At 37.2% G+C, this 70,752-nt stretch overlaps 7 protein-coding genes and 1 pseudogene across 7 annotated transcripts; 6 read left to right on the top strand and 2 right to left on the bottom strand.

Moving 5' to 3' along the window:
- The first annotated feature begins 19,102 nt into the window (after positions 1-19,102).
- LOC143618131 (uncharacterized) lies at positions 19,103-23,117 on the top strand. Its single transcript, XM_077090451.1, has 3 exons — positions 19,103-19,294; positions 19,890-20,030; positions 22,904-23,117. Exons 1-3 carry the CDS (start codon positions 19,103-19,105, stop codon positions 23,087-23,089), a joined length of 519 nt encoding a protein of 172 aa, XP_076946566.1. The 3' UTR covers positions 23,090-23,117.
- Positions 23,118-23,687: 570 nt separating this feature from the next.
- On the top strand, positions 23,688-40,608 carry LOC143618121 (calmodulin-binding receptor-like cytoplasmic kinase 1). The gene is made up of 7 exons (XM_077090445.1): positions 23,688-24,109; positions 25,374-25,606; positions 26,163-26,301; positions 38,506-38,535; positions 38,632-38,721; positions 38,858-39,156; positions 39,810-40,608. The coding sequence occupies exons 1-7, from the start codon at positions 23,881-23,883 to the stop codon at positions 40,122-40,124; spliced, it is 1,335 nt and encodes a 444-aa protein (XP_076946560.1). The 5' UTR covers positions 23,688-23,880; the 3' UTR covers positions 40,125-40,608.
- Positions 40,609-42,580: 1,972 nt separating this feature from the next.
- Positions 42,581-44,934, top strand: LOC143618736 (tubulin beta-2 chain-like). Its single transcript, XM_077090834.1, has 3 exons — positions 42,581-43,058; positions 43,690-43,959; positions 44,050-44,934. Exons 1-3 carry the CDS (start codon positions 42,665-42,667, stop codon positions 44,721-44,723), a joined length of 1,338 nt encoding a protein of 445 aa, XP_076946949.1. The 5' UTR covers positions 42,581-42,664; the 3' UTR covers positions 44,724-44,934.
- A 2,019-nt stretch (positions 44,935-46,953) lies between these two features.
- LOC143618115 (uncharacterized) lies at positions 46,954-48,493 on the top strand. The gene is made up of 3 exons (XM_077090437.1): positions 46,954-47,246; positions 47,944-47,986; positions 48,236-48,493. The coding sequence occupies exons 1-3, from the start codon at positions 46,998-47,000 to the stop codon at positions 48,367-48,369; spliced, it is 426 nt and encodes a 141-aa protein (XP_076946552.1). The 5' UTR covers positions 46,954-46,997; the 3' UTR covers positions 48,370-48,493.
- A 1,868-nt stretch (positions 48,494-50,361) lies between these two features.
- Positions 50,362-50,658, top strand: LOC143618665 (ras-related protein RABA1f pseudogene; annotated as a pseudogene).
- Positions 50,659-50,744: 86 nt separating this feature from the next.
- LOC143618664 (uncharacterized) lies at positions 50,745-53,150 on the bottom strand. The gene is made up of 5 exons (XM_077090779.1): positions 53,018-53,150; positions 52,203-52,260; positions 51,703-51,788; positions 51,379-51,444; positions 50,745-50,999 (listed from the first exon to the last, which is right to left on the bottom strand). Exons 1-5 carry the CDS (start codon positions 53,082-53,084, stop codon positions 50,965-50,967), a joined length of 312 nt encoding a protein of 103 aa, XP_076946894.1. The 5' UTR covers positions 53,085-53,150; the 3' UTR covers positions 50,745-50,964.
- Positions 53,151-54,482: 1,332 nt separating this feature from the next.
- On the top strand, positions 54,483-56,574 carry LOC143618104 (mitochondrial import inner membrane translocase subunit TIM10-like). The gene is made up of 6 exons (XM_077090431.1): positions 54,483-54,552; positions 54,727-54,801; positions 55,180-55,232; positions 55,842-55,880; positions 55,962-56,031; positions 56,353-56,574. Exons 2-6 carry the CDS (start codon positions 54,757-54,759, stop codon positions 56,401-56,403), a joined length of 258 nt encoding a protein of 85 aa, XP_076946546.1. The 5' UTR covers positions 54,483-54,552; positions 54,727-54,756; the 3' UTR covers positions 56,404-56,574.
- Positions 56,575-63,651: 7,077 nt separating this feature from the next.
- Positions 63,652-68,227, bottom strand: LOC143618093 (serine/threonine-protein kinase BSK5-like). The gene is made up of 10 exons (XM_077090424.1): positions 68,098-68,227; positions 67,801-68,018; positions 67,026-67,161; positions 66,822-66,955; positions 66,549-66,654; positions 66,378-66,463; positions 65,343-65,531; positions 64,347-64,511; positions 64,158-64,271; positions 63,652-63,968 (listed from the first exon to the last, which is right to left on the bottom strand). Exons 1-10 carry the CDS (start codon positions 68,183-68,185, stop codon positions 63,726-63,728), a joined length of 1,479 nt encoding a protein of 492 aa, XP_076946539.1. The 5' UTR covers positions 68,186-68,227; the 3' UTR covers positions 63,652-63,725.
- Positions 68,228-70,752: the final 2,525 nt, after the last annotated feature.

The following is a 70,752-nucleotide window of genomic DNA, read 5'->3' as shown; positions in this document are numbered from 1 at the left end:
GGTTTTTTGGCCCCTTGCCTTGCGAGGGCACACCTTTGGCGCCTTTGACTACTACTGTGTGTGTTATAATGTAGGTCGAATAGTGGTTGCTAATATATTTTGGTTTAAATGTATTTAACAATATGATATATTTTGTTTCTAGTTTATCGGTTTTTGCTGTTAGGAATTCTCAGCTTATAAATAATTTGAAAAAAAATTCTCAGCTTATAGTGTGAAAGGGGGAAGCAAACAATTTACAAATTCTTATTCAGGTCAAACATTATGGAAAAGTTTGTGTCAACTTTTTTGTTTTTCTCGTTGGCACATGACAATTCCAAATGCGTATTATGATTCCACATATTGGGACCCTCATTGGTATATTCTCAATGAAATTTAGGTTATAAAAACCACTTAATCACCGTCTACATTTTTAGTGCAACCAGTCTTGGGTCTAAGAGGTTCTGTGGTTAGATAGTTTGTTTGGACCTCTTTTTGCAGCAGCTTGTAGTTTACATTTGCAGAATCTGTATAGTTTGCGTGATTATAGGATTTCTGCTATCAAGGTATATAAAAAGCTTCTGCCTTTGCATACATGCCTGATATAATCTTGTGATTACTGTAATATTATGCTTTCTGATACAATCTTTATGCCTGATATATGTCTTGTTGGGCCTAAGGCTCTGACATTAAAAAATGTTAACTGTGAATGACATGTTTCATGATATCTTTTATGCAAGTTTTTATCTTGACATCAACATTTCAACAGTGTTTTCTGGCTCCAAAGAAGTTTTTTAGCCTTTGACAGATTTTGATCATATTAATTTTGTATATGTTTTTAAAATAAAATGCCCAACAAATCTCTGTTCTGTCTTTATATTTTATTACATTCTGAATTCTTATATTATTCATTTATTCTCATGTTTTCTCACTTTCTAAATAGGCAAATTTGCTAAGAAGTGGAGAAGCACTTCTCAACTTTTCATACACAATCACGAGGGAAATATAATCATTTTACCGTTCCAATATCATCCAAACTTCTGAACCATGAAGAAACCAAAACAGGTCAAGAAAACAAATTGGTTTAATGACATGCTAGATGACAATACAAAATATGCAATCCCAATTGGCCCCCGGTTTCAGGCCGAAGTGCCAGAGTGGACAGGTCCACCTCAGCGAAAATACCCGCACAAAACTCTCGACACTTCAAAATGGTTAGGCACGGTAATTTGGTCAAACAAAGAGTCGACAACCCGAGAAACCGAAAGAGATATTATTGGGCGAGGGAGACCTCACTGTTGCGATTGCCACACACCCGGGTCCATCCTATGTGTCAAGCGCCACATCACCGAAAAAACAGCCCGTCTTCAAAAAGACCTTGGGCCCGCTTTCCAAATATGGAGGTTTAACGAGATGGGAGAAGTTGTTGCAAAGTTATGGAGACAATCCGAGCAGCAAAAGTTTGATCGGATTGTAAAAACAAACCCTATTTCGGGAGGTGATAATTTTGTAAAACTTGCATTGGAATGTTTTCGGTCAAAGTCGTATAATAGTATAGTCAACTATTACTTCAACGTGTACGTGCCTAGACGTATAAGCATCAAAACAAGGTCGGGGTGTGCTGATGTGGACACGGATGATGACGAAGAAGAAAAGAAAGCGAGTACATGTTACAAAGGGTCACGAAAGAAAGCTCGGGTTGATGGTGTGGGGCCCACTTCTAGAAAGTCGAAGGTCGGTTACTTGACTGGACGAAGATGATGTGGCGTCGAGATTGTGAGTTCGGCTCTTGTGACGAGTAATGTTTTTCTTCCTTCTCTTGTTTCTTTTATATTTTTCTATGACTAAAATTATATTTGGTAAGTCATATAAAATTTTCCTAAGGTCTAGAAACTTAGCTTCATAATTTTGGTTGTTGCATGCCTAATGATCATGGTAATAGATTTGTTTTTAAGTTCATAGGTAAAATTGGTAATGCATGGTGTATGATAGGCTAACTATGCCTCATAATGTGAGATTAGGGTGTGTGCCTTGGTTACCACGAAAATATTATGATTTTATAAGCTTTTGAACTATGCTAAGTGAGTGAATGACACTCTTGGATAGACTAGTCCCTAGTTTTAAAAAGTGCGCATAGGCCCAAGACGTACTCAAGAAGCCTTTTGGTGATCTGATGTGACGCGATAGGTTGTTCATAGAGGTTATTTATGTCTTATATTGTATATAGAGGTTATATATCCGAATTTTTGGCACATGATGATAGAAACCTATCATAATTATATGGGTGCATGATATTCTTCCGCAACCCCTGAGGTACGCTTCTTCATCCCGCCTCTGATACGAAGACGTGGTGGTGTTTACTCGCTTTCGAGCCATCCTCTCTCGCCCTTCACAAACTTTCCTCCATTTCTGTGAGTGGTTTCCGCTTTGGCTTCTGATTGCCGCCTCTCAAAGACCACGGGTTTGTGTACCCGTCGTTTACCTCTTCCATAATTTCTATTCTTAAGAATAGTATATACATACATTAAGCCTCGCATACATGACGTGTGCGTCTTCACCTCTCACCCAGCCCTGGACGATATCGGTGCACCTAATGCTTTTTAAAACTAATGATGAGTCAAATGACGAAAAGTCTTTGCCCAAAATAAGTGCTAAAAGAGGCGATTATTAAAAGCTGTGATCGTATAAGATTTGTTAGTGTTTGTGCAACTATGCCTGTTTTTAATGATCATCGTTAGGTGTGAAGCTACTCTTAGTAGATTTCTTAGGAAATGTATGTGTCATTGATTAAGGGATTACGTTATGAGACGTAAGAATGAATATATCAAACCTTAACCTTAAGCTAAGTAAATAGTGTGAAAGGTGAGACACAAAGTAGCTATTTGGTGAATGATGCTTAATTTATTTAGGTAGGACTTGTTGGTGTTCAGGGTTGTTTATGATTGAACTTCAACATCATCTTGATATGAAGAATCGTCTCTTAAGTGTTTTGTTGTCTTTGAGGTGTATATGCATCAACCTCTCTATTTTGTGCCTAGGAGGATTGTATTGCCACAAGTGTTTGATTCTCTCGTTTCCCTTGTGCGCTAGAAACTTTTGCAATATTGAATTTCGAAAGCGATAGGTATATTTTATTTAGAAGCAAAACAAGAGAATCATGCTAAGTCTAGTTTATGATTGGACTTCAACATCATCTTGATATGAAGAATCGTCTATAAGTGTTGTGTTGTCTTTAGGGTGTATATGCATCAACCTCTCTACTTTGTGTCTAGGAGGATTATCCTATCTTTGATTCTCTCGTTTCCCTTGTGTGCTAGAAACTTTTGCAGTATTGGATTTCAAAAGCGATAGGCATATAATATTTCAAAGGAGACCATGTCTAGTTTATCAGTTCAACTTGTTAACTCGAAACCCACCTACCCATCACGATTTCCATAATCTAGTGTAAAGTGGTCCATAACGTATTTCTAGAGTGTATAATGTTATTTATGGGTAGAGTAGAATCTACATACTCAAATTATACCTCTTTCCTATAGGGTGAGCTATTTAGCTTCATCTTCTTAAATTTTGATTCTTATTTGTTCATAGGGTGCACATTGATCATTTTAGGTTTGAGTTTGGGCTCAAATCGAATAAAAAATGGGAATTTTTATTTGGTTTATCAGTATTGTCTTGGAGCAAAGCATAATCGAAACTAAATCATACTTTTTGGTTAAAAACTTAAATCGAAACGCCGGTTATTAGTTTGAGTAGTTTATTTTGATTTGTTTTCCAGTTTTTGGTTTTAAGGTGAGGCTGTATCAACCCTAGTTTATCCAATGATGAAATGGAGTAACATATGATGTAGGCTTATTCATGGAAATTTTAACATTTATATGAAAATGAAGATAATAACAAAATAAAACCTAATGATACAAATTAAAATAAAATTCTCTATTTTAGTAAAAAATTTAAAGAAAAAAATGGATTTTATTAATCTCATTATTTTGATGTTGGCCGATAATTATCTACTACCATCGGTCTCACCTTTCACAATATTTGTTTCCATTGATCCCCGCCAAAAAAAACTTTTTATTGTGGAACTTTAAACTGATGTTTTAGAACTTTTGATAGAATAATGATACGAGTCGGTTGATATTAAACTTGTCTCTGAACGGTTCTTCAAACGACTTATTTTTTTGTTATTTTGCAATTTAAATATCGTAATTGAAGCACCGTTCGTTCTTTGGAGCACTATTTCGAGATTAATGTTACATCAATCGACTCGTATCTTTCTTTTGAGCAAAATCCTTAAAATATCAGTTTGAAATTTAGATAAAAACTTGAAGGAGTTAATTTTTTTAGTGGGGTCAATGAAAACAAATAGTGTGAAAGGTGGGGCCAGGAGCAACAATTTTCCAAGGTAGAATTATTATTAGGGGTGTCAATCGTGTCGGGTTGATATGTTTCGGATATGCGAGTTGAGATTCCTCAACCCAACTTAACCCATATATATATATTCATGTCGTGACGACCCATTTAAATTTGTGTCGTGTTCGGATCGTGTTTCAAGTCGACCAATTTTACGTTTATTTACGAATATGAGTAATAACTAATGACTAGGGGTGACAATCTTGATCCAAACAATTTCAAATGAGTCAATTTGGGTTGTTTTAAAAATTAAATGAGTTAGTTTGGGTCAGCGATTCTTACTAAATGGGTCAGATGAGTCATTTGAAGTTCCAACTTGTTATTTTCGGGTCACAATGAGTCGACAAAATCAAAGAAATGGGTCGATTTGGGTTAGTGTCCTAAGAAAACGTGGCGGGTTTTAGATCGGAACGGGTTCGGTACAGGTCTCAAGGCAACATGACTTTTCACACGGGACGGGGTTGGGTTTTGGTTTCTTTTTGGTCGATTCCGGCTCGTTTTGGTTTTTTGTTTCGTTTTTGTCCATATTTCACTTTCATTTTTGTTCGGTTTCAATTTTTTTAGTTTTCAATTGATTTTGGTTCGATTTGACTTTTTGTTTCATTTTCGTCGAATTTTTCGGTTTCAATTCGATTTTTCGATGTTTTTTACGAGGACAACGGAGGAAACTTTTTTTTTTTACTTATTTTGTTTATGATTTATATTTTGTGTTATGATTTTTTTTATTATTTTTGAATATTTTTTTGAGGGATTTTTTATCTTAACATAAAACCTCTCAGAAAAAATTTCGAAATATAAATAAAAATTCTAAAAATACTAAAATGTTTCCGCCGTTGTCCTCGTTTCTTAAAAATACCCGAAACCCTTTCTGGCCTTAACCTGTTCCGACTCAAACCAAAACAACTTTTTTTATTCACCCGTTCGACCCGTGACTTGTTTCAACCCATGACCTGTTCGATTCAACCCAACCCATTTGCCAACTCTACTAATGACATGGTAACAATTAATTACTCGTATCTATATAAAACATTTGTAATTTTTTTTATAGATTTAATTGTTCTCGTGTATTTATCACTCATTCCCAAATAACAAACTTGGATTTACATATTTAGTACAAGATAAGAATAAATAATCAGAGAAGAAACACTTAGAACTTGTAAAATAAAAATGTAGGAAGTGAAGAGTAGATAAAAAATAGTTTCAAAAAAATTGTTTTACTTTTAAGGTTTATTGGATTTTAATAATCACAATTAAATGTTACCGGCCGATAATAATCCCAAGTGAGTATATCGCCATTGATGGTCCCAAGTTTTAATAATAATAACTTTGCCCTCAGTGGTCCCGCGTTATAAAAAGCTTAATGGCGTTAAGTTTTTTCCAAACCTCAAACTAATTTTTAGGCCTTTTGATCGGAAGGATGATACTAGTCGATTGATGTGTTAGCTCGTAACGATGCTCCAACCCATAGTTATTAAAAGCGGCACGCCTTGGCGCCTAGGCGAATTTTTAGGGCGAGTCGGTGATATAACGATTATCTTAACTGAATCTGCAATTTTAGGAGAAAATCAGCAATTCAGAATTTTTTTTATTTATTTTTTATTTTTTACCTTTATTTTATTTGGTTTGCTTTGATTTAGCACTAACCCATTTAAACAACTTACCTAAAATTCAGCAAATTAACAAAATTATCTCTAATATCTCTCATTATAATGAACGACATTGCTTATGCAAATCACAAAGCAAGATCTTTTGGCTTTTGTTTTAATATTTTATGAAATTTAATTTTCAAGTATGAACAATTTGGTTATTTTGAGATTTCAGGTATATGAACAATTTGGTTGTTTTGAGGATTATGGTTTTGAAATGTTTTGGTATTTGAAAAAAGTGATATTTTCAATTACAATTTTCTTTTGGGTCACCAATGACGAAAAACTCAGTTGAGATTATTATCGACTAATAGCATTTAGTTGGGATTCTTAAAATCCAATAATATATGTGAAAAAAATTCTAAAACAAAGTATTTAACAATTCTTCTCTAAAATCAAAATATTACCTTCTCTAATATTCTAAAATGGATCAACCCACTTTTTAACTGCTCTTGTTCGTGTTGACCTGTTTTTTAAACGAGTCAACTTGTTTAAGAAAACAGCTCATGTCAGTCGACCCAAAATCTATATTTTTTCGTGTCAGGTTTGTAGTCTTGTCAGGAATTGTCATCCTTAATCATCGGCCAACCTTAAAAGGGTAGGATTAATAAAATCCAAAATTTCAAATTAAAATAGTTTAAATTTATCTTTTTAGTAAATTTTAAGATAAAAGAGAAAATAAATAAACCAAAAATGAGGAGAAAGAAACCAAAAAAAAACTTTATTGGCTTGTTCCCTTAAGCTTTGATGATTTGTACATTATGAGTCAAAACTTTGTTTCAATGAAACTTTAATAGAAGTTTTATAAAACATTATATTTTCTTAGATAAAAACAAAAATATATTTGTGTGTGTGAGAGAGATTGAGCCACATGTCATAACATGGTTTGTTAAAGAACAAAAGCAAATATAGGGTGTAAATGTCACTTTTAGAGGGGGTGACATTGTAATTTCAATTTTAAGTTTTAAATTAAAAGTTCATGATTAAAATACTTTATATTGCTTTTTACTTGTAAGCTTTATAAAGTATTGTTAACTAGTTGTTTGATCACTAGTTTGTTATATTATTTTTCAAAAATTTTTCTAAAGGTTTCATGTGCATGAAGAAAAAACAAATGTTATTAAAAGAAATATACAAAGTAGATATTGATGAAAAATGTGAATATAAGCTTACTTCCAATGTTTTTATGCAGTCTTTATCCCATCATTCCCCATAACTAAGGAGTTCATATCTTTTGAAAGAGTGCTATGATAGTCACTCAATTTACTTTTCATGGCCACCAAAGGTTGATTCAGAAGCAATACATGCGGTTAAAAATGCAAGTTATTTCTCAAGTCATCTTGTTTAAAACGAGGAACTTGCTACAATTTTGATTCCCTATATCAACTCATCAAGTTATGTGTTCTCTAAACCTATATTCGATTCTAAGTTTCGTTTTATTTTGTATTCTCAACGTTCTAGATTTGACGTAATGGAAAAACCATTTATATGACTAGCTCAGCTGAATTACTGGTGAATGTCGTGCTTGTCGAGCAACCTAATAGGTGCCCTAGCCACCATAAATGTGTTTTATTACTTAAAAGGAGACCTTCACTTACTAGTCACGTCTTCAATCATTAAGTTTATTTTGTCGGATGCAACCCCTCAAAATTCTAATAAATCGGCACCCCTCAGTTGTCGATTTGAAATGAACGCAGTTGACATAAGCATTCCAATATCTTCAATACTTCTCAAATCACTCATGTACTTAAGAAGAAAAGTATGGTATGATGATAACACACCATCTCCTTTTCACTTTAAAAACCTCAGAAAATTCAAATTTGATGTTGGATAACCAAAAACAAATTTGTAGAATCTAAAAAGAACTTCAAATGTGAGAAACTTGTTTGTATTGGACAACGAGATGAGATCGGTATTGCATTGAAAACGAGTGAAAGTATAAATTTGCTCATCCCTATTGAATAGTCTATTCAAGCATGCAGTTTGTTGAATTGCACCTAGTTTTACATATGTGCGTAAAGATCAATGAGCGTGGATACCAAGAGTTATTTCTAATTCTCCGAACTTTTTTAAAAGACCAATGAAGACTTAACGATGTTAAGTTTTACATATGCAGTTTTTTGACTTGCGCCTAGTTTTACAAAAAACTTTTTCCCATCGATCTGCAACAAACATTAGGATTATGTTAGTCGCGGATCGTTGGGAAGAAATATTTTAAACGTTGGGACTGTTATTTGCCTTTCAAATTACTAGCCCATCCTATACTATAAATTTTTAGATGTGAACACAATATCTAACATGAAAAACCAAAACCTTTCAAAAGGTAATTTTTTCTTTCCCTAGAATTTTTTTTTTGAAAATGGTGGTTCAATGTATTGCCTTGAATACCCTATTTAATAAGCCAACTTATTAAATAACGGGATGAGATTGGTACTATAACGAAAACAAGTGAGAGTATAACATTTCTCATCCCTGTTGAATAATCTATTCAAGCATGTAGTTCGTTGCATCACACGAGCATGGATACCAAGAGTTATTTTTGTTGCATCGATATGGCAAAGCGTCATGAATCTAAAAATATATATTAGACTACAATCAAGGAAATCTAATACTAAAAAAATCATCATAACTAGTATTCATTCAAGATAGTAAACATAGACTAGATTATTAGTCAAACTGTGGCGGATGTAGTGTAGTACGAGGGGTAGCCTCAGTTACCCCTCAACATCTCATTGATAGTGTAAAACAAATATTTTAGGTTAATTTTCGTGTTTTGTTACCCCTGAAAAAATAACGTTACTCTATGCATTTTAAGCCCAACCAATTAAAAAATTCAACCCAACTACAACCCAAACAAAGGTGTAAAACCCAAACCAATAAAACCCATTAACCCTTAAAATAATATATGTTACACTTAAAATAATATATATACACTTGTTGAACGATATTTCAGGCCTTGCAAATGCTCTATCAAAACATCTTCAAAAAAATAAAGATTTGTTAGAAGCGTCTAAGCTGATAAGCGGGGCAAACCGAGCATAATTTAAGACAAAACGGGGTTGACAAGATGTTGGCTAGAGTGACATCTTTTTGTGAAAAAAAAACAAGATTAAGATGTTAGATATAACGGAAAGTTATGGTAATCAATGAACCCGTAAGAATATCATTACTAATCGACATCATTTTGAGGTTGAAAGTTTTTAAAACCGTTTTGGATATGCAAATTAAAAAACTTGGAAATAATTTTAGTGAGGTCTCAACTAGTTTGATAGAATATATATATATATATCCGGTTTAAATCCTTGTGATTTGTTTTTCTAAGTTTGACATATAGAAGATAGTGGCATTCTCTAATATGTATCCAAATGACTTTAGTAGTGAAGAGAGTGTATTTCGGGTGATTTTATACCTTTAATCATACTTTAAATGAAGATGATAAATTTGCAAAATTGGGTGGAATGTGTGATGGCGGAAACCGGAAAACACACCATTTTCCTTTGGTTTATCGTATATTGAAGCTAGCGTTGGTTTTACCGGCTGCAACCGCAACCGTTGAAAGATGTTTTTCTAAAATGAAGCTTATCGAGACGGATTTGCACAATCGAATGGGTGATGAGTATTTGAACAATGCTTTAATTTGTGCGATTGAAAGAGAAACTCTTGATAAAGTAACAAAAGATGATGTAATGGCTCGATTTCAAGCTTTCAAAAATCGAATGGGAGAAATATGCAGCCCTTGTATTTAAATTTATTTATCATCGTGTTTCTATTTTTGTTTACTTTACATTTTGTGAAATGCGGTTAAAAAAAGTTTTTAAACGTTACCCTTGACATTTGGTTCTAGATCCGCCACTGAGTCAAAACAACCAAATCTCATAATCAAATGAATGTTAGTATGAATATATACTCTAACCACCTAAAATCATGTGGAAACAAATAAATCCATGAGATAAAAACCAACATATGAAATTAATATATGAATCTTTCAATTAACAAACATCAACTAGAGATTTGTGGCCTCAAATCTTAATAAACATGCGCTATTTCAAGAAACATATTACCACTCTTCAATATCAAAATCAAGTGGGTGATTCCATAGTTGATATTTCCATAACCATTTCACTAGTTATTCCATACATGATGATATAAACCAAACATGCATACACATTCAAAGTTCATAAATAAACACTCAATACATGGTTTTTTAACATAATATGGTCAATCATTCATCAAACCAACAAGGCTACTAAAATCTAATAAACATGTAAATCATCAATATCAACTCATACATTCACCGTAATCTCGAAAACGAACCAAAATTACCAAAATCATGCATAGATTATATATCACATTAGTAAACGCTTCGACATAATCTAAGTAACAAGATTATTTAGCCCATAAGGCTTGATACAACTACAACATGCTTGAAATAGTCACACAAAACATGTTCATGGATGGAATGATGATTCTTATGATGTTAGAAGACTCCAAAGAACCTCCAAAATTTCTGCAATTTGTTGAGATAGAATCCCCAAGACTCGACACTAGAAAATGAGGGTAAAAGACTTGTTTAAAAGCTTTCAAGGCAAAGTGCATTATCACGCAACACAGTGGCAAGTCAGCTCTGAAGTTTCCATTTTTAATTAAAATCTAAGTCAATTTACCGAGACACGTGACACGACCGTGCAAAGGTTACGAATGGTCATGCATCTCTGATAAGGCCACAAGTTTAGATTACGAACACAATTAGTTCAATGGTTAATGGTAAACGAATCGCTGAAGATTAGAACTTAATACTAAATGTTGATGATTTTCAAATCAATTAATTGATGAAATTAGAAGTACTCGATTGTAGGAAGATTGTTTACTCGATTGCTATCTGTGCTAAATTCGAATTTCCTAAAATATGGGGGAAAATACGTCGGTGATATGCTGGTGAATCGTTGACTTTAAAAACATTTAAATCATTCGTTATAAGCATCCATATTTTTTTTGTCTTTTAAAACATAACTTAAATTAAAGAATAAAACATCATAGCAAAATTGTCAAATGTCAGCTTCGTCCAACTCTGCCATGTGTCCTCCTCAAGCTAACTGCATCATTCTACTCACCTGCGTGCATACTAAAAGTCAGCTACGCTGAGTGAGTTCTAGTTAATACAATCAACATACAATACGTTATTATATTACATACTTGTCCTTTACTTTCTTTTATACATACGTACGTATATACTTTCATTCTTATTTTCATACTTTCTTTCTTTCTTTCATTCTTCATATATTATCTTTCTTTACATACTTACTTATACGTTTTAAAGAGCCTTTCGCCCTATAACCTCACAGATATTATTAGGGTTTGCACCCTTAAAGAGCCTTTCGCCCTATAACCTCACAGAAATTATTAGGGTCTGCCACCTTTAAAGAGTCTTTCGCCCTATAACCTCACAGAAATTATTAGGGTATGCCACTCTTTTCACATATATTATTAGGGTCTGCCACCCTTCTTCACAGATATTATTATGGTCTGCCACCCTTTACCGTCAATTCTTCATATCATACTTTCCTTTTCATTCATATTTATTTTACATACTTCCTTTCATTCTCATATTCTATAATGTACATACTTCATACATACAACTTATATATAAACAATCACATCATCTAACTATCTCCTGACAGCACATGCAATATCCGAAGATCGTTCATGTACCGTCAAGCATTCTTTTATAACATACACATATATCATAATAGGCATACACTTACCACTTAAGGTAAGTGTATTAACTAATCACATCGAGTATGCACACAGCCCCGAAAACATAACAAGGAATGGGGCTAGAAACTCACCTGGATCCTGTTGCGTTTGCCCGTTAATCGTTATTCCCTTCTTTAACTGAGCTCGGCTAACTGTTAAATATATATTTGTTAATTAACCGTATAATTACTTAAGTTGGTATTTTAGTTAACCAACGTATATTCTAAGTTGGGCTTGCTGGTTTAGTTCATGATGATGGGCTAGTCTTGTTTTAACTTATGGGCTTGACATTTGCGGACTTAGTTAAGTCAGTCCCATTATCTATTAAAGCATCTGGGCCTAACTGGGTTCAGGCCTAAACCAAACAGAAAACCGAGTGGCCGAGAACTCAAGGCAGAGAACCCATGTTGACCGAAAACCCCCTTTTTGACCGAGAACTCTTTTCTTGACCGAGAACTCAATGGCCGAGAACCCTCAGCCTTGGCCGAGAACCTCAGCTTGGACTGAGAACCCTCAGCTTGGACCGAGAACCCTCAGGTCGGGTGTGTTCAGCTCATCTTTCTATCTTTATCACTTTTACCTAGCTCCGTTAATTGTTTATGGTTCATATCATGAACTTTTAACCACTTTTCTCCACCATTCATAACTGTTTTACACCCATCATCATTACGGCCTCAAGATCTAGCCCGTTCTAGTCATAAAGTTTAAACCTTTATAGTGTTAAAACGTTCTAGCTAGATCTAGGGTTTCCTTTATGAACCGTACATAATCGTAAGTTCGTTAAGTCCATTTTAATCCTCAAGTTTGCAACTTTATGGTATAACTATACTCGAGTTACTATCCTACTAAGTTTCATGCAAAACCGACTTCGTTTACCCGTCCTTTTCACAAACCGAACACTACTCGTTTTACCCGAAACGAACCAACTAACCCGTTAATTATCAAGTTCATTACTTTATCAATAATCATGAACCGATCTATCATCCTACAAATTTTCATGCAAATCCGTTCATGAAAAGTAAGCCTTTCGTACCTTTAAGATTTTTGTATGAAATCACTCGAGATGCTCAAAACCTTATCAAACGAACTCCGATTTGAGTGATTCAAGCGGCCACGGAACCGTCTCGTCCCGATCTACAAACCCATCAGCTCACCTTCGCCGGAAATGGCGGCTACAGTCGCCGGAATTGTGGAACAGTGGCCGGAAATCTTCATTTTGAGCTACTATGGTTTTGCTGATAAAAACCGTACTTCCCGACCTCTGATCTAAGATCTAATCGGTGGGAATCTTCATTTATATACCTTGAACACTCGGTTAAAATTTGAGACCGATCCGACCGCTAGATCTCCGGGAATCTTTGTGTCTTTGTGGGTGGTTTTCTCAAAAATGGGAATTGGGTTAAGTTTGTGTTTTGATGGTGCAGGCTATGGTGTAGAGATGTATGAAAATGGAAAGGATTAGGGTTTTAAGGGGTATTTATACTCCCTTAAGTCCAATGACCTTAGGCCCATTTTTCCTTTTTGGTCCATAATTAATTTCATCTAATTAGCCTACTTATCCTTCCATCTTTATTATTTTATTTCTCTACTAACTTAAGTAAACTTTTCCATCTTAAATAAATAATGTATTAATTATTTATTCTTAGAAATTTCGGGATGTTACAAGAATTGAATGGGAGAATGAATGGAATGAACAATGGAATAAAATGAATCATTACCATTCATTTGTCTTGTTTGGTTAACCTATGAGAATGAAATGAATTATTAGTTAATTTTGTTTGGTATAAAAAAAATTGTAGGAAGGAAATAGAAATAATAAAAAACACTCTTATCTCAAAATAATATATTTTACCAAAAAAAAAATCAATGGCGACAATGGTGGTGGTAGTGGAGGTCAAGCGGCAAGTGGCGGTTTTGGTGGTGAGAAGAGTGGTGGTGGACAAGCGGTGGTAGCATTGGTAGTGATGGCGACGACGGTGGTGGGGCTCAGGTGGTGGTCAGGCAGCGAAAGTGGTAGTGGCAGTGATGGTCTGGCGGCGGCGGTGGAAATGGTTACAGTGACAATAATAGCGGTGGTAGCACTGGAGGTAATGTAGTGGCGGCAGTGATGGTGGAGACGCGGACGGTGGCGGTCAGGGGGTGGTGGTGGCGATGGTAGTGGTGGTTATTGTTGTTAGGCGGTGGTGTTGTTGAGAAAGTAGGATAAAGGAGGAATGTAATGAAAATAAAGAAGGGGACGGGAAAAGGAATGGTTTTAATATAATGGGATTCCATGTGTAATGGATGATCTCATTTCATTGAGCAACCAAACACCACTTTTTTCATTCCCACGCAATGAATCATTTCATTCCCTCTGTGATTACTGCATACCAAACACTACCTAATTGTTATAAAATCAGTTTTCAGCCTCCATTCGGCCTATCTTCCATTCCATATGCTATTGCCGACCTAAAGGGCGATTTTGCATCATCTCGGAGCTCCTGGGCCGTTAATCCTTCCATGCTTTTAACCGTTCAACACATAATTGAGCTGTTCATCATGAAGAAGCAAGGCTAAACCATTTGTGACCATTTTAGGTGTAGGGTATTTGTATGAAACTGAAATTATCTATGTTTTCTGTCTAGAATTGGAGTAAAGTGTGATTAGTTTATGATTAATCTATCTTTATGTGTGTTTTGATTAATTAAGCAGTTCATCTGAGATTTGGGATTATCATAAATCAATTGGGTGTGTTCATCAACAATTATGATTAAGTTCTTAAAGTCATTGAATTGTTTCCTTTTATCGTTGATTTACTCGAAATCTTATATTAATAAGCTGGTAATTAGGTAGACCATTTACAATTGTTCCAATTAATCGGATTAGATTATGAGAATCAACGTAATCAAACTATTGTGTCTAGTAATTTCTTATTAATCTTACTTAACGAATCATGTCTATGTGATTATTCAGTTGATAGGAAATATAGTTGTTTAGTGGATTGCATAAACCGAACCTAAAGAGTAGTCACCCTTTTTATAATTGTTTTCAAAGTATTTCATAATCAAAGCAATCTTTAAAATACTTGACATCAATTGCCCAACTTTAATTAATGAGTTTGATTTGCATTCTCCATTTTTTCCATGTGGAGACGCCTTACTTACCTATACTAATTATTGGTATTTAAGCTTCATAAATACTTATATATTATTAGAACACGACATGTGTATCAGGAATTCATTACCATGGATCATTCAAGTTATATCTTTGTTGTTTCTAGCTTTCTAGTTTATCTAAGCATGATTCCTTCTTAGTTTTCTTTCATTACGTTCGGCTAAAAGTCTTTTTAACAATTTGGATACGATGATTCTATGACATTGCTGATATAATTGAATGTATGATGTGTCTATGAATATTATTTTAGTAGTTTCGTTATAATGATGTAATAATGCATATGCTTGCATGTGATTGTCGATTGATTTGTTAAGTTGTGTGATCCAAATTAGTCTTTCACATAAGTTATGCTGGCTAGATATGTTTTGTTCTAAATCTAGGTAGGGGTGATATTCGGGTTAGTTTTTCAGGTTTCGGGTTTCAAAGTTTTAAATCCCGACCCGAAACCTAACCCAAATCTCTCACGAATTCTTCGGGTTCAGGTTGGGTTAATCGGGTTTCAAGTATCCTAAGAAAAATATATACATTGCTATATTTTAATGTAACGTATTCTTTACCCGTAAAGTAAAATAAACCAATAACATAACAAAAGTAAACCGACAAAACATCCTAAAAAGAGTAAAATTTAACAAAGTTCAACCATGGTAAACAAGACCGACATAATCGTCTTCAGTATGCCGTGATTAGGGTGTTGGATTATAGTTGTTTTAGCCATAAATTGAAACATTAATAAACAATAAACAAAAATAAACAATCGATTCATAATAGGTGGAATGAGAACATTCGATTTGTATTTAATTCTAATAAGGTTAGCGGCTAAGGCTTAGTCTATAATACATAAATATATTTGTTTCTAAAACTAAAAGTTTATTCGGGTTTTTCAGGTTCACCAAAAACCTAGAACTCGGACCCAAGAACCAACCCGTATTACTTTGGTTCGGGTTTGGGTTAGTGAAGAAGCACTGATCTAAACCCAGATAGGCTAGATCAGTGGTTCCACATAATACGGGTCAAGTAATAAGTAACTCAGCAGTACAAACGACGACTCAAAAATTCCGGTGACGGAAACCTGCAAAACAGAACACCGTGAGCTCGTCACGGGAAGGACAAGAGTGGGGTCTTCCCGTAACCTCCCTCCGGCGTGAGAATAAGTACAATTTTTAGAGAGAGAGAGGGAGTACTTTAAGTGATTGATGTAATATGTGAAGTGTGAATGAATACCTCATGGTGATGGAGATGCTATTTATAGCCGGTGGTTAGGAGAATATTATTGGTACATCTGTCATCTTCTAGAAGATTCTTTTTGTAACAAACTGGACACGTGTCTACAAACAATAGGACGAGACAATGTTCGTTATATGATGAATCTATAAACGAGTATAGACGATTATTATAATACACAAATTTGAATCGTATAAGATTGTTTTAACATAATTACTAGTGTCAGTGAGTCGCTTATGGAAAGAACAACAATATCCTTGATTCAATTTCCAATATTAGAACGAAAATTAAGCATCAAACAACTAAACGGGTCACAGTTTTGTTATATGGATCATGGATACGGGTTTCAGGTTTAAGGATTTGGGTTAAAGGATATAATAAATATGCAGAAATTGCAATTAGACCCCTGAATTATTTAGGTGGGAACACTAAAGGGTTAAAGTTTGGTTTTGGGTTAAAATTGAATATCTTTCAAAGTTATTTGTATATAATATTTAAATATAATAAACAATTAAGTAAAATATTAGTTACTCAATAAACGCGATAAAATTTCCCGAACATCGAATTGGGTCGGGTATTTAATAAATTATTCATCCGAAAAGTCCGAGTTGTTACATTATACGCATAAATGACTTATGCGTTCTTTATATACATAGACGCTGAACATATACGCCCGTATAACATATACGGCGTATATGTTCAGATCTTGTTTTCCTTAACGCGTTTTTCGGGTTTTTCCTCGATTCTAGCGCCGTCAGCCGCCATCATTCGTCGTGTTTGGTCGGGTTTTGGTCGTTTCTAATCTAGGTAGGCTCAGGTGGGTCATAAACGGACTGTGGTGACTTTTAAGCTCGTTTATCAACCTACTAACTACCCGTTTTGTTTCTAGATTTAGAATCCGACGAACCACACGACGCCCCGTGGCTGCGGTGTGGAGTATTATATTGTTGGCTCAGTTGAGAGGTTCAATAATCTACCTTCGGCTTGCTTCGAAACGGATTAGAGAGCGGTGTAGAGAGCATTTGGCATATGTGTGTGTTTTTTGATGGTGTATGCTAGTGTGTAGAATGGATGGACATGGAAAGGATTAGGGTTTTAGGGGTATTTATACTCCCTAAGCCCCTGTACCGTAAGCCCATCTTCATCTAAGTCCATGATTTAATTCCATCTATTTTAATCCACCGTCCTTTTATCATCATCATTATTATATTATTATTATTTTTCTAATAACTTAAATTAATTTTTCCAACGTAAATAATATTTTAATATTATTCCTAGAAATTCGGGATGTTACAACTCATCACTTAGATTATACCTTTACAATGCATTCTTGAGTTTTTTATTTAAGGGATTAGAAAAGAAAAGATAAGAAATTTTTCTTTTTTCATTATTGAGTTTTTCACTAAAAGTAAAGAAAGAAAATGAAAGGAAAAGTTAAGCCTTTTTTCCTTCAAAACTTTCCTGCCAAATATGGCCGGATTGTGAATGAAAGTTTATATCCCATTACCATATTACCAATTTATCTTATCTTAATTCTCTTTTCCATGTTGCTATGAGGACATGTTACAAATTTTTTTCCTATCTTTTCCTTCCAATCTAACTCAAGAATGTAATAAACACTTTCTTTTATTTTAACTCGAGAGTGCCTTTTAAGTATATAATTTATTTTCCTTTCTTCCTCTATATAATCTTATCATTTCTTTTCCTTGTATTTTAAACCCGAGAATGTAGTGTTAGGATATTTTAATGAATTAAGTATTGTTGTAATTGTTTTTATCGATGCAACTATGCTTGAGGTTTCTATGGAAAATAAAAATGTTACCAACGCCCGGGTTTTTTTTTTATAGTTTCAGTACCGTAATGAACGTAACCGAAACTGACTGAATTCATGTTGACTTATCACCGCAACGACCAGGACCGACAAAACTTCGAAACTGACTGAATTCACGTTAACTTATCACCGCAATGCCCGGGACCGACAAAACTCTGAAACCAACTGAATTCACGTTGACTTATCGCCGCAACGCCAGGGACCGACAAAACTCAGGTTTTCTAAATTTACCACTGCTACACCGGGGACCACAACACTTGAGTTACTGATCGAATAAACGTCATTAAAATACTTTTTTTATATGTTAAATGGATTTAGAACCCGTGTGATGCACGAGATTCTTAAAAGAAATACAATTAAACTATAGAATTTAAATGCTTAATTTTTTTTAAAAAAAAAACCTATATATTATATCAAATTAAATGGTTTAATAAATTTAAATTATATTTTGTAACGAAATATTCATACGAATACGTGGTGTTTTAACACAATTTTTCATAATAACTTAAAAAGATGAACCTGGTGAATTTATAAGTTGTAATTATATTTATTAATAATATAATGAATTCTAACAAAAGATGGTATGATTTTTCATTATGAATGACATAAAAAAAGAACATTATATATAAAAATACCAATAATAAAACACAATATTCTATTAAAGTTTCGAAAGAGATGAAAAAAGACTATGGATTTGTGGAAGTTGAATAATATGTGAAAATAAAATTATTATCCGCTCATAATTTCTTCCAATCTTTATCATTTTAGACCTATAAATATTGTTCTTTGAATTGTATCACATTCATCTCATACACTCAAAAACGTATATAAACTGATTTAATAAAAAAAGTAAATATATATAATTTTATTAAAGATGTAAAAATTTTGATTATATTGACATAAATTCCCTCATATATTTAATATCTATAATTTACATAATTAGTTATTTAATAAAAAAAATAAATTTATATGTTTTGATTATACTAACATGAATATATTCATGTTTTCAATAAAACTAAAAAATCGTTTTAGCGGCCATTTATGCTATGAATCTTTTATTAAAGTTACCTACCTACCTACCTACCAGTTTAGTGTTTGTTGATGAAAGTGAATGGAGAAGAGAACGAGAGAATACCTTCAAATAGCCGATGAGGATTCCGATCGAGTGGCCGGACTGAGCAACAGCTCCTCATCAGCAGCTTCTTATTGTTTCTACGATGACTTTGCACTCAGAGGCGTAAGAGTGGACCGCTTACACCCTGCTTTCATCTCATGCTCCTTCACCGTTCCACCTCGCCTTACTGTATGCATCATTGATTATTTCCTCCAATCATTTATTTTCGTAATTTTCCGTTATATTAATCAACATTGTGTTATATATTTATACTAGTTTGAATCCCGTGTACTACACGTGTAATTCTTGAAAATACAATATTTAATAAAGAATCAGTATATAAGAACCGATATACCCATTAAACACTACTAATACAGTCGTTGTACAATGGTCTTTAAAACAATTTTAAAGTAAAACATAATTATAAATATCAAATGTTTGAAAAAAAATATGAAATAATATTAAATTAACAAATTTTGAAGCATAAATTTTAAGAATGATAACTATTATTTTAGTATTATAAATTTGTTAAAAAATGTGAGGTTTAATATAGGTGTGACAAGTGTCAAAAGTTGTAGCGCGTTTTATTAGAGAGTATAGATATAGATATTTATGAGACCAACTTAACCCTCAACCTGTTTTTTTAATCAAATTTCAACTTCACACTCGATTACTTTCTTATTTTTTGTTCGAAACCTTCTTGATGGCTGTTCGAATCCAAATTCAGTTGAGTTATTACTTATTAGTACATTTGTGATTATTATTTGTGCCCTGAAAACAACAGGATCGGAATGGAGATATGGCGATGGGCGCGATTGCAAATTTCATAGATGTGATTGGTGGGGCTTTGTTGCATGAGAAGGATGCACCTATGAAGGTTTCGGTTGACATGTCTATTTCCTATCTCTCTACTGCCAAGGTTAATGTAAGCTCTTTACCTGTTTCACCATTCATTAACCAATATATCTCTTGATTATTTCCTGGGTCGTCTTCATTTCCTTTTTAGCGTGGTCAAAATCGAATTAAGAAATCACCTTTTCACACGTTAAGTCTATGATCGGATATATAAGTTTAAGTGAAATTTTGCATGTTGGATGTATAACTTCATGGCAGAATATTAAAACTTGCTACAAGTTTTAGGAGCTCTCTTGATACTATAAAATTACAAATTTTAATTGAGATCAAGGGTGCCCTGAGTGTTTTTTTTTAGTTTGGGTGGAAGAGAGCTATAGAAACCGAGAATCAGATTACTTCAATTCAATTCAGACAATACGATAATACTCTCCAAATAATACAAATAGATAATTCAGATAACTTAAGACAATTTTAAATAAAAAATAGACCTAGATCTATTTATACTAAAATGTCACAAGGAGTTTTCTCCACTAAATCCGCCTCTTGACTTTGCCTCCCCTAATTCAGCCCTTCACGTTGACTCCTTGTTGAATACTTATCAGAGAGCTTGACAAAATGTCACTAGCATGAGCTGTCAATAAGCTATTTAAGAAGCTTGCAGTGTCATTTTTTGTGTGTATGCATCTCTCATATACTTTGCACAAGTTGAATAATGAATCAATGATGGTATATTGGTATCATTGGTGAACATATTAGTTCATGCTATATTACTTCCTTGCTCCATGTACTTCACTTCACTATAAAGTTGAGGGACATAAGCTTGATAAATGTCATATGCAGTATGCTACTATGCTTTCACAACCCTCACTGCTCTCATGTATCTTTTGATACATTAACGCAACTCTTTCCTAAGCCTCGAATATGAAGAACAATTTTCTTTCGAAATACTTGTTTCCTATCATGAAATTTGGTTCCTTTAATGTTCCATCCAACTTCAGGGTGACGTTCTATAACTTGTCTACGACTACTTGCGAAAACATGTTTTTGATCTTCATTACTTGATCAAGTTTTTCATGTTCATGCTAAGGACATAACCTAATTAATTCCTAGAGCCGTGCACAAGTTTTATGTAGAAGCTAGCCCAAAAGCGCCAATGGTCGCTTCTCTCTCAAAAACTTCTGCCAATCCACCATTTCCATAAACCCCTCCCTTTGGGCTTCATTCTCTTTGCATTATTGCATACCCATTTTGGTTTCAAAATACGAAGGGCCCATCACAAACCTTCGGTGAAAACATGGGAAGCCAGTCGCTCTATGTTTTGTTTACTTATGCTAGAACCACTCAGCATAAACCTATGATGACTAGTTTCCTGTTATTTATTCATTCTTAAATTTTTCTTTCTCACCACTTCACACTTTCTTATGTTCTAGTGCCTTTCCTCGTCTAACACACAACAACGAAAAACAACTAAAACTAGCAAGTTTTGTCTGTATGTTGTGAAATTTGTGGTGATAATTCGAGTGACATTTGATATTTTAGTATATGCCGATAATGTTTAGCCTTTAGGAGCTCTATAAGATGTGACATTCTCAGTTGTATGCTAAGGACTTTGGACACCTTGAGTTATTTCCTTGGGAGAACCCACGGTTCAGATACATGTTTTTATTTTTCTTGCCGACAATATTAACATGATGTCCTGTAAGCATTGGCGCATTGGCATGAGCCAATGCAAGTCTTTATCTTCTCTGTGAATAACTTTCTCGGTCTTTAGTCGTTCTTTGAGGATCCTTTCCTTTATCGTTAGAGCTTTACAATGTTTGGTTTTAATAGTTGACCAGATATCGCCTATGTTGTCAATGGCGCACGAAGCTACACAGCCTGGAATGACACAAAAAGTTATCAGGTTTTCGGTTGTCATGTCTAGTCCATTTAATAGACAGCTTGACATGTTTAGCCCGTTTAATTAAATAGGTTGTTTTCAGAAATGATAGAAAAATAAAGGTCATAATGAATGAGAGATTGAAACACAGTTGCATTGTAAAGCAAATAGCAAACTGATCGAACTGAATCACAATGAATCTGATTTAGAGCATAAATACATTTCGAAGCGGCACTATTGAATCGTTACTACGATTCAAATTGATGGTATAATAAACGGTGTTTCATTTAATCGCTATATTCTAATCCTAATCTTAAACGGAGTTTTAATGTGCAAATTACAAAACTGCCCCTGTTACACAATTATTAATTTAATACTTATACTAAGCTTTTTTATCCTAAGTCAAACAAGATTAAATATAAAACAACCCCTGTTACACAATTATTAATTTCTTGCCTTCATCATATCTTAGCACCATTATAATTCACATATAATCTCGAATATGATCATTTGTGACCTACAACTACTGTGTCTTTGGTGAACACAAATATTATTAGTTGAATTCTAATAAGTTAACACAACGAGTCGTGGCTCCAGGCCGTTGAACTCGAGGCACAAGACGAAGGTGCTGGCGGCTAGCCTCACTTATGTAAGGCGTCTGATATCTGTAAGATACTGAAATACATATAATTTTATTCTACATGCCATCTTATATCCTATTTATAAGATTTCTTTAGTACAACCGAAAAAAAGAAGCTCAATAATATCTTAATTGTATAGTTTAAATATCATAATATATTCAGGTAGTAGATACAATGAGCAGCTGTTAAGCAAGTTTGATATGCTAGTTATTACTTATTACAGTGATGTTATCTAGGAGGCTTCGCTACAAATAGATGTATATATTAGGAGGTATATTTACAAGTACAAATACGGGCTGCAAATGTTCGTACGGGCCAAACCCGCAAACCGTCTTCTCCTTTCACGGGTTTAAAACGGGTTCGGGTCGGGTCGAGCTGTCTGTTTATATGCTTATTATGTTGGACAATGTACCTTGTTGGCAGGATGAATTGGAGATTAGTGCAAAGCTTTTGGGTGGAAAAGGAGCCTATAATGGAACTCTTGTTCTTGTGAAGAACAAAGCTACGGGTCAGTTGATTGCTGAAGGCCGACATTCATTGTTTAGCAAACCAACTAGCAAAATTTTATTTTTTGAAGTTTTTATGCTTGTGATCTTAATGTATTATTAATCAGGAGGGCATAAAAGTGTCTATTCAAAACGAGTCAAACACTGTCTGACTTCATGAATAATGCATTATTATCTTTATTATTTTAATTTGAACAGGATAATCAAATTTTCAGTTAACTTACTGTCTGCTATACTACTTTGGTTAGTTATAAAGATAATGTTATATATCATAATTAACTTACTTAAATATTCAGTTTATATAACAAACACTTGAAAACAAAGTTAAAATGCATGCAATTACCGCCTATCTACGTTAGATCCTCACCGCTGCCGACCAACACTATTGACTATACCATAACCAATATCCACCATTGAAAGTTTGAAACAAAAACAAGACTATGATATATGTTACCCAAGCAAATACTTAAAACAAATCCTAAGTTATTGACATGGAATTCAAAACTGTAGAATTAATTCAATACCAAATATTTAAAATAGGCATGTATAAGGTTAATATGTGTAACCTTATTCTATCCTTAATTCCTTGTCTAATTATTAGATATTAAATCTATAAAACTAGTAATTAAATAAAAGGTCAAATATAGCAAAAATATCTTACATCATCAACAACTCTAGGTGTTAAAACATATGACTTTAACTCCAAGTGGAGACAAATACACCAAATAAAAAAATCACCACCAGATGTAAAATATGAATTGGTGGCCCCCTAAGGTCAGTAGTCATTTTTGGGCTTGATCAAGTCTAGTCTAATTTCAGATTATTATTTAATCCCACAATAATCCTTCATAAACCTAACATTTTTCCTAACTCATAATTAATACAAGTCCAACCATGAATAATACACGAAAATCTCCTGGACAAATTTGGAATCAGAGTTCAAGTTCTGATTCCAATTCGAAATCCGGTCCGATACATGGCTTGCAAAGGAAACAACGAGTGGAATCGAGGAAAAAAAGCTCGGTTTTTGTGTTCGTTGCTAGAGTTTTGACGTGTAGGAGGGATATAGGTGGTGATTATGATGTCGATGTTGAAGATCATGCTCCACCTGCTACTGTTCAATGTAAGTTTTGATCTAATTTTGCATTTTGTTAAAGTAATCGTTGAGGATTGAGCTTCGTGTTAGGGATTTATTTACTTATTGATCGCGTACGGGAAAGTTTTTATGTAATCTATGGTTGTTCTTATTGATTTAAGGTTTATGAAGTGAGTTATGTTCATGGAAGCAGAGCACACGTTGCATTCGTTCCCATGTTTGACTTTAAAAAGTCAAATGATAAATGATATTTTTTTCATTATTTGCTGGACTGGTCACCCTACGCATATATTCTGAATTATACCACTAAACATTTTTTTTCATGCTAATTTTCTTTTATATTCGATAGATAATTGATAATCTACTAATTTACTGATTTTTGTTTTTATATTTCTAATTCCGAGGGTGATATTGTTATATAAAAATTAAAATAGTAAGATATGTATTTGGAGATACAATTGGTAATTTTTAACAAACTAACTGATATACCCGATATCCAATGTTAATTACCCGACAAGCATTAGGCTGGGTATAATGTGGGGCACGATTAAAAGTAGGGTATGGAACTAAGATTATCTGGCCCTAACCTTTATAACATTTATGCAAAATTTGATATTTAAAAAGGTATACGGTTTGGCTATATGAAATCAAAAGAGGGATTAATCATGAATTGAATCCATAACAAATTTGATTATTGCATGGTTGGATTAGATTATGAGCGTCCCTTAAGTTAGGCTTACGTGGGCCAAAGCAAATTTGGCTCATTGGGCCTCATCCAGCCTGCATACCCTCCACCCTTTATAGTTTTTAGTATAATACTCGATGGAGAAATTAGGATTTAGGAATTTGCTCTATAACTACTAAATTAGGAGCGGCAATCGTGACGTGTTTACTCGTTGAACTCGAACATGACCCGTATATATTCATGTTAAAGACATTAACTCATAACTAACACTTAAATTTGTGTAACTTGAATGCAACTCATTTAATCTATTAATTTAATGGGACAGCTTTATTTTCATGTTATGTCAAAAAAATGTCTTTTCTTGAATAGAGCTTGTACATGTGACGACTACCACACAAAATTAATGATGTGATATTAACTGGTCAGGTTTATTGTTTTGGATTAGCTATTTGGTGTAAACCAACAAATGTACACGTAAAAAAAATAATCTCACTTATAACAAACCATATAACCATATTTTTAATTTCCACAAGTCTACTTAGGGTGGGGATTAGTTATTTTGTGTAAGTTTTACGGAAGTTTATTTCTTTTCTTTTCTTTTTTCAGATTTAACACACAAATCTTTGAGACGCAACAAAACTCTTAACCCCTCTGCTTCCTCTAAACCTTCAAAGGCCTCTGATGGACAACAAAGTCTAGATGAATTATCATTTCAAGATATTTCTAAGGCAACTGGAAATTTCTCGGCTACAAATATTATCGGGGAAGGAGGATTTGGTACCGTTTATAAGGGAACACTGCGAAATGGATTCGTCTTTGCTATAAAGCGCGCCAAAAAGGTTACTTCTGTTTTTACATATTTTGACCTGTTTGCTATTTTTAGCCTGATAATAAATAACTTTATTTTTCAACTTATATTTTTTGTTGTAACGTTTAATGTCCCTTTAGACTTTTCTATGAGAGGTTTAGAAATTATACTCAACAATTTGAGGTTGTAAATAATTACATTCGTGGGTAGGTCATTATGTCTAAAATCGGTTTAATAAACAAGTCATGTTTAAGTTGACTTGTTTAACATGTCAATCCATGTAAGTCATTATTACAACCTGTCTATCTGTTAAATACGTTTACAACTTGATTGGTACTATAGAGGTGTACATTTTAGGTTTTTTGCTCGAACCGGTTCCGGTTTGGTTATCAAAAGTCAAAACCGGTTTTGGGAGGAATCTACTCGAATTGGAACCGGTTTTATATGATCGGTTTAGTTCCAGTTCGGGTTTTTAATCGGTTGGTTTGGGTAATATAGGTTCCCAACCCGCCGGTTAAAGAAATACCATCATTATTTAATGAAAAATTTGTAACTTTGTTTTTCATAATTTGTATTTCTTATGACAGGAAAAATATGACAAAACGATAGCAACAGAATTCAAAAACGAAATACTAACATTATCCAAGATTGAGCATTTAAATCTAGTCAGATTCTATGGGTCTATAGAGCATGAAGACGAGCGTATGATCTTAGTCGAGTATGTTCCTCATTGAAGAAACACTAAGGTACCCCGGGCAGATTACGGATAATCTGGGGGTTAAGTAATGTTTCCCACTAGGGTTAGGTCCGGCAAAGAAGGATGTTCTTCAGATGACCTGCAAAACCGACACCGTGAGCTCGTCACTGAGAAGGGGGGGGTTCCTTCTTGTGACCACCCTCCGGCGTGAGAATCAGACTAGATTGTTTTGAATATAAGTGTATATTGAGAGAAATAGCTAGTGAAGGTAAAATACCAGATGATGATACCGTTCCAAGGTGTTGGAGTATTTATAGCCGAAGGTGGGTTTCCAAGCAGGTACAGCCAGCTGTATAATATTCCTGTTCTACCAACTATGGGCTACGCACATGCCATGCTGGTTGGTGGGTAGGCAGCGGCTGATAGTGACAAGGCCGGCTGTGTACTGTTCCCTTTCCACCAACTGCAGGCAATGTGCGTGCCGCGACAAGGGTTGGTGAGTAGGCAGCGGCTAATAGTGACAAACAGTACTAGAGCATGCTCCTCGTACTGTTTGTCGGTGAGCTGTCACCCTGTGATTGGTTCATGGGCTGCTTTGGTCAGATCTTGTCTATTTTGTCCATACCTTGGCAGGTATAGTACAAAAGATCTTCCAGAAGCATACAGAGTGGCTCATTTGGGCGGGAGTCTTCCCGCCTTGCTCATTCCTTCAGGTGACACTGAATTATTGAGTGCCTTGTGCGTGTAGCCTTGCTATTAGTGCGGGTAGCCTTCCCTGATGGCTTGTATCCGCAGCTGCGGGGACAGGTGGGATACTTCACCATTAGGAGGCTTTCCCTGCGGGAACAGCTGGCGTACTGCGCGTAAGGTCTTCATCTCTGAGCATGGTGGGTCCTGCGGAACCAGTTGGTCCTTGCGCAAACGTCCCTCTTCAAGGTGAGTCTTGCGGGTCCAACTGGGCTCTGCTGGGACCTACCTCTTCAAGTCCCCCCAGTCCAATGTTCTTCTCATGAATTGTTAATAAGTGAGGTGAGCTTTGGACTTAATCAAGGGGTTTTGAAAAGTATTTGGTTTTAAGGTTGTCCGTGGGGATTCTTCCCGCGGTTTCCCTAATGTCACGCAGAAATTCCCGACTTTTCTGCTTGATCTTTGGGTATGATGCTGGTAGGTGTGTAACCTCCTCGCAAGTCAGGAGCGTTGAGTTCCACTTGTGTAGATTCTCCATGAGGTTTTGGTAGTTTTGAACATAGTGATTAATTATGTTAAAACAACCAATTCCACCTTGGAGCTTCAAACAATCTAGTTCTCGACGTTCCCACTATGCGGGGATGTTATTCCCGTTTCCGCAAGCATGGCCCAGAAGATCCTTCTTGGTTTCAATTCCCTGCGGAGTGCTAGGTATGTGAAGGGTTTCGCCTTGACACTGTACCCGCACTCGTCTTATAGTTACTTTACTTCCAAGGTATTCCTGGCTTCAATTCCCTGCGGGTGCTAAGTATGTGAAGGGTTTTGCCTTGACACTGTACTCGCACCTGTCTTATAGTTACTTGGTTGCCTGGGTAAGGGGTATTTTCCCGCTTACTTTTGAATCTTTTTAAAATTCGAAGAGTTGGTGGAAGGATAAGAACAGTCCAAACTGTTGAAATGTCGTCCGACGGTTTCTTCTGACAGTGTCAGGACGTGCAGGAAGTTATGGCGACGTGACAGTATATGGTCATTCCAGGCGCTTTTTCAGGCGCGTGGGCGCGATTTTTCGGGCGCGTGGCCGCGAAATTAATGGCACGCGTCCTTTCAACAGCTGTTGCCAGCTTGCTCTTTGCCACGTGTCATAGTTTCATTGCACCTGCGATTTCTCTCTCTTCCGCATTAAATTCATCGCATTAATTGCGATGAGTATATAAAGGGCGAGAGGGTGCACCTTAGTCCACACTTTCTCTTCATCTTCTAAACTATTTCCGGCGAATACTCACTATTCCGTCGAGCATTCTTCTGAAATCGTTGTTCTGTACATTCAAAACATGTCTTCTACCCGTGATTTTGAGGCCACTGCCGAGGAGTCTGAGTTGTTCGTCGAGAACCCGACGTCGACGTCCGAAAAGGACGACAAGAGCACTGCTGGCGAGTGCCAGTGCGCTCTTCCTACTGACCTCTACCAGTACATCGTCCGGAAGTTCATGCTCGAGCCTTTCGAGCCTGAGTTTCCGGAGCCTCATCAGACGGTGTACGATGCCCCCAAGGGCAAGATAGGGGTGTACGCTGCTTTCTTCGTCTATGGGAATCTGAGGTTCCCATTGACGAAGTTTGTATACCGTGTCTTGGAGAGGCACGGTATGCATCTGACCGAGGTACACCCGATGGCGATCGCCAAGATCCGCCACTTTGAGTGGGTGTGCCTCATTGTGGGCGTGGAGCCCCACGTTGATCGGTTGATGACCTTCTACTCCTGGAGGTGCATCCAGGGGTGGTACACCTTGGTCAATCAGATCAAGGGTTTGAAGATCTGCGCTACCGAGCGCAGTCTTCGGTCGTGGAAGCGGGAGTTTTTTTATATCTCCGCTCGCGTCATCCCACTTGCGATGACGTTTAAGAATGGGAGAGCACTCCCCGCCCTTCACGCCCTCAACCACCAGGAGGCGGAATGGTTCGCCAAGATCTCCCGGATCCAGACTCCGGTGTACCGCTTTGCGGAGTCTGGGATGGTGATGCTCGGGATGAGCCGGGTGTGGAAAGAGGCGTCACAGATTCCCATCGTCCTCGAATACGGTTTGAACTCTGTCCCTTACGGTATGCTCTGTCTTCTTTGTTGATATAGGTTTTTCTTCTAACTGTTTATTTTTTTTTATTTCAGAGGGGAACGACTTGCAGTCGCTCCTGCATCCGCGGGAGGCTGATGGTCCCGCTCGGATGGGTACTCGTGCTCTTGATGAGAACGAGTTGCCCATCCTGGAGCAAACGAGGGATCGGTTTGTGGAGGTGTACAGGCTAGGCCACCCGATTCTGAGCGCCACGCGGCCAGGTAAGGAGTTATTCAACCCTCGACCTCTCAATGCTGAAACCTCTGCTGGAATTCCTCTAATTCTGTCATCTTCTGATGATAAATCCGCAGACGGTCCTTTCTTCACGCGGAAGAAAAAGGCTGCTGGCGGAAAGGGCAAGGCGAAGGTTACCTCCGCCGATCAGGGGAACTGGTCAAACTCAGAGACCGAGAGCGAGGAGGCGGCGGGGAACCCAGGTGGTGTTGAGACCACTGCTCCGGAGGCTGAGACGACTGTCACCTCCGAGCAGCCCAGGACGACGGTGACCGGTGTGAAGACGCCGGCTCCATCGGGTTCGTCCCCGCCTGTTCGCACCTTTAGGCTCAAGAAAACCCGTAAGTATAATCTTCCTTTACTTTTACTGCATAGCTTTCCACCATTATACTAATATCTTTTTTGTGCAGGCGTGGATGCTACCGCATTCCAGGGTGGAGCGGGAGGTAGCAGTTCTGGACCCATGAAGGTAGGTTTGGTCAACCTACCTGAGGCGATGACCCAGGCGACTGCGCCTGCTTCAGTTGGTTCAGTTGCTCATCCCGTTGAGCCAACTGTTCCAGCTGTAACCTTATCCCCGCCGGCTGTCAGTGCCATTTTCACCGAATCCGTCACTGAGCCGGCGGTGATTTCTCTTGCGGGTTCTTCCGCAGCCGCGGCCACGGTTGTGAGTTCACCTCCGGTGAGTTCACCTCCGTTGGTTTCCGCCGCGGCAGCCTCCATCATGTTTCCTCCGGCGCCTGCGACTACGGCCAGTCCTTCAGGTACGTTTGGGGTTGTGGCGTCTAGCCAATCCTTGCCTCCTTCCCGTCTCCTTGACCTTTTGGATGGATATCCCTTAGGTTCAGGTGATGGGTTTGGTGGCTATCGGCCTGTTGTCGACCCTACAGGTGCGTAGGGTTATTTTGGCCTATATCCCTTTCATCATTTCTTTCTCTTAACTGTTTTTTGTTTTATTGCAGTTCGTGATTCCAACGAGGTGTATGCTCCTCGGTGGAAGATCCGCCGGGGAACGACCCTCCGGACTGCTGAGGACTGCGTCGAATGGGCGCGTCACGCCGCCCCAAGCGGTGCGCTGGGGGAGGCCATGGCCAGCTACCAGGAGGGTAGGCTGTCCAACGAGCTCCGAATCCTTCTCGCCCGGATGCAGCCGCGCGTCGAGCTACTTTGTCGTGAAAACGACAAGTTGAAGACGGCGCGTAGCCTTGAAGTGGCTCAGGCGCGGGCCATCCGGGAGGAGAACGCGAAGCTTACCGCCGTTGCTGCGGAAAAGGAGAAGGCCTTCAAGGCCCTTGAGGTTGACGTTCAGGCTCGTCTGGAGGCCCGTTCCAAGGCTGCCCAAGCTGTTAACGAACAGCTTCGGCTGGCCAAGGAAACTGCAAGGAACGCAACCGAGAGGGCCACCAAGGCTGAAGCTGCTGCTGAGCCTCTACGCATCGAAAATGAGGAACTTAAAGCCAAATTAGAGGGGCTCCAGCAGGCTCATGATGCCTTGGCCATGGAAGATGCCAATAAGCTCCAAGAGATCTTGAACCAGAGGGGGGTGCTTGACCACACTGAGCGTAAGCTAAAGGGCGTCGAAGAGGCTGCAGCCAAAGATGTGTTGCTTGCCAACCTCACAAAGAACGAAGCCGAACGCGCCCGTAATGAAGCTCAAGCTGCCCTCCAGGAGGCTCTGGTTGCCAAGGAATGGCTTCTTCGAGAAGCGTTGTCGCAGGTATGCGCAGCTTCCTAACTAACTTCTTTACGCTTTTCCTTACTCTTGAGTTTTTGACAAACTTCTGTTTTGTAGGTTGTGCATCGTGTGTTCACGAACACATCATATGACGATGCGATGAGCGCAGCCCTCAACGCTTCTCATGAGGATGGGGAAAAGGCTGGCTTCCTGCTTGGTCTAGGGTTTGTTGAACAAGGCATCCCGCCTTCCAACTTCCCTCTTTACAATGTGGATACTGAAGATGCGTATGACCAAGCAGTGAATCAGTATGCTGCCTTCCCGCATCCGGTGGTGGAGAAGGTGAACGAGATTGCTGCTGCTGATGATGGGCTAGCTATCCTTAAAGCTTTCCTTGAACCGCCACACTCTACTGAAGGTGCGGGTCCAAGTGGAAGTGGTCCTGAAGCTTGATCCTTTAGATCCCTTTCCACCATTAGAGTAGATTTTTATTTTTGTATAGCTTCTTTTGTATGCGGGTATGTACCCAGCAATCTTTGTAATATTTGAATTTTGATGGAATAAAGATTATTTGCTAATGCCTTGCCTTGTTTATTTCACGCATATTTTGATTTAGCTTAGCAATTTCTTTAGTACTTAGATAAGTTAACTTTTCAACGTGGCAGATAATAAGTTAAAAGTTTTGCTTCCTCTTTCGTGATTGTGCGGGTAAGACCGTCACTTGCACTTAGTAGGATGGCTAAACTTTACCTATATCTGACCTGCGTGGAAGTTTTCCTCATCCTTTCCTTTGAAATTTACTAAGTGTTTTGAATAAGTTAACCTTTCGACGCGCGGTTGCCAATAGGTCAATGTTTAGTTTCCTTTATCATGATTGTGCGGGTAGGACCGTCACTTTCATTTATTGGGATGACCAAACTTCACCTATAGCTGACCTGCGTGAAGGTTTTCCTTATAAATTTTTACCGTTTTATGTGTTTATGCGGGTTTTGCCGCCTTCCACACGCAACGACTTCTTCCCATATTTATGCGGTGAATACCGGCATAGCAGCGTGGGAAGTTCATAAGTATAAAGGTAAGGCTATCAACACAATGTGAAAGGAGAATCATTTCCATTAGAAGTGGCTCTAGGCCTTTTCTTTACAAATTTGGAATTGATCTACATATAACATTTGCGTAATTGAGCTCCGTTCCATGTTCTTGGGATAGGAGTGCCATCGAGCCTTTCGAGCCGGTATGCGCCTTTTCCCAAAACTTCCTTGATAATGTATGGTCCTTCCCAGACCGGTGCCAGTTTTCCTGGGCGCTCTTGGTTTGAAGCCTCGTTGTTACGCAATATGTAGTCTCCTACATTGAAGTTGCAGAGTTTTACCTGCGTGTTGTAGTACTTTTGCATTTGTCGCTTGTAGTTTTCTTCACGCGCTGCGGCTAAGTCTCTGCGTTCCTCGGTTAGCATAAGGTCTAACCGTCTTTCCGCATCATTGTCTTCTGGCTGAATTAAGACCCTTGGTGAGGGCAAACCAATTTCGACTGGGACCATGGCTTCAGTGCCATAAGTGAGGCTGAACGGGGTTTCTCCCGTAATGGCCTTTTTCAGCGTTCTGTTTGCCCAAAGGACGTGTGGAACTTCGTCTACCCAGCCGGATCTGTGTTCTAGGAGTCTTTTCTTTTTGCCTTCGACGATGCTTTTATTTGCTCTTTCCACCTCACCGTTACCTTGCGGGTGTGCCACTGAGGTAAAGGTGTGGGTGATTTGAAGTTCTTCTAGCCACTTTTGTAGCTTCTTGTCAGCAAAGTTGGTGCCGTTATCGCTCACCAAAGTCTGTGGAAGTCCAAAACGACAAATAATAAATTCCCAAATAAATTTTTTAATATGTTTTGCGGTTGTTTGGGCTAAGGGTTTTGCTTCTATCCACTTGGTGAAGTAGTCGATGGCTACCACTAGGAACTGAACGTTTCCTGCTGCTGTAGGAAATGGGCCTGTCACATCGATGGCCCACTTCTGAAATGGCCATGAAGAGGTGACTGGAACAAGTTCATTCTTCGGGCGATGCGTGTTGGGTGCGTAAAGCTGGCAAGACCTACACTTTCTGATGTATGCTAGCGCATCCGTATGCATCCCCGGCCAAAAGTATCCCGCGTTGTTTAGCTTAGCTACAACAGCGCGTGGACCTGCGTGTACTCCACAGATGCCTTCGTGTACTTCCCTTAGGAGGTAGTCAGCATCCTGGTTGTCCACGCATCTTAAGAGTGGGCCAAGAAAGTTACGTCTGTAAAGGATGTCATCGTTGAGTTGATAGTTTAATGCTTTACAACGTATTTTTCTTGCCTGTGTTTTTGACTCTGGTAGTATACCCGCTGCAAGGTAATTTATTATTGGTGTCATCCACGTTTCTGTACCGGTTTGGATGACACAAATTTCCTTGTGCGGGACTGATGGTGCTTCAAGGAGTTCAATGCCGATGTCCTTTCCCAAATGGGTGAAGGCTAATGATGCAAGCTTGCTTAACGCATCCGCAGATTTGTTTTCGCTACGCTTGACGTGTATGACTTTACAATCATTAAAATCGCGCATAAGGGTTTTTGCTTGTGCAAGGTACAGGGCCATTGTGTCGTTCACGGCCGTGTACGTTCCGTTTATCTGATTGGCTACTAACATGGAATCTACGTGGGCTTCCAAGTTTTTCACTCCCATTTTACGCGCAATTCTCAGCCCTGCCAAGAATGCTTCGTACTCGGCTTCGTTATTCGTACCTGGAAAGTCCAGTCGAATAGCGTAAGTGTATTCTTGGCCTGCTGGGTTGGTTAATTTCAACCCTGCGCCTGAACCCTCGTTGCTGGCTGCTCCATCGGTATAGAGTCGCCAGACATCATTGATGTCTTGTGCTGGGGAGGGTTGAGCCTCCTCCTGGCACTATTTCTCCCGCGAAGCGGGGACTTATGCAATAAAGTCGGCCAGGACCTGGCCTTTCATAGCTGGTCTTGGCTTGTACTTTATCGCATATTCCCCCAACTCAATTGCCCATTTGGCTAGACGTCCCGATAATTCGGGTTTGCCTAGAACGTTTGCGAGTTTGAAGTTGGTGAGAATGGTGATTGGGTGACCCTGGAAATATCGTCTCAGTCTGCGTGAAGCTTGTACAAGTGCTAAGACTAATTTTTCCAAGGTGGAGTACCGGGTTTCTACGTCTGTTAGGACACGGCTAACATAGTAAATAGGCATCTGGATACCTTTCCGCTCTACTAGCAGGACTGCCCCGGTTGCTCTATCTGTGGCAGAAAGGTATATGATTAATTCCTCCCCCGCTTCTGGTGCTGTGAGCGTTGGGAGTTCGATCAAGCATGACCGAATTTCCTGAAAAGCTGCTTCCGCTTCTGGTGTCCAGCGGAAGTGCGTTTTCTTTAAACAGTTTCTCAATGTTGACACGAATGGGAACGACCTATCCGCATGGTTTGACAAAAAGCGGTTAAGTGCGACTAGGCGTCCATTCAGTGTCTGAGCTTGCTTGATGGTAGTAGGTGATTCCATTTTGATAATGGCTTCAACCTTTTCAGGGTTCGCTCTGAAGCCATCTTTAGTAACAATGACTCCCAAGAACTTCCCTTCTTCCATCCCAAAGGAACACTTGCTCGGGTTGAGCTTCATGTTTATCTTTCTGAGCGTGTTGAAAGTTTCTTCGATGTCTTTCAACATCGCTTCTGGCTCAGGGCTTTTGATGACCAAATCATCCATGTAGACTTCCAAGTTTCTCCCAATTTGGGCATGAAACTCTTTGTCCATCAGGCGTTGGTATGTGGACCCTGCATTCTTAAGTCCGAATGGCATCATTTGATAACAAAATGTGCCATCGGGCGTCTGAAATGCGGTTTTGTCCTGATCATCTACAGCCATGTGGATTTGATGGTACCCCTTATATGCGTCAAGGAAGCATTTAAGGCGAAACGGTGCTAATGAATCCACTTTGAGGTCAATTTCGGGTAACGGGTAACAATCTTTGGGGCATGCTTTGTTTAAATCTTTGAAATCTATACACATGCGCCATTGTTTGTTAGCCTTCGGTACCATAACGGGATTTGCAACCCATGTATGATTTCTACTAACGCGTACGATGCCCGCGTCAAGGAGTTCCTTGACTTGGGTTCTACACGCGTTAGCCTGTTCCGCCCCCATTACTCTGCGCTTTTATATGACTGGCGTAAAAGCCGAGTCACACTTGAGCTTATGCTCTGCTTTACTTCGCGGTACACCAGTCATATCAGCTGGTGTCCACGCGAAGATGTCAGCGTTTCTTTGTAATAAGCGTTTGAGTAAGGTGCCGTAGGATCAGCGATTGTTGGGCCAATTGTAACAGCCTGGTCAGGGTATCTGCCATTGAGGGCCCATTTTTCTGGTTCGGTAATGGTTGGTTTAGCCATCTTTGGTTTGGGTTTAGATGAGACGGATGCGATGCATACCTGGGGGATACCGGTGATCATCGCTACACCCTGAGCAGTTGGCCATCCCATCATGCCGTGGACTGAAGATACCACGGCGTTGAATCTTGCCATCCCGTCTCTCCCGAAGAGAATGTCGTATGTGTGATGTGGCTTTCTCATTACGACAAAGTCCACGTCTTCTGTGCGGGAGTATTTCCCGTCCGTGAGAATGACGGGGAAAGATAGGATACCCAGGGGGGTGTTTGTGCTGCCGTCGAACCCTTCCATTGAGGCGTAACCCGTTTCCAGGCGCTCTTTGTCTTCGTCGTCTAGCTTGTCGAAGAACTGCCTGTACATAACCGTTGACGAGGCGCCGTTGTCCGCAAGAGTGCGGGAAGTTATGTAATGCCCCAGCTGGCTTTTGATGACGATGGGGCCTTCCTTGCTGGGTCCTCTTGGCACTCGCGGGAAGCGTACCTCAGCTTCCTTCCATTCGCATGGTTATGTCGTTCGTCTTTTTCTTCCACTGATGTTGCCATGAACCATGTGGATGCTGATGTCAACGGGCTTTCGTCCATTACCTTTATACCGGTTATCATTCCTTCCTCCATTCTTGATTGATGCCACAAGGTGTGCAAGTCTTCCATCCTTGACGAATGTTTCAACAACATCCTTCAAGGATGTACACTCCTCTGTACTGTGACCCTTTGTCCCGTGGAAGTCATAGAATTTGCTCTGATCCGCATTAGGTCGTTGTCGGATCATTGGAGCTTTTGGCCATGGCAGTTTTTTGGTGGCAAATATCTCCGTGACGCTTTTGGTGAGTGGCGTCCACCGGTGTTTTCGGCTTGAAGGGTGCGTGTTATCCCTTCCGCCAACAAGAGGGCGAGAGCTGGATGAGGTGTCAAAGTTTAACCTTGACTGCCAAATACCTAGCTTCCTCTTCTTGTTCTGCCGGGCGATCCGAACATTGTTTTCTCTGGTCCTCTGCGTGTAGAGATGTGTACTTTGGGGAAGATCCCTACCCAGTTGCTTCTCCGTCTCGGCAAAGCGCTTGGCCGCCTTCATGATGGCATCCCATGTGGATGGCATGCCGTCGTTACCCGTCAATGTGCGGATAAGCTCCGGGTATTCGGCGCCCTGGATGAAAGCGGCGCGAACAAGATCTTCACTTATGTTGCCCAGACTCAGCTTTTTGGAGTTGAAGCGAGTGATGAAGTCTAGCAAAGATTCATCTTCCTCTCTCACGCAGTTGAGGATCGTCTACTGCTCTTCAGTATATTTCCTCTGTTGACTGAAGTGTTGGCTGAACTTGTGTTGAAAGTCCGCCCAATCATAGATGTGGTGGACCGGTAAACGATCAAACCACGCCCTGGCCGCTCCAACCAGCGTCATTTGGAACATATAACACCACGTGGGTTCCGTCCAGTTACTGACGGTTGCCCCCGCTATGAATCTGTTCAAGTGATCGTCTGGGTCGGATAGACCATCATAAGTACCGATGTTGGACATCTGTTTGGCACTTCTCGGGGCGATTGCTTCCGCGATGTCCCTTGCAAACTTGGACTTTCCCGCATTTGCTGCAGTTGGTCTAAAGGTTTTGGAGAAGTCACGTGGGTTTCCTCCCGCGCTCCTTGGTTTGAAGGTTTCTCCAAAATTCCTTCTTGGTTGGAAGTCCGTTTCCTTACGCTTCCCTTTCGCCCTATGGCGAGGGTTTGCGTCGGTGTCGGATTCCTCCCGATCATTGTCCGAGTACTCGCACTCACTGTTCATGTTGAGCTGTTGTCGAGTATTTCCGAATTCGTCAGCCTGTTGGAGTGAACGCAAGCGTTCATCCAACTCAGCTTGGAACTCTTTCTGATGTGCCTCGGCCCACGCCTTAACTTGATCGAGTGTTTGGCGAGGGAGCCTCGCCTGTTTCTCCAACTGGGCATCAGTGAACCCCAGTGAAATATTGTTTACTGCACTTGCCCCGGCTTGGGTAACCGGGGTAGTGTTCGTAAAATTTGTATAACCGCCGGTGTTCCCCCCAGTAGCTGGGGTTGTGGTTACCGGGGTTTCTTGGTCACTTACTGGCCTTGGGACCGGAGTAACGTTAACCATTTCTTCTGAAATTTTGAAAAAACTGCGTATTAGTTCTAGCTTTTATGCACGGATGGCGCCAATGAAGAAACACTAAGGTACCCCGGGCAGATTACGGATAATCTGGGGGTTAAGTAATGTTTCCCACGAGGGTTAGGTCCGGCAAAGAAGGATGTTCTTCAGATGACCTGCAAAACCGACACCGTGAGCTCGTCACTGAGAAGGGGAGGTTCCTCCTTGTGACCACCCTCCGGCGTGAGAATCAGACTAGATTGCTTTGAATATAAGTGTATATTGAGAGAAATAGCTAGTGAAGGTAAAATACCAGATGATGATACCGTTCCAAGGTGTTGGAGTATTTATAGCCGAAGGTAGGTTTCCAAGCAGGTACAGCCAGCTGTATAATATTCCTGTTCTACCAACTATGGGCTACGCACATGCCATGCTGGTTGGTGGGTAGGCAGCGGCTGATAGTGACAAGGCTGGCTGTGTACTGTTCCCTTTCCACCAACTGCAGGCTATGTGCGTGCCGCGACAAAGGTTGGTGAGTAGGCAGCGGCTAATAGTGACAAACAGTACTAGAGCATGCTCCTCGTACTGTTTGTCGGTGAGCTGTCACCCTGTGATTGGTTCATGGGCTGCTTTGGTCAGATCTTGTCTATTTTGTCCATACCTTGGCAGGTATATTACAAAAGATCTTCCAGAAGCATACAGACTGGCTCATTTGGGCGGGAGTATTCCCGCCTTGCTCATTCCTTCAGGTGACACTGAATTATTGAGTGCCTTGTGCGTGTAGCCTTGCTATTAGTGCGGGTAGCCTTCCCTGATGGCTTGTATCCGCAGCTGCGGGGACAGGTGGGATACTTCACCATTAGGAGGCTTTCCCTGCGGGAACAGCTGGCGTACTGCGCGTAAGGTCTTCATCTCTGAGCATTGTGGGTCCTGCGGAACCAGTTGGTCCTTGCGCAAACGTCCCTCTTCAAGGTGAGTCTTGCGGGTCCAACTGGGCTCTGCTGGGACCTACCTCTTCACTCATGGAAACCTTCGTGACCATTTAGACGGTAAGACGTCTATCCGCTTTCCTCAAAGGGGAAATTTTGTCTTTTCACATCCGACACAATGTTCATAATAGATATTAATGATATCTTTGTTTTCAGGTACACGTGGAAACGGGCTTGAAATGGGAGAACGTCTAGATATATTGATCGATGTAGCTCATGCTGTTACATATTTACATACATATACAGGTGTTTAACAATCTTGATCTCGTTCATTAAAATATAATAGTAAAAACTTTTATAAAATCTTGATGTTAGCATTCTTGAAATTTTTATAAAATATTAAAAACTCAAAATTAACTTTGTCTTGTGTAAAATGTTGCAGATCAACCAATAATCCATAGAGATATAAAATCGCCTAATATACTGATTAATGATAAACTACGTGCAAAAGTGACTGATTTTGGATTTGCACGTGTAAAAATAGAAGATCCTGAAGCTACTCATATTTCTACTCAAGTTAAAGGAACTGCTGGCTATTTAGATCCCGAATACCTTAATACGTACCAACTTACCGATAGGAGTGATGTTTATTCGTTTGGAGTTTTGCTTGTGGAGGTGGTAACGGGAAGACAGCCCATTGAGTTTAATAAACCCGAGAATGAGAAATTAACAACAAGATGGGTAAGTACATTGTTTAACACATTTTTACATGTGATATGGAGAGTTGATCCTAATTCGTGTTTGTAAGTTGTAACAACCGGATAAAAGTAAGTGGGCTAGAAAAAGGCTTAACTAAAGATGGGCTTTGATCTGTCTTAAAACGTGTGAATCGTGGATTTCGTTAATTCACACATTTATTTAATCATTTTAGGGGCGTAAACGAGTCGAATTCAAACCCAGCTTCTTTAACTAAATAATTCATCTTCAGTCCGGCTTGTTTTGATCTCGTGTCTAAAACTTTAGCTTGGATCGTGAGTAATTTTTCAAACTTGAGTGCGGCTTGGGCATGAATGGTTTATTTTCTATTAATTCTTTAATTATTGTATTTGCGTTCGTGTGATTATTTATATTGAGTAAAAGTTTGTATATTTATATAAATAGTGGGTTTGGACTTTGGTTAAGCTCGGAAGTCCAATCAAGCTTTGTAGATGAAACTCAAGACTTGGGCTCGTTTAGACACAACTCAAATTCGAGCTTTTACCAAACCAATCTTGAGTAGCTCACGAGCAGCTTTTACACCCGTAACTATGTAACTTCAATTCTACCATACGTCCCAAATTTATATTTTCTTACGAAAAGGTAACTAAATATCAAATATAACCTTCATTTTGCAGGCAATGCAAAGACTAAAACAAGGGGAAGTGGTGCTGGCAATGGATCCAAAGCTAAATAGGAACCCGGCATCTATGATGGTTGTTGAAAAGGTGCTGAGACTTGCCCGACAATGTGTAGCCCCCACGAGACAGTCTAGACCGTCCATGATGCAATGTGGGGAGATCTTGTGGCGAATCAGAAAAGATTACCATGAACAAAATGATGCTATGACTGCAACCCATCTCAGACAGGTGCCTGAAATTGATGCTAGAAAGAACCGTCGTGAGTTTTTCGGTCTTGAAGATAGTGGCAACCAGAGGTTTCAATCTGTATAGAAATTGTATGACATAAGGTTTTGTATGTAGAGTATTTGTTTACTTTTTGGTTTGTATTTACATATGAAAATGTTTCTTTGATCACACGCATATATATAGATGTTTTGGTTGATAAGTAAATGCATATATAAAGAGTCATTTGTATTTTTGTTGATTAGTAAAGCTTTAGTAGCATCAGGCTAAAAAAAATGTTAATTAATATGAATAAGAAGTTTGTAGATTTCTTTACTATCCCATAACAAAGAATCGACTTGTAAACACGCCTGTTCTATTAGAAATCCATAAATTCAGTAAACGAACAAATATGAACAAGAAAAATTCATTTAGTTAAACGAATGGATATAAAACATGTCGTATTTGTTCATTTATATCCATTTGCTTATAATTCATTCAGCTCATTAGCCTATCCTTATGAGTTCTGATTTTGAATGGATTGGATCCTAGGAGACTTGGGAAGCTGATCTTTAGCAGGTGTGGTACTATGGTTGCTGATTGTCTTGTTTGAGCCGTTTTTTATTTTATTTTTATAAAGTGACCAAGCTAGATAAACAAAAATGACAGTTTACTTTTTGTTATAAAATTCTTGTCTCATGGTTCATTTATAAAATTAGCGTCTAATCTATAAACATATAGTTGAACACCGGCAGTGTAAGTTGTTCCCGATTAAACCTGTGGGATAAGCCGACCTGATTTAAATAACATTCTCCTTCCCTAATTGTTTTGGACGTATCATATGCATGGTCCATGCACAGATATACATATAGGTCAAACACGACACGATTACATGTGATGCTAGTGACGAAACTGAGATGGAAACTAGTTGCGCCATTTTTTCTAACGCGAGCATGTTTAGAAAGAGTGTAACACAGCACAACATTTTTATGAACCTCTTGAAGGACATTGTTGTTACTCATTGCCTTGGTCAAACAAACAATCCATTTGTCATAAATTTATATCATCTAAAAGCATGAAGCTATAATGATCATTGTACATGAATTGCATCTAAAGCTATAACCATATTATTCATATTCCTATAACTTTATGACTGATTCGAGAGAGGGAAGATCTACATTGCGCCCTGCGGACGTTTTTGTGTTTGGTTGGGCAGGGGGTAAGCATGTGTGTGTCGACCTCACTGGGATGTCCCCACTGGTGGGGCTGAGAGACAGTGGCTTCGTTCCGAGACAGGCGGTTTTGAGGGCGGAATCTAGGAAGGTTGCTAAGCATAAAACGGCGTGTTTGGAGAATCAGCACGTGTTCATTTCATTTGCCTTCGACACATTTGGATCCCTAGCTCCCGAGGCGGTTCGCTTTTTAGAGCGGGTGCAGAATGTGGTCCACAGTGACTCGCAGAGCCCGAGGAACCAATGATTGATATTTAGTAGAATAGGCTTTGCGATCCAAAAGGGGATATCGGCGCAGCTTGTTGCTCGCTTCCCATTATCCAGATGTAGTTTGGGTTGTGTTAAATGTTAATAAAAAATTTCTAAAACTTTAAATCACAATACTTTATTCACCGGAAAACAAGCTAGATCTAAACTCCAAACACACACAAATATGCTTAATCAAACAAATAAAGCTTGAAACATAGCTTCCTTTTTACGTGAATCGCTCATGAATCTCAACCTCGGTGTTGATTAGAAGAACTATACTATTAAGGAAGTTAAGGGGGCTACGTTGTCGGCAATGGTGCCGGAATTGTATCAGATGCATAATTGTTTAGGGATGGAATCGTTGATCGAAGGTTGCAAATTGCAAGAAGCCTTAGGCGAGGGGTATATTGTATATAGTCTTATACTCTTTAAACTTTAGGATTTAGGAGATTGACAAATTATTTTTTAAAATTTAAAGTATAACAAATAATTAACGTGTTAACATGTATTTAACTTGTCAGGACACATTTGTTAAACCCAAGTCATTTAAAAAAATTAATTTCACACAACAATTTTTTTTCAAAAAGGTGATGAATTAGGCACGCAAAAAGTTTTAATAATCTTAAAAAAAATTAATTTTACATATTTAATCATCGTTTCTAAGAAAAAGAAAAAAGAAAAGATATTTAATGATCCAACCTCTTATAGCCGTACCGAAAACGACTCACGTGACAATACTCCTCTGCATCGCACCCACCAGACATCACAAACCTTCACAAACAAACTATTCATTTATTCCCACACCCGTCAGATCACCCCAACGTGAATCAAATCCCACCCGTCCATTTTCACTTACCCTCAATTTCAAAATTCAAAAATCAAACCAAAATATCTGGAGCCATGTGACCTTTGACCCCACACACCCATTTCCAGATCACAAACACACCAATCCCACACCACCATAATAACCTCCGCTTGTACCTCACGCAATAAAATAACACACGAATATTGCACTCAGTAATTTAACATCTACAAGTCCCTGTATCTATCTATATCTATATTATATATATACATCATTTCACTAATTACTACTTCACTCATCACTCTGAAACCCTAATTCTAATTCCCAAATTTCTCTCCGTTTTCTTATTCAAAAATTTATAAAAAATGAGAGAAATCCTTCACGTGCAGGGCGGCCAGTGCGGCAACCAGATCGGAGCGAAGTTCTGGGAGGTGGTGTGTGCTGAGCACGGTATCGACGTCACCGGAAAGTACACCGGAGACTCAGAGCTTCAGCTTGAGCGAATCAATGTGTACTACAACGAGGCGAGTGGCGGGAGGTTTGTTCCACGCGCCGTGTTGATGGATCTGGAGCCTGGAACCATGGACAGTATCAGATCTGGCGCGTACGGACAGATCTTCCGGCCGGATAACTTCGTGTTTGGACAGTCTGGTGCCGGTAACAATTGGGCCAAGGGGCATTATACTGAAGGAGCTGAGTTGATTGACTCCGTGCTTGATGTGGTGAGGAAAGAGGCTGAAAACTGTGACTGCTTGCAAGGTATATATGTCTATTTTGTTTGTTATGGTGTTTGAAGTTGTAGATCTGGTGTATGTGTGAGTTGATTTGTTTGATTAGAATGCTAGATCTGTGTTTTGTGTATGTAAGTTTTAGATCTACTAAATGCTTATTGAATATTGCTAGAACTTAAGTGAAGTAGAATGTTATTTGTATATTATTCACTGTATGAATATGTTTTACAATTAATTGATGTGAAGCTCTGTAAGTTTGAGTTAGTTGAAAGCTAGATCTATAGTATTGACTGTAGATCTGCAAACTGTTTGAAGTTTTTGAATATTAATTTTAGATCTGAAAGTTGTTTTAGGTTAGTTATGTTAAGATGTTTGTATATTTATCATTGTTGTTTGAAGTGTTTTGATAGTGTTGAAATGCTAGATCTGTATTCTGTCTGCAAGCTTTTGAATGTATAGATATATTAACATCTGTTTGTAGACATATTCTAGAACTTGTTTGAAGCTAATTAGGGTTACTGCATCAATTGATTATGTGATGTATATATATGTATTCATCATTGGTTGAATCTGTTTTGAAATGTTGTGGTAGTAAATCTAGATCTATTTTATCAGTTTATTTGAAGAAGATTTATAAATTCGGATGTTTTTTTTTGCAGGTTTTCAGGTGTGCCATTCTCTTGGTGGTGGTACGGGGTCTGGTATGGGAACACTTTTGATCTCGAAGATCCGAGAAGAGTATCCAGACAGAATGATGATGACCTTCTCTGTGTTCCCATCACCAAAGGTTTCTGACACTGTTGTCGAGCCCTACAATGCCACATTGTCTGTCCACCAGCTTGTTGAGAATGCTGATGAGTGTATGGTTCTTGACAACGAAGCGTTGTATGACATTTGCTTTAGAACTCTCAAACTCACCACTCCAAGCTGTAAGCTCTCACACCCATTCCAATCCATATTTTGTGTTATAGTTATTGTTTTTATTTATACTGATTAATTGTGAACCTGTTTATATGCAGTTGGCGATCTTAACCATCTGATCTCTGCAACCATGTCTGGAGTCACCTGCTGTTTAAGGTTTCCTGGTCAGCTCAATTCTGACTTAAGAAAGTTAGCAGTCAATCTCATTCCATTCCCACGGCTCCACTTCTTCATGGTCGGGTTTGCCCCTCTCACCTCACGTGGTTCCCAGCAATACCGTGCTCTAACTGTACCTGAGCTTACTCAACAAATGTGGGATGCCAAGAACATGATGTGTGCTGCTGACCCACGCCACGGTCGTTACCTAACTGCTTCTGCCATCTACCGTGGCAAGATGAGCACCAAAGAAGTCGATGAGCAAATGCTGAACGTTCAAAACAAGAATTCCTCGTACTTTGTTGAGTGGATCCCAAACAATGTGAAATCAACTGTTTGTGATATCCCACCAACAGGTTTGAAAATGGCTTCAACGTTTATTGGGAACTCTACATCGATTCAAGAAATGTTTAGACGTGTCAGTGAGCAGTTTACTGCTATGTTTAAGAGGAAGGCCTTTTTGCATTGGTATACTGGTGAGGGTATGGATGAGATGGAGTTCACTGAGGCGGAGAGCAATATGAATGATTTGGTGTCTGAGTATCAGCAGTATCAGGATGCAACTGCTGATGAGGAAGGTGAGTACGAGGATGAGGAAGGAGAGTATGAGGAGTGATGAGTTGTCGTTTCGCTAGCTGTGTTGTGGTTGTGGTTGTGGTTATTATGGTTGTAATCTCGACTGCCATTGAATCTATCAGGGTTACTTGTTTCGAATCGTTGCTATTTTGAATTTTAAGTTGTATTTTCAGTTTAGACCTGTTATTGATCTTGAGACAATATGGTTATGTAGTTTACTGTTTTTATGGATTATAATGTTGATTTTGATATGATACCTGTTTGTTTTATATTATGTTTTAGCAGTAATAGATTGTGTGTCTATAATTTGTTTGGCTTTTGGTTTATTCAGTTGGAAGATTTTGATGACGAGATAAAAACAGAACTGAACTAGTTTCAGATTTTCAGCAAACCGAACTAAGTACTAAATTTGAATTTCGTTTAAACCAAACCAAACTTGTTGGGGAGTTATAGTTATGATTTTAAACCAAACCAACCTAAAAACTAAACTGAATAATACGAACGGAAGAAGAAATAACAAGAAAATGCACCATAATGTAAAGAGTATACAATCAAGGAATAAAGATAACTGAGAATGGGTTATTTTACAGAGGAAGAGTTTTCTTGTGAATAGAAGAATTATTTTTACAAATGGGTATGTTTGGGATTACTAATCACTTGGGGGGGCTGGCTTTGTTTTTTAATCATAAATGGGGTGTTAGTTTTTAATAGTGGCGAATAAGAAAGTTGGTATAGGTGTGTAAGGGAGTTGTCAGGTGAGAGAATCTTACTTGTATTTGATGGTGGCGAATAAGTTAAATTGCGTTTGATAGTGGCGAGTAAGAATGAGGTCACGTGACCAAGTACAATTAGCACTTAGTATTGGCGAATAACCTTAATATCACTTGATATCGGCGAGTAAGGGTAGCTCTCAACTTTTCCTACTGCATTCTCTGGACATGTTTTGATTATCTTCTTCCTCATATTCACACAGTGAGCCAAGTTTGAGGGTTCAATATCACCCGAATTTGTTTCAATTGCATGAGTTACACATTTGAATAATAGACATGTCAACAGTTCGACTCGAGTAGGGTTTGATGATGTTGACCCCATGGTTATAACCTTCTCTTTCAACTCTTTTAGTTTTGAGTTTCTGAAGATTAATCTTTTAGATATAACGTTACCTTTGTGTGTCATCTTGTTTATAACCTCGGGTATTTTGATTGTTTCAGTATTTGTTGAGAAATTAAAATTAGGGTTATATCTTTATTCGTTAATACTAAGTGCTAATTGTACTAGTCACGTGACCTCATTCTTATTTGCCACTATCAAACGCAGTTTACCTTATTCGGCACTATCAAACGCAATTTACATTATTCGTCACTATCAAACACAATTTACATTATTCGTCACTATCAAATACAAATAAGATTCTCTCACCTGACAACCCTGAATAGATTTATCGAATACTGACATGCTGTTAAAGATTAATCTTTAAATGAAGAGCGGAGCAAGAAAGAAAATCGACTTTAGAAGTGCTGCATAGGTGGAACATAATATCAATTACCTCCTGGTAATGTATGTTGTGTAGGAATGTTGAAAAAACTGCTAAGCATCTCTTTATCTCATGGTAAATGTAAAAATTATATTCATTTTTGTTTATTTTATATTCGAGAGCCGAGACATTTTGAATCACCATAATTTCATCACGGGTGATGGAAGCAAGAAGAAAACTATTAAGGCCATCTTGTGGATTCCATGTTGGTGTATATGGAAAGAGTCTTGGGTTAACAGGCGGAGGGCTTGGAGTGTAATTTTTTTTCAACCAATCAGTTTCATCCCCTTACATATATATAAATAAGAAAAAATTAAATACTTATTGTATTAGTTAAATAATGACGCATTATTAATGGAATAGTTAGATAGCCCACCCCCAAAAAAATATGTGACAATGACGTGGTAGTCTTATTTTTCTCTTTTACTTAAACCACAACACATAGTCTAATAGTTAATAGTATAGGTTAGTAGGATTGTATGAACCATTGCATAGACAACCTTATTTGTTTTACATAGATAATTGACACATTAATTTTGATTGTATATGCTCTATGAAAAATTGATTCTTCTGAATTTTGAAAGCATTTTTGCTTACTCGTTAGTGCTTCTTTAAATTTACTATCATCTAAATTCGACTGAATTTTTTTAGACCAAATAATAATAATAATGACCTTAATATGTAACTGTCTACAAACTATAAGGGGATATATTGAACATGTAAAGTTGCATTACATTCATTGCAAAAACTATACTCGCCGGCCGAAACAGAGAGAAGAAAATGGCGACGAGATCAGTAGCTTCATGGAAGCAGTTATTATCTTCAAACTTATTAATCAGACGAACATTAAGCACATCTTCTTCTTCTTCAAACCCTAGCTCAACAGTGTCGAAATGTAAGCGAAAGAAGAAGAAGAAGAACTTGTTCGAGGTGGCTCAGTTTCTTCCTAATTGGGGCGTCGGTTATCACATGGCCAAAACTCACTGGTCTGGCGTTGCCTATCAGATCACCAAAATCAATCTCTACAAGGTCTCTTCTTCATTTTTCGATTTCATGTATTGTATTGTGCGTGTTTTGATTTAGGGTTTTTGAGGTGTTGGTTACTTCTAATTAATGAATTAGGGTTCTGATTCTGTAGAAATGATATTAATTACATTGTAAAATCAAATGTTAAATGAGTTATCGAGCCCGAGCCTTTAATAAAGCTCGAAGCGAGCGGTCCTTATTTATCCCGGGCAGTAAGTAAAGCTCTTTTAGTTATCGAGCTCGAGCAAAGTTTTAACTCTTTTGGATTAATATGTATTAGTTTCACACTACGTAGCCGAGTTTTGGCCTGTTTAAGATACTGCAAAGGAGCTTCGTTTGGTTTTTCTCAAAATATATAAAAAATAATTAATAATGGTATGTAAATTAATTAATAAATAATAAACGAGCAGAGCTCGATTTTAGAAAAGTGCTCAGAAGTCGAAACGGGCTGAGTTCTAGCTCCTGTAAGTCAAAACGAGCCGCTCGGGCTTGGCTCTCGTTTGCACCCTTAGTACATCTTGAGCTGCTAGTTACTTCCAAATAACAAACTTACTAGGTCACAAGTTTAAAGCAAATTACACTTCTAATTCTTTAGAAATGATTTTGATTACGTTGCAAAATCAGATGTTAATCAATTTTTACATGGTTTCAGTTTTGAGGTTGAAAGGTGATTGTGTTTGTTAATTGGTTTGATTTTCAGGATGGTAAACATGGGAAAGCATGGGGAATTGTTCACAAAGATGGTGAGTTATGATTACTCTTTTAAGTAACTGTTACCTGTATTGCATTTGCAGCTGCCATCTTCAAGTTTTCAAATAAATTGCCTGTTTGATATACTGTTATTGTCTGTAATTAAATTGTTTGTGCGGCTTTTTAGGGTTTTAACTTGCTATTTAACTTGTTGGTTCTGGATATTAGTCATTAGATTCAATATATGTATAGTTATAGTCTTAAAACTCATTTAAGGTTTGTCTATGTTGATGATTATGTAGGTATACCCGCTGCTGATGCTCCAAAGAAAATTAGTGGCGTTCACAAGCGTTGTTGGAAGTACATTCCTAACTCAAGCAAAACTGAACAAACAACACCTCAACCACAATCTGAACCCGAAGTTCAAGCCGCATGATGATTTTGAAGGTGTTTTTTTTTAATCTTTTTTATTGGTTGAAAATTTTTATTTTCCATTTTCAAGAATGCTAGTGTTTGATATGGATTAGAACTAATTGTGATCTTGATGGATCAATTTTACACTTTAAATATTGCTCTTTGTTTAAGCACGTACAATTTTTGATGTGGTCCCGTGGATTAGTGTCGGGTAGAATAAACAAGCAGAGCCAGACTTGCGTAAGTTGGAGCTCTGCTTGTTTAACTTAACATAGCTTGTTTTGTGGTCTATATCGTAAGCTCGAGCTTGGCTTTTTTATTATTTGTTAATTATATACTCTTATAGTCTTATGTGTGTATAATTGATTTAATATATTTGAGATTAAAATTATATATAATACTATTTAATATATAATGTATTTTTATGTTAAATAAAGTTTATTATACTTGTATAGAAATCATAATATGCTCATTTAGGCTGATGAGCCTAATCAATGTATGTAAAACTATAGTCCATTTGTTAAACGGACTTTAATTTAAACTAGAGCTTTTAGCGAGCCAAACTCGAGTAACTCATGATAGGGGTGAGCATTAGTTGAATTAACCGACTTAACTGAAGCGAACAATTAAGAGATGGCTCGGTTCCAATTAACCGAAAATTACGGTTTGGTTTTGGGTTTGAAGTGTGATGTAACCGAATTAACCAAACTGAACGGAACCAATTGTGTATATAGTTAAACTTCCTGTATAAGTTGAATTTCGGTTCGGTTTGGTTAGGCCTCAAAACTGAAGCTAATCACCTTATGCACACGCCTATCTCACGAGTGGCTCGTTTACACTCCTAAGTCCTAAGTCCTAATGTCTGTTTATGGTATTTTTTTCACATGCTTAACATAGTTTTTTGTATTAGTTTCTAACACTTCCAACAAGTCATGAATATAGTAAAAGAATATTCTACATCCGAGAATCATTATTCGAAACCATTACACATATTCAAGACCTCCTTAAACAGTTCATCAACTTTTCTCGCCCGATACTCATAATTGGCCCGAGTCAACAGCCACGCCAGTGACTCGAGACACCCGATCTCCATCTCGTACACCTTTTTGCAACATGGACTGTGAATCTCTTGCCTCGACACCACATAGTTGTACAAACGAGTGTTGCAGCGTTGTGTTAACGTCTTCAAACAACTTCTAAGATCTCTATAGAAATTGGGACGTGGTTCCTGGGGCAAATCTTGGACTTCCCATGGAGACAACCATTCGAGTATTTTATTATAGTCATGGTCGCAATCATAATCGTAGTCATCGGAACTTGGCTCAACACCAATAACAGAATTGTTGTTGACTAAAAGCAAAAGTAGGGCTAGAAAGAATAGAATGAAGAATTTGGGTGCCATATTTTGATGGTGGTCCAAGTTATGATTTAGGTTTTTTGTGAATTTAAATGAGTTCTTGGAAGTTGTTAAAAAGAGTTTGATAGTAGTTAAGTTTGTGGTCGTTAAAAAAAGTTTGAACCAAATATTCTTGGATAGAAGCACTCTTGCCATTTCTTAGGTACAGAGAATGGAATTGTAGAGAAATGGAATAGAGAAATGGAATTGCAGAGAAAGGGAATTGGTCTGGAGAATGAGAATTGACTGTTCTGTTTGGTAGTACAGAGATTTCAGTAGAAAAATATAGCTGAGAATCATTTCTCTTGTTTGGTACATAGAAAATAAACAGAGAATTATATCAACTTTATCATTAGCACAAGTATTTTTTTCATAACAAATATTTATTAAAAAATAAAAAAACATATAAAAAGATGCATAAATTCCAACCAAAATATGCATTGATCAAACCAATTCACATACAAAACATAGTTTTTAAGCAAAAAACATCAACCATAGTTAAAACCAATTCACATACAAAACATACTTCAACCATACATCACAAGGCACGTAACATTTGAAAACGTTGAAAGATGGCTTAAAGAGCTTCGGGACCACACAGATCACAACATTGTGATCATGCTCGTGGAGAACAAAGCGGACCTTCGACACCTACGGGCCATTCAAACAGAAGATGCAAAGATGTTTGCGCAGAAAGAGAACAACTTTTTCATGGAAACATCAGCACTCGAATCGATAAACGTTGAGAACGCTTTCACCGAAGTGTTGACTCGGATTTATCATGTCGTGAGCAAACGGGCGCTCGACGTCAGTAATGATTCTACGGTACCATCAAAAGGCAAAACAATTGATGTTGGAGGGAAAGATGATGTACCTACTGTCAATAAAAATAATGCAGGGTGTTGCTCTAACTAATGTTCAAGGTTGAATAATATATGTTTGTACATTTATAAATATGTAAGATGTTTTCATTTATTAAAACATACAGAAAAAGAACATTAAAACTTGAGAAAATTTTGGCAAAAAATAACCAGAGTTAACAAGAGACCAAAACCAATCAATGATTTATGCAAAGTTGCTTTTAAGATAATTTAAATGATAAAAACATAGATACCCCAACAATAGGCATGTATAAATCTCCAACATAAAACCAACTAAACGTTACACATAATATAAAAAACTACCGGTTTCCAACCATCATTCATCAGTTGCCAAACAGCCTCATTTCCTTGCTTCCGCCTTCTTTTGGTCTTTGGCTGAAAACACAAAATGGGGTTATATAATCAGTGAGCGCCTAGCGCGAAAGATTGCTTTACTAAGTAATATAAACGTTAGCACTTTAGTTTGTTCAACTTTTTATGTACAAAAAAGTATGTTTTATACTTCTATCTAGTTCCAAATAGGTAGCATCATTAACCAAAATCATACACTCATACTATCTGAAAAGTAGACCAGTGTACAATATAGTTTTTATTTAACATAGTTGCTATTTATAACTTCTAAAATAGTGTTTTGTGTCAAGTTGTCAACCTAACCAAATCATGAACAAGACTAAAAAAACCGTTTTGATGGAAACCATCGTTGACCCGTTACCAAACCCAGCTTTTAAAAAACAAAAAGAACTTTGAACATTACCAGCCTTCTCTTCTTCTCGCTTCTTAGCAGCTTCTGCCCTTTGTTGTCGGATAAGAGCCAAACGCTCTGGCAAATACAATACACGAATCAAAGTCACCATTTGAATATATATAGATGAAATAAAAAATCAATAAAAGAGCTAAATTATAAGTCACATTTATTGGAATTTATATATATATATATATTGGCCATAGTAGCATTAGAAATTAGTAAAATTATCAAGTTTTTTTCCAAAAAAATATACATATATAAATGCTATATGAATTTCATGTGCATATTTTGCACAACAATTATATAATTTCAAATAAATATCAGAATGCTCACCCAAATCCTTTCTTGCTTGTTCTGTTTTACCCTGTTCTTGCAACTTCATATACCTTTCATGAGCCCTCTGTTTCGCAATTTCTTCACTGCAACATAAAATTAAACACGTGATTTAAATGCATTTGCGCTTCCTCGTTTTTCATGAGCATCCGGTGATATTATAATTATATGCTTACTTAAACCAATAGCAAAACAAACAGGTAAGAAAAAGTAACAAGTGAATTGATTGAAACTTGAAAGTTGTTGAAACTACTCAAATGCGTATAATATCATAAATCCCTTTGTTTGTGAAAATTAGATCATTACTTTTCTAAAATAGCTTTTGTGATGATATTTAATACATGGAGTCCTCAAGTGGTTCAGAGAAAAGAGAAAAGCTGGCATGTTTTGCCCAAACCCAGTTCAAGCAAAACATATTCAATACTTGTGGCTTCCTTAAAACACCAAAGTGGATACAAAAGAAATAAAAATGAAAAAAGAAAGAATTTACTAACCGTTACAAATTAACCTCCATATTTACCTTTTTGAACGTGCGTGGTCGAGAAGAAGTACCGGCAACTGCAACCACCAAGAAAAAAACAAAACAAAATTAATTATCGCGCTAAAGAATTATCAAATTTCAACCGTTACAACAAAAAGATATATTTAACAAGAAAGGTTCATTGATCATGCACAAGGTCAAAACTCAATAGCATGGTTGTAAAAATCCCGACTACGCGCCTATTAATCCCCGATTAATAATTGGTCCCCACCCTACTAATTAATTTTGGTCTAATCAGTCTAACGGCCAACCAAACTCGGAATAAATTAGACTTGGTCGGCGTTTTCTGGCCTGATTCCAACCAAAATCAGCGTTCCAGAGATATTCCACCCCACCGCCCGACTAGTGACTACCACAACCTTGCTCGATAGTCAACACTCATCTGGCATATTGAGAATCTTTTAAAACATTGCTCCTTTGTTGCATACTAATTTTATATTAACATTAATTAATAAGTTAATACATAAAGCAGCAGCTCCTCTGTTTAACATGTAGTGAATTAAACCCATATTAATCAAACAGATTCACATCTTCAAACTGATTATTCCAATGACCATCACATATAATCATCAATTTGAAATCACAATCTTAAATTAACCAATCACAAGACCTAACTTCAGCTAAAACCCCAAATTGAACCCTAAATCAGCGTAAGACGGATCCACTCATGAATTGCAAACTTACATACATCAGATATGAATCGAATAACAATCAATCAACAATAGAAACGAATATTAATGGTAATAAAAGCAGGAGTGTATTGAATTGACATACGCATCTCTTCGGGAGTGGAGAATTGACGGCGGCCGGTAGGCTTGCCCTTAAACTTGCCTCTTCCCATCCTCCCAATTCGATCTGCAACAAGAGATTGATTTGAGGGTTTTGAAATTTGGGATTTGTTCTTCAAGAGGAAAGAGAAACCCTAGTTGTGTTGTAGAAAGAATGAGAACTCCTGCTTGTTTCATGTTTAGGAATCAAAACCCTAGAAATCAAAATCAAATGGTTGCAAACTTGAATTGAAAATATATTACAGATTATGGATAGTTTGAATCCGTTGAAGATAAAGCAATCGTTACCGGTGGTTTTGTTGGTCCGGTGAAACGCGACAAGCTCAGATGGCAGGGAGAGGCGTGAGGCTGAGAAATGAAATCAGAGAAATCCATTTCTCCGCTTTTTTTAGAGAAACAAAACCAGAGAAATGGAAATGGTTTATTTCCATTTCTCACCTCTTTCTTTCATAAACAAACAAGAGAATTCTTTCTAATTCCATTTCTCACCCCTCAATTCCCTCTACCAAACACCCCCTAAATACCTAAATGCATTCTTGCCACACTTGTAGGTTGTATAGATAATTTTTATGTTGTTACATAAAGGTTATTGTATATTGAATCATATAGAGGTATCACTATTTAAATTTTGGGTACGTGATGATATAAATATATAAATTAATATAAAAAACCATTACTATAGTCTAGTGGCAGAGACAAAAGTTTCTTAAATACCCAAAGACCCTTGGTTCAAACATACGGGAAGTAAAGAGAAATTTGTTTCGAAGAAAAAATATATATCTTTAAGTAAAGAAAAATTTGTTTCATTTAAATTATATTGACCACAAATTTCAAAGAAATTACAGATTATTTCTTTAAGAGAATGGTATCACTGATGGATATGTGAAACCTGTTCGTTAAAAAAAAGTTAAAAAACACTAACTCATATTTGGGTCGTTGCCAAGTTGGCTTTGTTTGTGAACAAGCCCAAGTATCAAACCAAGGTAAGCTCACTCATTCAATTCAATTAATCTTTATAAACAATAACATAATTAAATTCAAATAACTCCAAATATAATATAATTTATAATATAACCAATTACTCTATCCAATGTTAACTTTTACTTCAATGTTAAATAGTAATTTTAACAAAACTGGTAGAGTTTTAACATGAGTCATACCAACACGTGTCATCAAGAACACAAATTGATGAATAGTAAAATACAGAGTAATACAAATGTTGGTTTTTAATATAAACCGAGATCAAGCTCAAAATATTAGATAATCTATATCTCAACCAAGGCATAGTTCGTTTAGCTTCGAGCCCGAGCTAAGAATTACTACATACATAGTAATTGCCAAACCTGTAAAGAGTCGAAAGATGAGAGACGAAACTGTTTAAATTAAAATCATTACGGTCCAAACTGAAAAATAATAATAATAATAATCAAAGCAGAAAACCTCTCTTTTTCGTTGCTAAAACCCTAAAATAAAAACAACCAAAGTCACAGATCTTTGCGAATCGCCTCTGTTACATTACAGGTACAAGATCACGAAATCAAATATTATATTATATTATATTATATAATATTATATTATATTATATTATATTATATTATATTATATTATATTATATTATATTATATTATATTATATTATATTATATTATAGTTGTTTTCATTCATCTTCATAATCTGTTTGCTTCGATTTTTGCAGGTTACCGTCAATTGTTCTGCGTATTCTACAATGGCCGCCAATACCAATACACCCACTGCACTAGACAAAGAACAGGTAATGTTATTATTGCTTTTTTTCAAATTGAGCTTAGACTGTTTTAGATTTTGTGAAAATTTGTACGATTGCAATTTGATTAAAACTAGATTAGGGTTAGGGATAATAATAATCATGGAGTTATAGACTGACTGATGATATTATTCAGTGTTTTAGAACTCGCCAGGCGCTAGTCCGGCGATGCTAATTGGATTGGAATTTATATATAATTTTTCATATATACCAAATTTTATATTCAAAAATTTTATGTTTTGGCCAATTAACTTGTAATCGGCGCCTAGACGGGATTTTTACAACCATGTTATTATTGTATCTGAAAATGAAGGATTGTTTGATGCTGATTGCTTTAATGTTTAAATATGGTTTGTTTGTTTGTAGATTATTGGAATGGCAGAGAAGGAGATGGAGTACAGGGTTGAATTGTTTAACAAGTAAGCTCCTTGAAATACTGGATAACTTTTCATATGTTTTAGTATGAATTTTATTTGCCATTTTTGTGATGCATTTCACCATCTATTAGTTAAAGCATGATGCCATTGACTGATACAAGAACACTAAGTGTTTTACACATATCTTTTATTAAGAAAACATAAGTTTGTTTGAATTTTATAGGTTGTTTTTTAGATGTAAAGTGTTCTTTTTATCTTGGAATTGTTTTAGTTGTTGGAAGTTAAAACATGCTTGCTTTAAAAGCTTGTTGTGTTTTGTGTGTAAATGATAATTCGCCATCATTTCGTACCTTTGAAATTGATTACATTCGAATAGGTTTTAACTTCTAAAAGACGGACTGATTAGTTATGAAAACTTGGTTTAACCAAATCATAGCAAGCTTCTTGTGGTTTCTTTATAGATGGGATATTAGTATAATGCTAATAAAAAGTTTAGAATTCTTGTTCAGTTTGATATTAATGACCAAGATTGTTTTCGCTTGTTATTTGTCACATATAACTTTTTGCATCTTTCAAGGGTCAAATTTCAAGAAGCCTTTATGCTTATGGAAGTTTCTATTTAACATGTTACATATGTGTTATTTGATGCAGGCTTACCCAAACATGTTTTGCTAAGTGTGTTGAGAAAAGGTACTGTCTCTTAACAATGACTATACTTCAAAGACAGTATCCTTTTTGAACGTGTTATTTTAAACGACCTATATGTTTTAGGTACAAAGAGCCCGAGTTAAACATGGGTGAAACCAGTTGTATTGATCGCTGTGTCTCAAAATATTGGCAGGTACATTTCTAGTATTTAGTATCTTGGCATGCAAAAAGTCTTCTTTACCGTATACCTGTTTTAAATAATGATTACAATTTCTAACATGCTGTTAGCAAGATAATATAGTCTTTAACTTTGTAATAATATAGAAAACATAGGATCACAAGATATTATAGTTTTAACAGGGATATAAGATATAGTTTTTCTTCTATTTTTATTATTTGATTAATAGTCTAGAAGAGAGTGAATAAACTATTGCACTGTTAGGATATAAGATATAGCTGTTTTTTTATATTTTGTTGTGTGTTAAATTGTGTTTTTCTGTGAAATCGTTTTCAGGTGACAAATCTCGTCGGGCATTTGCTTGGTTCTGGCAGGCCACCAATGTGAATCGTTGCTTTCGTTATTCAAGTAAAGTTGGACCACATCTTATCCTAATTGTTTTTGCAGATTTTAGTTTTTTATGATTCATAAATGATTTTGTACCCGAAACAAATTTTGGGAATATTTTGGTGCTAAAGTTATTGCTTCCTTTTTGTATCCACGGATTATTTTATATTAAGTTTGGTGTTAACTGTGTCGGTTCAACCTGAACACCGTCTGTTGGAACCCTAATTGAATCGTGTATGATTAAGTGAGGGTTCGCGCGTTGTTCTAGAGAAGAATGGTGATTTGAGTGTGATTCTTGGTATTAGTATAAATTGATTGGTATCATACAATAGTTGGTGTGTGCAGTGTTCTTGGTGGGTTTTAGAGTGAGATGACAGAGAAATAATGTATCTTTCTTATTGTTTGTAATGTCCCCTTGTTTACAAAGAGAATGTCCATATTTATGGGGTCCAGGAGGAATCTTTTCGCTGGACAGATAATACTAAGTTCTACCCTATTATCCAACGGTCTCTCCTCTTCTTTGACTTTGCATGGGAGCTTGCTATTATCCGCTGGACATCTCTGGGTATCTTCAGTGTACGTGATGCTTGAGACCGGGCCCCCCTCCAGTCTCCCAGTCTGCTACATTGTTGACTGGGTCTTTGTCTAAATGCACAATGGGCCTTGTTGGGCTAGGTTTCTTCTCTTGGACTAGGCTGCTTTAATGGCAACTTTGGGCTTTGTTGGGCCAAATCTGGGGTAACCTCTTCAAGTCCCCTAGTCTATTATTTTTGTTATTTATGACAAAAGTAATAGACTTGTTATGAGTCCGCCTTCCATCTTGATCTTGTCTTGTTTCCCATGTCTTTTTATTTGGAATTCGTATTATCTGGAACGGCCCCCAAAAGCGAAACCCCCTCGGACGTTCCCTTGGATCTACCACGGCCTAGCCCATTTATAGTCCAAAGGTTGAGACGGTAAAATGTGCAGTCTTAATTGCATTACAGGTCTCCCTATGCGGTAATTAAACCCTGATTTTACATCCCATCACTCATAACTTTTTCACCCCACCTTCCCTCCTTTCTCACGTCTTCCCTGTTTATTATCCTTATAACTTATGATAAAGAGACCCTGACCCGGCTCATCCTTATCTTTCTTTGATTTATATTATCTAATCCCCTTTTATCTTTTCAGACCATTACCGGCCCTCACTTGAGCCGACGACATTTATGAAAAAGCCTCTCATGTTTCCCTCCAGATGTCATGATTCCTTTCGAACCGTCCGCCTTTCTCTTAACTGTTGGCTCCCTTTTCCCATTTTGAAATTTACATTTCCTATTTCCTTCTTATCTAACTGGTAGGATGTTTGGTTGGAGTAACTGGTACTCTCCATGCATCTTGGTTTCTCCTGGGCTTTCTTGACTTGGTCCCAATCATGGGACGAAGACCCATTTTCATAGGAGTCTTTACAAGTCCCCCTATTCCTTATTCTTTATGATAAGGACAAAAGACAAATGTAGTCTCAGCTCACCTTTTTCATAACATACGGGATAGGTTCCTCCCTTATGGACTCATTCATTGGGCTAGTTTCGGACAAGATCCTTTTACGATACCTGGCTAAGGTAGATGATTTTTAGTTCCCATGAGCCTGACTCAGTTCTCTTGGTAGTTTAAATCTACCATGACAAAAATACCCAGTCCCTCTTCTATATAATAAAGAATGAGTAAACCATAAACACATGGGTTGATTCCATTTTGACTCATCAGATTTAGACCCAGCAAGGTTGAGATGGCGAAGTCATGGGATGAAATGAAGACCAAGCATTATACGCTCATCCCCACACAATGGGCCTAATTATGTAATTATCTCTTCAAGTCCCCCAGTCCCTTGTGCTAATTATTTATGATTGGGATAAGGGACTTTGAACCCAAGTTTCTTTAGCATAACCAAGAAAGGGTTAAGTTTTCTCTCTTGGGTAGTTATGTTGGTTTCATGTAATCTCTTTCTTCTTGTTGAACGACCTTCCCAAAGTTGTTAGAAGCCCACTGACAGGCTCTAATAATGATCTTGTTATTCTTGCTTTACTAGTAGTGGACATAGAAACGAAGACACAAACAATTTCCAATGTGATAATATATGATGAAAATGTATCAAACCACCGAAGTTAATCATGATGATTTGAATTATTTCTATATATTTCTCCTCTTGCTCGCGGGTGTATCATGATGTTTTCAATTTGTATGTGGATGAATTATAAGGTTTCCAACCTGTGAGGTGGATGTAGTAGGTTAGCTATCCATTTGTAGTCGGGCTTTTCTTTCACTCGTTGTGAAGATGATTCGATTGTCTTTCCCCTCTTTGGGGTGGGGGGGGGGGCGTATATGTATGGTGCCCTGGGCCATATCCCACTTGGGGGAAATATAAGTTCTAAGAGTCTTAGAAGGGGCTATTTTCCTTTGGGGAATTATGATTATTGAGCCTCATGGATGGGGCTATTTTCATGGGGGTAATTATAAGTATTGAACCTAATGGATTAGGTTAATTTTGTATATGGATCCAAGCCCCTCAGCCGGGCCTTCCTTTCACACTTGTGAAGGAGCATTGATGTCATTTTCCCATTAATGGGGAATTATAAGTGTTGCGCCTCTTAGAGAGGGCTTTATCCCGTCTGGGGGAATTATAAGTATGGTGCCTCTTTTGGAGGGCTTTATCCCACCTGGGGGAATTATAAGAATGGGGCCTCATTTGGAGGGCTTTGTCCCACCTGGGGGAATTATAAGAATGATGCCTCTTTTTGAGGGCTTTATCCCGTCTAGGAGAATTATAAGTATGGTGCCTCTTTTGGAGGGCTTTATCCCACCTGGGGGAATTATAAGAATGGGGCCTCCTTTGGAGGGATTTGTCCCACCTGGGGGAATTATAACTCTTTTTGAGGGCTTTATCCTGTCTTGGGGAATTATAAGTATGATGCCTCTTTTAAAGGGCTTTATCCCATCTGGGGGAATTATAAGTATGATGTCTCTTTTAGAGGGCTTTATCCCATCTGGGGGAATTATAAGTATAGTCGACCAATTATATTTGTTAATCATAAATATAAAAAGCATAATTAGTTTTAATACATATTAGAAGCCTTACACATGAAGATGATGGAAGGGGCTACTGGTATGGGCCCATTCCCTTCTTATAAAAGATAATAGGGATATGAAAGGTACTTTTCCATGAAAATTTTTTGGAATGTGAAGTGTTACCACATGAGGCTTTTTTCCTTTCATAGCGACTTTGTCACTCTTTAGAAGGGAACTCTTCTTCTCATTCATTGGAAGGGAATTAGTTTTCCTTGGAAGTCTCTCTAAAATGGTGATCTTTTTATGAGATACGTCTTTATGCGTAGAAGCTGATGAACAGGGTCCCTCTTCTCGTATTAAAGAAACTTCAATGACGAAGACCCACAACACAATGATAAAATGTCAAATTAGTCCCCCAGCTCCATTTTGGTGTAGGGGGGAGGGTTCCTTCTGAATGGAATTGACCTTTCACATATGTCGACCCTTCAAACATTCCATCCCTTGGACGGGGATTATTCTCCTTCAGATAAAATTCTTGTAACGCAAAAAGTTGTTGTAGAATGCTTTCTTTCCTCACATGAGGGGTTTCTCGAATACCTCGTCCAATGGAAGGGGATTAATTTTCATTGGAGGAAAATCTTGCAATATGAGATGTTGTTGTAGAAGGCTCTCCTTCCACATGGGGAGAAACTTTTCAAATACTTCCTTAATTGGAAAGTGATTACTCTTCTTGAGAAGGAAAATCTGGAAGAGATTGTTTTCCTTTGCAGGGAACCCTTGCCTAAATGATACTTTCTTTTCTGGAGGGAATTTTTAAATACCTCCTCCCTTGGAAAAGAAATCTTCTTTTTTGAAAAAGATTCTTGTAATATGGCAAGGGGCCTCAGTAGGGATTGTATGGGAGGAGTGTTTGTAAAGAAGGGATTGTTTTGGGAGGAGCATCGTTATATACAGATTGTCTTGCAATGAGGTCTCCTCCTTGGAAGGAGGCTCTGTTATACTTGCTTGTCTAGGAAGGGGTTTTGGTAAGAAGGATTGTTTAGTAAGGGCCTTTTTCTAAAGGAATTATATTACACGGGGGGTTAGTTCTGGAGCAATTGCTCAGTAGGGGGCTTCATTTTGAAGAGATGGTCCCGCAAAGGACCTTGCTTTTGGAAGAGTTATTTGCAAGGGGGTTTGTTTTGAATCGCAAGATGGTCCTTAATATTAAAGTAAATGTCCCAAGACACCCCCTGGCAAGGGGCTCGGGGGCTTTGTTCTGAATCACAAGAAATGCCTTCATATTAAAGTAAATGTCCCAAGTGACCCCCTGGCAAGGGGCTTGGGGGCTTTGTTCTGAATCACGAGAAGGACCTTCATATTAAAGTAAATGTCCCCGGACGCCTTGTCCTGGAGGCACCTTGTCCTGGAGGAATTATTTTGTAAGGAACCTTGTCCTGAAGGAATTATTTTGTATGTTCTGGAGAGATTTTTTGGTAAAGGACTTCATCCTGAGGAGATGGTCCAGTAAGAAACCTTGTTCTTGTTCTGGAGGAATTATTTTGTAAGGAGGTATATTCTGGAGAGAATTTTTGGTAAAGGACTTCATCATGAGGAGATGGTCCGGTACGAAACCTTGTTCTGGAGGGGCTGTTTTGGGGTTTGTTTAGTTTTGGGGATTTGTTATGAATGAGTTGTTTTGTACGGGATTTCATTCTGAAGGGATTTCGTATTAAAGTAACAGCCCAGTACACCCCTGGGAGGAGCTCATTTTCCAAACTTTTAAAACGTATAAGGTGAGTAATTGTTGACCCAAAAGACGAAAAGATGGTTCATGTGGTATGTAACATCACATCAACCTTTAAAAAGAAACTTCCCATCAACTTTTTAAAAGTGCAACTCTTATCACTTTTTAAAAGTGGGCTTCCTATCCACTCATTTTTTATAAAGTAGATGAAATAATTGCCTACATTTATGAAAATTTGAGTTTATTTCCTTTCTTCTTCTTTCTAACAAAAGAGTGTGAAACCCAATACTCTATATTTTTAGTGTTTTGATAACCTAAATGAGAAGTAAAAGAAAATTTGATTTTTAACCACTAGGGTCAAACCCTCTGACCCTATATTCACATAGATTTTGTCATCTCTCATTATTTGGTATAAGGACATAAAATATAATTAAATAGATAAATGATTAAAGATACCTTTTATGTGTCTATCCATCTAGGGTGGTTGACCTTGTTGACCCACCTTTCTAACCCGACAACTTAATCGCGAAAAACCGACTATAACTCTCCAAGATTCGCCTATGAGCATTCGCGAAACATTCATCCCATCTTTAGAATTCACACGTAAGCCTCACATCATTCTAATTTGCCTCATTAAACTGATTCACGGGACTCCGACGAGGCAACAGATCCAGCAACCTTTGTTTCATCAAAGCATGTCTATTTCAACCAGGTTGGACTAGGTCATATGTTATCAGCTCCAGCAGTCGGCGACGTCGACATCAGATTCAAACGTCCGACGGTGAAGGCATAGTTGAAACCAACAAAAGAAGATGGGTATGTGTCTTGCTGGTTGAAGGAGATCATCATATATGACTTTTTAAGACACGCCGGAGAATATTTCAAGATTCCTGACTTCACGGAATATTCCGAAAACTAGAAAAAGATTCCGGCAACGGAAAGACGTCGACAACGAAAAAATGTTCCGGCAACGGAAAAACGCCGAAGACAACTTGAACTAGGTTGGTGCTTGTTCACCGAAAAAGTGGACGGAAAACACCGATGACCTTTTTCAGGCGAGAGAAAATGACGGCAGTGGTGTATTTGGTGGTGGTCGTCACCTGAGCCGGAAGGAAACAGTAGTGACATTTCCTTCAAGCCTTGATCATCCATTCTTTCTTTCAAGGTTTTGGTGAGACTTTCAATCAAGCAAGTCCCACGGATGACGCCAATGTTGGAACCCTAATTGAATCGTGTATGATTAAGTGAGGGTTCGCGCGTTGTTCTAGAGAAGAATGGTGATTTGAGTGTGATTCTTGGTATTAGTATAAATTGATTGGTATCATACAATAGTTGGTGTGTGCAGTGTTCTTGGTGGGTTTTAGAGTGAGATGACAGAGAAATAATGTATCTTTCTTATTGCTTGTAATGTCCCCTTGTTTACAAAGAGAATGTCCATATTTATGGGGTCCAGGAGGAATCTTTTCGCTGGACAGATAATACTAAGTTCTACCCTATAATCCAACGGTCTCTCATCTTCTTTGACTTTGCATGGGAGCTTGCTATTATCCGCTGGACATCTCTGGGTATCTTCAGTGTACGTGATGCTTCTGGCCCCCCTTCAGTCTCCCAGTCTGCTACATTGTTGACTGGGTTTTTGTCTAAATGCACAATGGGCCTTGTTGGGCTAGGTTTCTTCTCTTGGACTGGTCTGCTTTAGTGGCAACTTTGGGCTTTGTTGGGCCAAATCTGGGGTAACCTCTTCACCGTCCGGTATAGTTCATGTCAAAAAACACTAATTTTAACCCGCACACACTTAAAATTGTGTAACTTGATTGCATGTTTAACCGCTTTATCTAAAAATAATAAACAGTTTGATGGATAGTAATCAAGTTGTAAACGTATGTCGGACACACTCCTTTTTTAAACATGTTAGATATGATAACTCTTAACACTAAATTTGTGTCGTGTTGAAAGTTGCCACTCCAACATATAGATGTGATGCAAGCAGTATGTTTTTTGAAAAACATGTTTACTTTAGACTAGGTCTATAATATAATAAAAATCATAAACTACCAAATACCAAATCACGGGTTTTTGTTTACTGGTACAAAATTGACTTGAGTTGGTAAATAATCAACGAGTGTGACTAAGTCTTCATTTTATTCTTTAAGATTGAAGACCCCTTCAAAGATTTCAGTTAGCTTCTGGATCGCTTACCATACATTTATTTGTCAAATATTAAGCATATATAATATATACATTTGGGGGTAGCGGCGCAGCTTGTTGCCCTTTTTTCTGCCACTTTATTGTAAACATTTTATAGTAAATTATATAAAACTTCGATTGTGATGGATTCAGAAAGAAATGCTTGTATGAATTGCAGCATATTTTCCAAATGACTAAAATATAAACAAACGATTAAATATTGCAAACGATGGTTTTAACTCATTTAATTTAGTGAACGAACATTACACTCACTAGTTTTGTTACAGCAGTAGCTTGGCTTTAAAGTGAAGAAGAATGCACATTTCCTAGGGACATAAAAACAAAACACAAAATCTACACACGTTTAGTTTCCTTCAGTCTCGGAATCCAACAAAACCGCATCTTTAAGCGTTTCACGTGCATCATTGTCCATTCCGAGGCTAAATAAAGCAGCTGCTTGAAGATAAAGACCAGTCGACCAATCGGGATTTATCACTTGCGCTTGCATTGCATCTCCTAATGCTTCTTGTGCCTTGTTTATCATTAAATAACTCAAACAACGCCTTACATACATCGTCGGTGACACCATTGTTCCACTCTCAATGAACTGGAGATACGATTACAAAAATTATATTATTTACAGTCATTATCTGATTTTTTGAATAACATGAAGTATGAGGTTCTATGCATTATTTTATTTGTATTTACACTTTCGACTCTTACTATACAAAATAACAAGAATCAGCCCGTTAAAAGAAATAAAAAAGTGTCTTATATAGTTTTTTTTTTCACTTACACTTGTGTAACATTCTATAGCGGTAGTGAAATCCTTGGCTCGAAAAGCGTTGTCCCCATGCTTCTTACCATTTAACGTATCTTGCAGTTGACTAGTATACATTTGGAATGATAGCTACAAAAATATAGAAAACAAACAAAAAACTATTCAAGACTCGTTTTGGAATATGAGATCATGTTGAGAAAATACCTCATCTGTAACCCCCTCGTCGCCATTATATCCAACCTTTTCAAGTATCTCATGTATGGCCGTTAAATCCAATCTCGAACACGCGTCTCCAAGTGGTGACAAGTTTGATATTTGTGTTGCAGGTGTAGATTCCTTATTAATTCCCATCAAGGCAAGTGATGAAACCTGTTAAAACATCACTAAATAAGAACAAAATAACCACATTTTAATAATGTTCAACGGTCATTATTTGTATCTGTTTTATTGTAACTTAGTCTTTTTACTATTAAATTTATTCTTGTTATAGCCTTGATACAATGTAGGGTGCGAATTTATGACATGACATGGACCTAACACCAGATTCGCGGAGTTAGGTGTGATATAAACAGAATTGATCAAACCCGCAAACTCATTTAGGAAAATGGCATATGTTTGTTTCAACCTACTGGGCTTGCGGGTTGACCTGTTTAACACATTTAGTTTTTTTTTTTAAATATGTTTTATATAATTAATAAAGTGGTTGCGTATATGCCAAATTTAGAACCAAAGAAAAATGAAATAAGATTTTATAACTAAAATATAATTGTTTAATATAAATTTGTATAATTTTTATGTAAAACTGTAAATATAAATTAATAATATGTGAAAACAATAAAAGAATGGAAACCGTATCCAGGTCAGCCCGGAATATGTGTATTGTTTTCGAGTTCATGTGTTTGACATGATTTTATGGTCCATGTTAGATTAGACCTACCATCTCACGAACACGACCCATTTAACACCCCAAGCAATGTTTTTCCTTTATTTATAAAATCCGATCTCTACCCTTTATAAATAATAATAATTACACAGTTGGTTCCCGTGGTATACCCATCTTACAAATTTTATACATTGTTCATGGAAACTACATGTTTAGTCAATGATGCACGCCTTGGATGGGCGTTAACCTTTTATGTTAAGTGGGTGTTAAATGATCAAAATACCCCTTACTATGACAAGAAAAACAAGTGGACTTACATCTGTATGTTTTTGAAGTGGTGTAAGGGCGGCAACGACCGATTTGGCATTCGGTCTCTCTCGGGGTTCGTATTGCAAACATCGCGATGCAACTCTAACCAATTCAGTTCCATCATCGTTAGAAAATTGACCCTCTAAGCATGAATCAGTTAGCATCTGAAAATTCTTGCTTTTTATTAAATCAAGTGCCTGCACAGATCAAGTGCTCACAAAATTAGTTATCTAATTTGATTAAACTTTTAATTATTTTATTCAGATACATGTAGAACTATTTATACATATGTTTATGATTGTAACATCTTTATATATACACACATACACATTATTATCCAGTTATTTTTATCATAATCATACATATACATTTTATTATGTAAATATACTTGATATATTTAATGAAACAATTTCATGAAGAGTCAATTGTGTGAGAGGGGCAAATGTTAATTTCTAATATATATATATATATATATATATATATATAAGGCACTCCGCTATGGGCGCTCATGGGGGCAGGGGCATTAAAGCCCCTCTATAGTGAACAACCTAATAGGCTCAATGTATGAACCTCGAAGGTGTGTATTATGAGCTAATCTCAAGTAGATCACGAGCAACTCGGCTTGTTTACACTTTACAGCTCTAATTCTAAGAAATTAATAGATAAAATAAGCTTATGTGAAATTGAAATATAAAACTCCTCATACTAGTTACAAGGAGGGGTAATAAAGTACTTTTATCTTTAGATAAATAATTTTTTATGTAACACATATTTAATATATTAAATCAAAAAATTTTATACTTTAATATATAAAATTAGACTTGGTGTATGAACCTCGGAAGCTTGTTTTGTTTTATTTTAGGCTCAGCTCGTTCAAGCTCGGCTTTGTTCGAGCTTTTAGTGAGCCGATCACAAGTAGCTGAGCAGCTTTGCTTGTTTACACGCCTAATTCTAACGAATCGATAGATAAAAATTAGCATTTGTGAACCTGAAATATGAATTCCCTCAACTAAGCAAAAAAGAAGGGTAATAAATATGCTTACGTGGCTCGGGGGAATATGCTTTCCGCTCAGAAGATCAAGTAGTATGGTGCCGAAGCTGTATATTACACTTTCGGCTATGACTCGACCTGCAAACATAACCAAGTCAACATAAGTCAACTCTACCGACAATGTCTTTAAACTATTTACCTTTGTTATAACCATTTGGCATACCTGTTCTCATATATTCGGGAGGGGTAAAAGCTAAGTTCGTGCTATAGCTTTTTCCATCTCGGCTGTTCTTCATTAGACCAAAACACGAGAGCCTCGGGTTGCAGTCCTAAAAGATATAATACTAAGAACTCAAAAGACTCGATAGAATATAAACAAGTCAAATCCAGTTATTTTTTATCTCAAACGAGTCTAGGGCTGTAAACAAGCCGCTTCGGCTTGTTTATAGACCAACTCACTCGTTCATCAATGTTGAACCGTAACAACATATATTACCTTATCAAACAACACTCTGTAAGCATTAAGATCATGATACAAAGTCCGTCCTTTGCCACTGCAATAATCTAGTGCTTGTGCCAAAGACAAAGCCACTCGTAACCGCATTGACCATTTCAACGGTTGACTTTCCCCTAAATAAAGTCAAACGTTATAAGTCCATCATCAATATTTGCAATAAAGATCAAAAATCAAATGACTCACAATGAAACAGATGTTTTGACAAAGTTTCATGAGGCATGAATTCTGCTACTAATAATCTTTCATTTCCTTCATAACAACATCCCAACAAATTGGCTAATGTTTGACTTCTGAGTTGACCAACTGCTTTTGCTTCATCCTATAAAACCACAATTATGAATATATGTTTTGGTTTACATATGTATGATGCATTTGTAAGTGACAACCAATATAAAGCAAAAAAATTAAGTCAATAGAAATATATATGTTGTATAGAAAATTTGAAGAAAAAGTTAATTAACTTAAGGTGAGAAATGTATTTAAATAAATAGAGTAATTTTACACTAGAGAATAGTTTTAAATTTTTGTAAATAAGAATACGTTATCATCCAGTTCTCTTATCGTTTACGTGTTCTTTCATTAAGAAAATGAATATGTTCATGTTAGTACAAATATAGTTGAACGAACGATTTAAATCAATAAAACAGTGTAATGGACCCAAAAAGAAATTAAACAAATATATATAAACAAACCATAAACGAACTTAACCAAATGCTCACTAGCATCGTTTGTTTAATTAAATGGACAAACAATGTTGTTTATGTCTTCATGTCGCGAACAGTTCACAAAACATTCAGTTTGACTGTTAGGTCCGATTCGGTAAACATTAAAGAAAAAGGGCCCCACAATGATGCTAATAATCTTCCCAGATCCAATCTTGGGACCTCTATACATGTTTCCAATATTCAAAATTCACCAACAAAATATGCAAGAAAAAGACACGTGAAAATTGAAATACCAAGAACTGTCTAGGATCAGGCCAAGCAGACTTATTAAAGCGCTTGATGGCGATCAAGCGATCATCGTCTTGAAGCTTTCCTTTGTACACAACATTAGGCGCCTTTTCACCATGCTCAGACACAATATTCTCCACAACAAAGCCATCAGTTGCAGCCTTAAGTTGATCAAACTTGTACTCCTTAAAAGCTGGCACCTTTAGCTCATCATATTCGTTCTCTGATCAAACATTATGTGCACACATCAAATAATGAAAATTGAAAGTTAAAATGAGAAATGAAAGAATATTAATACGTACCCAGATGATGATCAGATGGATGGGTGTCGTTGGATTTGAGATTAGAGTAGCCACAGAAAGAGAAGAAGAAACAACGAGCTGCTGCCATTGATAATAATAATATGATGTTGTTTCAAGGAAACAAATTAAACAAATGGGTTTTATTTATAATATGATTTGGAAGGAAGGAGTAAAATATTGCTGAAAATGAGGGAAAGGACATGGGTGTTTCTTCTCTGTCACATAATCATTCTCATACTATACACACACACATATATATATATATATATATACATGTTATTTTATGTACCACTTGTGTTTTTTAATGCTGCAAAATGCATCATTTTTGTATAAAGCTTTTAATTTTAATATTGAATAAACAAATATCAATCCAATAAACAATTATCATATATCAATAAGGTTACCCGGGGTAGCTGCAATTCTGGTCCAATGACTTGGGTGATAGTTAAAGATTGAGATCTTAAAGTATCAGGTTCGAAACATGACTTAAATGGGTTTTTCTCACAATGGTGGGGGTTCTTCTTGATGGTGCAGGTCTGAAGCGTTAAAATTAATATGGACGGTTGACATCCCGTCTTAGTAAGTCTCACTCGGATATTAGTAGTTCCAAACGATGGTAAAAAAATAAAATAAAAAATAAGGATGCCCGGGGTATTCTCTTGAGTTGAATTGGGTCCGTGGATACATTACCACAAACATTCGAGTAGGCTCATCGGGTAGGGAATTCGGTAATGGGAGGCCGATACAATTCGGGTGTTCGGTGTTTGAATCGGGCTCAAAAAACTCAATATTCAATTCGAACCGAGTTTAGTAATTGAATCGAATTCAAATCCAACTTTAAAATTTGAAAATTTGAATAATTCGATTCGAGTAATTCGAGTGTTTGATTCGTTGAACACCTATATCAATATCTAGTATTATTATTTCCAGACAATGCATTTGAATGAAAAGCATGTGGTGTAAAGGTGGCATTGCTCAACGCGTTAGCATAAGCAAGCATGTACACATAGGGAGCGATAGACAATGTTAAGTTGTTAACACACACCACAATATTACTTGCTTGGTTGACGTAAGTGTGTTGTATAATAAGGTAAAACAAGTGCTTTAGTTTTAGCATTGCTTTCATGATACGAGCGATTCTAATTTTGTTCGTAGACAAAACTTGTAATCATTTTTTCTCGAGTCATACAAGGAGAAAGCTTCTTAACATGTATTTCCTATCACATACATATCATGGCTAAAGATGAGGGTTATTATGAAATGTGAATCACCAATGTCTACTAATTAAATACCAACTTACAAAACCAACCATTTCTTTAAACAAAAACGTATTTTCTCTTCCATGTTTATTTTCAACCTCGAATACATTTTTAGTTTTACCTTTATATGAAACTGAAATATGTTCCTATTCATACATACAATAATACTCATTATATAACAAAAGTTTTGTTCCAATTATTCATGAACACAACTCTGATTAGAAAGATATATTTTTAAGTGATAATTAAAACTTAATTTTAAAATTTTAAATCAAACTCTTCATGTGCTTTTTATTTAAGGGTGTAGACCCGAATATTAGATATCAAATTCAAATGATTTTGAGGAACCATGTTATCTAGTATCTAATGCTTTTTTTTCCTAAATATAGATCGATTATATAGAAAGAGCGATCCGAATCATCACACATATTCATAAAAAAATCCGTTAGAAAAAGTTTTGGGTCGCATTAGATCCAAACACCCTTCAAATAACAAATTGATTGTGTACAATTGCATAAATTTTGTTTATGCGAGAAAATGAAATAAAATGTGAGAAACACATTGTCTTGATTAATATGAACACTCGTTCATATATATATATATATATATATATATATATATATATATATATATATATATATATATATATGGGATGGATCTTGCGAGAAGTGACATTACAGCGAGAAGTGAAGGTAACTCCATTAATCCCTAATTTCACTCCCTTTCATATGATGTTACATACATATATGTAGGTTGGTTGTATTTATGTCTTAATTACACATTCAACCCACCTACAAACTTATAAATGTACCGAGCCACATTCAAAACTATGTACCTACTACATACAAACATACATACACATATACAAATATATGTACACATATACAAACATACGTACCTACACACATACATATGCACCTACACAACGCACATACATATAAGAAAGGGAGCGAAATTAGGGATTAATGGAGTTACACCTTCACTTCTCTCACTTCTCGCTGTAAAAAAACTTCTGAAATAATCCAATACCTATATATATATATATATATATATATAAAAGGATTAAAATAAAAAGGCATATTATAATATAAGCATAGTGAAGGATGGTACCGAGAAACATATACTATGATGCTGCCAAAAAATAAATTCCAGAAAATAAATGTCACATGTTTTATGCATTAATATATACTAATAATAAGAAAATTTAGCATTACTAACGACTAAAAATCAATTTTTATTATTGTTTTGGCAGGTTTTGGTTCTAGATTAAATCAATGGAATAAAACTATATTAAAATCTAACCAAAATTCTAGAAAAACAAGATAAATAAGGTGAATTTGGTAGGGGTGTAAACTGATTGAATCGACTTTAGTTTAAGTTTGGGCTTGAAGTTAAA

Source organism: Bidens hawaiensis, unplaced genomic scaffold (genome assembly GCF_021521415.1).
Source record: "Bidens hawaiensis isolate Kalapana, Puna unplaced genomic scaffold, B.hawaiensis_p1.1 tig00002338_1, whole genome shotgun sequence".
NCBI lineage: Eukaryota > Viridiplantae > Streptophyta > Magnoliopsida > Asterales > Asteraceae > Bidens > Bidens hawaiensis.
Note: the sequence above shows the minus strand (reverse complement) of the source record. Positions and strands in the feature narration are given on the sequence as shown.

Bases quoted from the DNA above. Each gene is read 5' to 3' on its own strand.
- LOC143618115 (XM_077090437.1), top strand. From the start codon at position 46,998: ATGGCGACGAGATCAGTAGCTTCATGGAAGCAGTTATTATCTTCAAAC. The intron at 47,247-47,943 runs GTCTCTTCTTCA...TTTGATTTTCAG, and splicing joins CCAAAATCAATCTCTACAAG to GATGGTAAACATGGGAAAGC. The intron at 47,987-48,235 runs GTGAGTTATGAT...ATGATTATGTAG, and splicing joins GGGAATTGTTCACAAAGATG to GTATACCCGCTGCTGATGCT.
- LOC143618104 (XM_077090431.1), top strand. From the start codon at position 54,757: ATGGCCGCCAATACCAATACACCCACTGCACTAGACAAAGAACAG. The intron at 55,233-55,841 runs GTAAGCTCCTTG...TATTTGATGCAG, and splicing joins AGGGTTGAATTGTTTAACAA to GCTTACCCAAACATGTTTTG. The intron at 56,032-56,352 runs GTACATTTCTAG...AATCGTTTTCAG, and splicing joins GTGTCTCAAAATATTGGCAG to GTGACAAATCTCGTCGGGCA.
- LOC143618664 (XM_077090779.1), bottom strand. From the start codon at position 53,084: ATGGGAAGAGGCAAGTTTAAGGGCAAGCCTACCGGCCGCCGTCAATTC. The intron at 51,789-52,202 runs GTAACGGTTAGT...TTTATGTTGCAG, and splicing joins GTAAATATGGAGGTTAATTT to TGAAGAAATTGCGAAACAGA. The intron at 51,000-51,378 runs GTAATGTTCAAA...TTGTGTTTTCAG, and splicing joins GCGAGAAGAAGAGAAGGCTG to CCAAAGACCAAAAGAAGGCG.
- LOC143618093 (XM_077090424.1), bottom strand. From the start codon at position 68,185: ATGGCAGCAGCTCGTTGTTTCTTCTTCTCTTTCTGTGGCTACTCTAAT. The intron at 64,272-64,346 runs GTATTTTCTCAA...ATATTTTTGTAG, and splicing joins ACGAGGGGGTTACAGATGAG to CTATCATTCCAAATGTATAC. The intron at 63,969-64,157 runs GTAAGTGAAAAA...TCGTATCTCCAG, and splicing joins CTATAGAATGTTACACAAGT to TTCATTGAGAGTGGAACAAT.
- LOC143618736 (XM_077090834.1), top strand. From the start codon at position 42,665: ATGAGAGAAATCCTTCACGTGCAGGGCGGCCAGTGCGGCAACCAGATC. The intron at 43,059-43,689 runs GTATATATGTCT...TTTTTTTTGCAG, and splicing joins AAACTGTGACTGCTTGCAAG to GTTTTCAGGTGTGCCATTCT. The intron at 43,960-44,049 runs GTAAGCTCTCAC...GTTTATATGCAG, and splicing joins CAAACTCACCACTCCAAGCT to TTGGCGATCTTAACCATCTG.
- LOC143618121 (XM_077090445.1), top strand. From the start codon at position 23,881: ATGAATAATACACGAAAATCTCCTGGACAAATTTGGAATCAGAGTTCA. The intron at 26,302-38,505 runs CTCATTGAAGAA...CCTACCTCTTCA, and splicing joins GATCTTAGTCGAGTATGTTC to CTCATGGAAACCTTCGTGAC. The intron at 38,722-38,857 runs GTGTTTAACAAT...AAAATGTTGCAG, and splicing joins ATATTTACATACATATACAG to ATCAACCAATAATCCATAGA.
- LOC143618131 (XM_077090451.1), top strand. From the start codon at position 19,103: ATGGAGAAGAGAACGAGAGAATACCTTCAAATAGCCGATGAGGATTCC. The intron at 19,295-19,889 runs GTATGCATCATT...TGAAAACAACAG, and splicing joins CCGTTCCACCTCGCCTTACT to GATCGGAATGGAGATATGGC. The intron at 20,031-22,903 runs GTAAGCTCTTTA...CCTTGTTGGCAG, and splicing joins TCTCTACTGCCAAGGTTAAT to GATGAATTGGAGATTAGTGC.